The sequence below is a fragment of the Sciurus vulgaris genome (genome assembly GCF_902686455.1).
Source record: "Sciurus vulgaris genome assembly, chromosome: 3".
Classification (NCBI taxonomy): Eukaryota; Metazoa; Chordata; class Mammalia; order Rodentia; family Sciuridae; genus Sciurus; species Sciurus vulgaris.
This window is the reverse complement of record NC_136463.1, coordinates 144,939,356-145,004,072: the sequence shown is the minus strand read 5'-3', so window position 1 is coordinate 145,004,072 and position 64,717 is coordinate 144,939,356. Positions and strand designations below refer to the sequence as shown.

At 37.9% G+C, this 64,717-nt stretch overlaps 1 protein-coding gene and 1 pseudogene across 5 annotated transcripts; both read right to left on the bottom strand.

Moving 5' to 3' along the window:
* Positions 1-10,152: 10,152 nt before the first annotated feature.
* LOC306655775 (large ribosomal subunit protein uL16-like) lies at positions 10,153-12,038 on the bottom strand (annotated as a pseudogene). Its single transcript has 3 exons — positions 12,035-12,038; positions 11,908-11,986; positions 10,153-10,712 (listed from the first exon to the last, which is right to left on the bottom strand). The product of its transcript is annotated as a large ribosomal subunit protein uL16-like (transcript).
* An 8,104-nt stretch (positions 12,039-20,142) lies between these two features.
* NABP1 (nucleic acid binding protein 1) lies at positions 20,143-40,345 on the bottom strand. Of its 4 annotated transcripts, XM_079135122.1 has the most exons (7): positions 40,247-40,345; positions 27,222-27,360; positions 25,149-25,217; positions 24,709-24,780; positions 23,081-23,156; positions 22,540-22,606; positions 20,143-21,562 (listed from the first exon to the last, which is right to left on the bottom strand). In XM_079135122.1, exons 4-7 carry the CDS (start codon positions 24,768-24,770, stop codon positions 21,393-21,395), a joined length of 375 nt encoding a protein of 124 aa, XP_078991248.1. In that variant the 5' UTR covers positions 24,771-24,780; positions 25,149-25,217; positions 27,222-27,360; positions 40,247-40,345; the 3' UTR covers positions 20,143-21,392. The 4 variants fall into 4 exon arrangements, with proteins under 4 accessions (XP_078991248.1, XP_078991249.1, XP_078991247.1 ...); XM_079135123.1 differs by lacking the exon at positions 25,149-25,217 and having other exon boundaries at positions 27,218-27,360; XM_079135121.1 differs by lacking the exon at positions 25,149-25,217 and having other exon boundaries at positions 40,247-40,342.
* Between the last annotated feature and the right edge of the window lie 24,372 nt (positions 40,346-64,717).

Genomic DNA, 64,717 nt, shown 5'->3' with positions numbered 1-64,717 from the left:
GCCCGGTGCACTCATCAGCACACGGGACCGTATCTGCCAATCACACCAAACCTAAAGTCTCATGCCATTCCAAGTTGTGTTTTGGGGGAACCACCAAACTCGATCTCCATGACTCACTATTTCCTTTATTTCATTGCTGACCAACCCCCTTTCTAATAAGCCATGTTTCTTTAGATATTATTAATATCTTCATAGGCAAAGGATGAAGGTTATTGCTTTTAAAATTACTTTTCATATTTTTTATTTTAGGTACAACTCCGAGACAGCAATTTTCAAGTTCCCTGGCCAACTCATATTTACCTCCTACTCTACATAAAGCATTCAACTTCCAAGACAGCTGAAAGCCAAAAAGAAAAGATCTCAGTTAAGCACCTCAAGAGTACCTCAACCTTCTCACGGCACCTCAACCCAGACAAAGAATTCCCCAAACTATCTAATCTTTTTCCTTTTAATTAATCATAGGATCATCTTTGACTTCTCTCTGCTGGTACCCCTAAATTTGGGGGGAGGTCATGTCTTATTTACTCCTCTTTCTGAATGTCTCTCCCATCCATCATTTTCTTTCCATTCCTATTATGCCAACTCCCTTATCTCAACTAGAATTAATTACAATAGTCCAATAACTGCATTAGTCCAATATTGCAATAGTCCAATAAATGCATCACTTGCATTATTCTCACCTGCAGAATGTTGCTCTGTTAGGCTTCTCATAACACAGAATGTATATCAGACATGTCTGAGTCCTAGTGGTCAAACATGATGCCTCCACATCTCAGGTCTGCATTTTTCCATGCTTCTTTTTTTTTTTTTTTTTTTTTTTTTTTAACTAGCGATTGAACCCAGGGGCGCTTAACCACTGAGCCACATTCCCAGCCTTTTTTTATTTTTTTATTTTGAGACAAGGTCTGGCTAGAAGGCTTAGCACCTCGCTAATTTGCTCAGGCTGGCTTTGAACTTGCCATTCTCCTGCCTCAGCCTCTGGAGGCGCTGGGATTACAGGTGTGCGCCACCAGGCCCAGCTCCCCAGTAGATTCTTTCCATAAGGAGCAAAGATGGTCACCAGCAATTTCAGGCTTAGCAACAACAAAAGAGTGAGTGTTGCTTTCCAAACGGACCAATAAATCTCACAAGCCGAGTTCTCATTGGTCAATTCAAGTCACGTGCCCTTACAGAACCAATCAGTGTACAGGAGGTATGAATTGCAATGGTGTGTTTCCCAGGGCTGCCTCATACATTCCTGACTCTTGAGGTCAACTCCCCGAACTGCACAGATTAAAAGAGGAGAAAGGTAGTTCTCCAAGTGAATATCGAGGTGCTGTTCTCAGAAGAGAGAATCCTTACCAGACCAACAAGTGAATACCTGGGGCAGCTTCTTGAATTCACTGGCATTCCTATTACTTCTTATTAATATATGCTTGTTAATGAGTCCCACAACTTTGTATTCCAAAATTTGAGTTGAACTTTAACAACATGCATCAATATTTTTAATATACATATACTTAACTCAGCAATTCTGTTCCTAGGAATAATAATAATAGCTATGCTATTAAACACTATCTGACCTAAGCAGTTTGCCTATGTTATTTCACTTAATACAGAACAAACCTAGGATGCTAGTGATACTGTCTCCATTTGTGAGCTCAAGAAGTTGAACTTAAAGAGGTTAAATGATTTACACAAGGCTGTACAGCTAGTAAGAGAAGTCAGAGTTCAGTCTCCAAAGCACTCACCACTATTAGTTACTTCTCTTAGAAGCCTCAGGGACAATATAGTCCCATGGATTTATTCGAAGAAAAACCAGTACAGGTGAGAAAAGATGTATATTCCAGGATGTTATTTATAAGTATTTGTCCACAGAACTCAAGTGTGAAATAAAGTATCAATAAATTATGTCAACCTACATATGCCCCCCAATTATCCATAAATACATACTAAGTTCCTACTTTATAAAATGATAAAAGATTAATGACTTTTTTTGTAAGGCTGTGAAATTACAAGTTTGTTCAAATCAGCTGCCTAAGCTACAAAAGCACCCACAGTCAAGGTTAATCAAACACAATAGGGCCTTGTGCATTGCTTCCAATCTATCAGGATGTCAGTTTATCGTTTAGGAAAAAATTGAATACTTAATCTGTACAAACATTCAAAATAAATCTTTATATGCATTAGCTGTCTACTATCAGACCAAAGGGAGCTTTCAGCTAAATTATTTAACCTTGATGATGCTCAACACGTGAACATTCTATTAAATGGAAAAGTGAGTGGCCTGAGAACCCAGAGAGCTGATGATTCTGTTAACACTGAGCAGCTTCGGTTAGGAGTCAGAAACTGACACTCTGCCTAATCCGGAACTCAGGGCAAAAGAAGCAGCATGATGGCAGAGGCCCTGAAACTCACAGGGAGCCTTGACTACTAGTGAGAACAACTGGAAGAGGGCCCCACTGGCCTCAGCTTTTCATACATTGCCACAACTGAGTCAGGGAAGGGGAAGACTCGAAGCATGTATGACATGTTCTCATTATTGTTAAGTTAGTTAAAAGATAAGTAGTAATGTAAACAAGGTCAAGTTCTTACTGGACTTCAGATTTTATCATTTTTTTTTCCTTTCCATTTTTATAACCTCTTATTATACATAGAAAGATCAATTAGTTTATATTATAATCAGGCTCTTTTCCATCATGCCTCCATTTCTCATTATCTTCAGGAATATAGTCTCAGCAAATATAGCCCTAAAACACTTCTGAAAAGCACATGAAGGAGAAGCTCATTTGCACAAGAGTAATGATTTAGTCCTGTGCACTTTTAATTTGCATAATCCCCCTGCCTTTCCCCCTTCATAACATTCTTTGATATTTTTTTTCTCCAAATGACATGGGCTGGGAGAAAGAATTAAGCAAGCATCAAAGTTCTGGTTCCTGTGTTCTCAGCTATTACATTAATCTTTAAGATTTTCTCTCCCGTTTATTAAAAATCAGTGACTCATCCAACTTTACACATAAATCCATATCAAAGTTAATTAGAATCTCGGTAGTCTGTTTGTCTTTTCCTTTATTAATTCCTGGAAGCTTGAAGCAAGGCTCTGTGTGTGATTGGGGAAGAAAGAAAAAGAAGTCAGTAGACCTGACCTGCCAGTGATTAACCAACAGCATTTGCATGGCAGGTTTTAGAAAGGTGCCCAAGCCCCTTTGGTATGACAAAGGACCAGACCTCAAAGCAGCCCAGATAATCATCAGGTCCAGGTTGGCCTCCTCTGGGATTGAGGTTAGCCCTGAGCCCACCTAAAAGAGAGGATAGAGGTAAGAAGAAAATAATGGAGAAGAAAGCCCTGTTTGCTGACTTTTTTCCGACTTTTTCCACAACCGGGAAAAGCAACCAATTATTCTTGTAAATTGACTTTCTCTCCTTCCTTCCTCAAAAGTTGTTTTTTCCTTTTTTAATATCATGCAGCTCTGCAAAATTTCTACTGGAAGCAGAAAAATGAAGTGCAAGAAGGAAGGTGGATACAAAGTGGAAATTATCATGCAGCAAGGCATTTTTACATTTGATTTTCTCCATGAGTACTTGGGCACAAAATGGAGGGAAAGCACATGAGTAGGACCAGGGATTTGATCTAATACATGTATTAGTGAGAAACTGACAGCAATAGCTCCAGTGCCCAGGATTTTATTGCATATTGATTTTGCTTTAGGAGGTTTGTGTGGAAATCACATAAAACAAACTTAGAAAACTAATTTTCTTCCCAAACTGCTTTTGAAAATTGTTGGGGATTCTTCCAATGTATTTTCTTATTTTAAAACATTAGTTGCATTAATAACATTCTGAAGTCTAAAGAAAATGTTACAAAAAAGCCCAAATACTCAAGCTTATGCACAACATAAGAAGCTTAAATCACCCACAAATGAGAACAGGTGGAATTTTAGGGAATAATAAATTTATTGCACATTAATAGACTTGAAACTTTTTATAAAATTGCATAATTCCATACTATAAGGACATCATTTGAAACTCCAGAAAAAAAAACCCAAAATCAAAAAATTGTATTGAGTTTCACGCAAACTGGAAGGCCAATTTGGGCATGACAACTCCCTGCAAAGTGTTCCCCCAACCTAAAGCATTCTGGGAGTGTCCCCACAATCCAGTGGTTCCAGATTCCCCTCTGCATGTGCACCCCTGCCCCTTATGAACCCTTGAGCTCAGTAGCAGCCCTGCTCCTCCCTCCCCCAGGACCAGCAGTGAGCACCCACTTGGTAACCACCTGCATTCTCAGATGAGTCTGGGGATGCAAGTGGATTAAGAAAGTCTCCCTCTCTTTTGGGCCCAGCAGTGTTTGACCCAGTGTGAAAGAAACCTTAAAGCAACCTATGCTCCAAAGTGCAACATAGCTCAGTGCAACAGCCCTTTCCTTTATCTCTGCAGCTGTCCCCTTCCCCAGGATCTCGATAGCATGCAGGGCCAAGGAGAGATTCTGGGAACAGTCCCTCTATTGTGTTCAAGGTCTCCTCTCACCCTGATAACTAAGGTTTTGTTCTGGGTCACATTCCACGTGCCCAGATCTTTTCCTTTGAGGACACTTCTCCCCCTTTCCCACCACCTTCCTCTCCCCCGGCAATCACATGTATCAGGCAGTCTCACCAGCTGGCCCTGCACTGCCAGATGCTTCTGAGCACTAGCAATGCCCAGGGGGCTCTTCTGCCTCCAATCAACACTAAACATAGACAAGCTGGAAACCCCAGAAGTGTTGCTAATTCTAAGGAGGAGTTGCGGGGAGACGGGGAGGAAAAGTAGTAAGGGGCAGAATCAAGAATATTTTCACTCTTACTGAGCAGGGTCCAATGTTCCTTTGGGTGGATGGGTGTTTCACACCATCTTACAGCACAGCAAAAATGTAGGGGTGGGAGTGCACAGATGGTTCAAAGTGATAAACAATTTGAATTGTCACACAAAGAGCAGGTAAAACCAGACTTACACATCACAATTTACATACCCAAGTTCGTGTCCTTGGGGCCCCTCTATCATGTTTCTGCCCCTACTGTTTATTTCCTCTGAGATACTGATGAGGATTGTTTTCCTGTACCCTTGACCCTTCCTTCCCCAGCTGCTACATTTAAGCTTCACTTTCACTTTTCAATGTTCTCCCCACCCTGCTCTAAAGGAGCTATTTGAGTTGTGTACGAAATGAAATGACACCGAATTTTGACACACCCTCTGCACAACACGGATTTGCCATATTCAAATGAGTCCCTTGTTCTGATCAATGTGCATAAAATAAATCATACAGAGGAGTCATTTTTTTTTTTTCAGGGATAGGGCCTAAAGTCAACATATAAAATAAAAACAGTGGGCTGGGGTTGTGACTCAGTGGTAGAGCGCTTGCCCAGCATGTGTGAGGCACTGGGTTCAATTCTCAGCACCACATATAAATATATAAAGTAAAGGCATTGCATCCATATACAATTTAAAAGATTTAAAAACAAAAAAATAAGTAAATAAATTCATGTGTCACCTATTTCCTGAAAATTCCCTTAAATTAATTTGCAATGCATAGTTTGTGTACACAGATCAATACAGTAAAAGGTATTAGTGATCTTGATTCCACTTAATATAGCAGAGATGTGCAAAATATAATTTTCAAAATTTTGTTTTCCTAAGAAAAGAGAGGGGAAAGTTGATATTCTTCACTGAGGTCTGGATAAGGCAGTTGCTTTGCATTAAAAACAAGTCTTTAAGGACTAGAATCCCACAGAGCAGCAAGATGCTCTACTCTTGAAACCATGAAGAGCTGAGACAACTCAGGGGGCACCAGTTGTTGATGTCATGGTGTATGCACTATTAAAATGAATATTTCTGTTTTCTCTTTCACACTTCTATCTTGCCTTTATTGGGTTATTTTGTTGGCTTCTTTGTTTGCCATAAATTAAATGTGTATGAAATGCAACTTCATTGTAGAAGGAAAAGCACCAGGTTGATTACCCAGCAATGTTTACTTACTCATATATTTAATTTAAATATGAAGTTTGGCTCCTTTTTCACCAGGGGATTGAGCTGTCTTTTGCCACAGCTATCACACATTCCATGTCACTACCCATGCACATCCTGCATAATGTGGCTCATACACGCACATGCACAGTCCCACCCGCACATACAACATCGCCACCTAGAGGGCAGGAAAGGAAACTTCCTCCACGATTCCCAGTCACTGTTCAACTCCCTCCTACTAATTGTAAAACTCCTGAGTAACCGCAGCGCCCACCTTGCCCTTCACCATGTGGCAAGATGTCTCTCTCCTACTTCCCTGTGTCCCTGTGAGTGCCTACCTGGAAACCAAGTACCCTGTTGACCCTGGGCTTTCCCACCGTTCCATCCACACAGTGGCTTCCACTCAGCCCTACTGCACGCTCCACTACCCTCTGGTTCCAACACCTGTACGGTGGCCACGGTTCCATCTCCTGCATCGCTGGCAGAGCCTCTAGAGTTGCAGCATTAGCTGAAAAAGCCAGAGCTCCTACTGTCTCCCATCCCTGGAAAGAGAAGAAACCAAGAGGGAAACTGGACACTCTTAGGTACTAATCAGCTCTCTCCTTCGAGAGTCCGAGTTCTGAATTACTGGTTGATACGAAGTCCCAACAATGCTAATTTGTGAGGGTAGGAGGCGGCCTAGCTGGCAGTAGCGCTTATTTCATTTTCATTGATCGGAAATTAACACACAACAATAAAAACAACAAATACATGGCATTAAGAATATTCTAGGCACTGGTCTACGTGCTCAGTACTCTTAAACTTATTTAGGGCAATTGTTTTGCCTAAATTTTACCCTTTCAGTGTTAAAATCATGCTTATATCTATGTTGGTCTCCTAAACCCAGCCCCAAACTTTCCGAAAGGAGAGAAGTCCTCTTCTCTCCCATAATCCAACAGAGTGATAGATAAGTCTTCCCAATCAGGGCTGATTCATGTTATCCGAGGTTGACAACTGGCTTTTCCCCAAATTCTGAGCAGTCCTAGATTGTTAGATTATAGTATAAAGCATCAGTTTAAAATATGCCTCAATTCATATTTTAAACTTTTTCATAATGAAAATGAATAGAAAAGAGTATGATGAATCCTGTATACCAGGCCCCCATCTTCAACAAATATCATCTTATGAATGAGTTTGTTTCTATACCTCCATCCACAGGATTATTTTGAAGTAAATCGCAGATATTCTGTCATTTCATCTGTAAACACTTGGGTATGTGTTTCAGTTGCTAATTTATTACTCCTCAGCTCCAAATCAATCCACCCTTTTTTCACTCCAACCAGTGATGGTAGAACTGGACCTGGACCCCAGAAACATTTTCAGCCAACTGGTGAGATATTAAGCTTTGTCAGTAGAGGGCACCAGAGGGACTTGGTAGGAGGAAGGGATATTGACCTGTTCTACTGCTCCAGGCTGCTTGTTTTCCTAGTGCCAAACAGCTGTAGTTCAGGAGCCTGTGCAACCTCCCAGTCAGTTTTGGCTGAACCCACGTGGGCAGTTACAGTGAGTACTGGAAACTCACCAGCTTCACAGGTGCCCAGCTGGTATCTTCCCATGGACAGCTGCCAGCACCAACTTGGGTGGCCTTCCCGCACCTGTTACCTCAGTGGACCTCAGTCACCTAGTGGGCCACTACACACTCTCTCCAGGAGGTCTGGATCTCACCCCTGGGGGCAGGAAAGAACTAAATTTGTCACTTTCTGAGTGTTCTGACTCAGTCCTAGGAACAGCAGGTGCTCCTCCATTTCCCACTCCTCTGTTCTTTACAGTTTACCCCTTGGTAATTAATCCCCTGTAACTGATTAATACTTCTTTATTTTCAGCTTTCCCTGTTCTAAGTACTATGGAGTTTCTTTCCTGACTGAACTCCAGCTGATACAGAAGGTTTTGACTGAGCAATAAATACGATTCCATTTTCTATCCCTTCTTAGTATATGAGTTACTTTTTTTAAAACTTATTTTCAGTGGTTGCCCTAGAGTTTGCAAGATACAAATGCAGAACTAATCCAGATCCATTTTTAAACAGTACTGTACCACTTAATGGGTAGTGTGCAAGTACCTTCTAATAATAAAATTATCCTAACCCATCCCTCTTGTTGCTTTTATCATTATTGTGATTCATTTCACTTATACACACACATATTACATACATAATCAAATGCAGGATTGCTTCTATTATTTAAACCAACTGTTAGAATAAATGAGAATAAGACAAAATTAAATTTTCATTTTACCCTCAATTATATTCTCTGCCAAAGATTCTCTTTTTTTTTGGTCCAGCGAATTGAACCCTCTGGTACTTTACCAACATTACCACTGAGTCACATTCCCAGTCTTTTTCATTTTTTATTTTAGGAGAAGGTCTTACCAAGTGACCCAGACTGACCTGGCTCCTACCTCAGCCTTCAGTTTGCTGGGATTACAAGTATGGGCCACCACGCCTGAATCCTAAAGAAATTTTAATGTTTTTTGCAAGGCAGGTCTACCAGCGATAAATTCCCTAAATTTTGTTTTGTCTGAAACAGTCTTATTTCTTCTCCACTTTTGAAGGATACTTTTGTAGGGTAAAATTCTAGGCTGGTGGATTTTTATCAGCAAAGTTTCTTCTTGCTTGCATGGTTGCTGAGAAATTAAATGTAACTCTTACATTCTCTATAGGTAAAATTGCTTTTTTCCCCACTGGATTCCTTCAGGATTTTTTTCTTTATCTTTGACTTTTTGTAGCTTGCATATGATATGCTGAGGTGTAACTTTTCAGGCATTTGTTCTGTTTTGTGTTCTAAGCACTTCCTGGATTTGTGTTTCAGTATCTGATACTAAGTTGAGGAAATTTTCAATCATTGTTGTTTCAAATATTTCTTCTGTTCCTCTCTTTCTTCTTCTTATATTCTTATAATGCCTATTTATGTGCCACAGATATGTTATTTGTTCTTGGATATTCTGTATATTTTTCCTTATAGTCTTTCCCCCCTACACTCTCCAATTTTAGCTGTTTTTACTAATTTTAGCAATTTTACTGTTTTTTAGCTGTTTTTCTCAAATTCAGAGATCCTTTCCTCAGCCATGTCCAGTATTTAAAGCATTCTTTTCTGTTACATTAATCTGTAGCACTTCTTTTTGGTTCTTAGAATTTCCATCTCTCTGCTGACATTTCCCATTTGTTCCTATGCACATCCTCCTATATAGTTTACATCATCTCTATTTATAATATCTAATACAGTGTGAATGCTACATAAATAATTGTTGTACTTTATTGTTTAGGGAATAATGACATGAAAAAGCCTGTAAACGCTCATTGCAGCACAGTTTTTCCATGGTTGGCTGAATCCATGAATGCAGAACCAATGAATATGGAACCTGAAACGTGGAGAGCCAACAGTGCTTTGTGATTTCTCAGGGGTCCTGAATTGTCAACTATATCTATTTATTATGTAGTTTCTTATCAACTTCTCAAAAATGATTTTAGAAGGTATTGGTAATCATTTCATATATTCATTATTTAATTAGAGATAGAAAATGATGATATCAAGATGTTCTCATTACTTCTTTGTTAACTGGATTTCCTCACAAAGAAGGAATTTTCCATATTAACTATTAGGTTGCCCCAAAACATGGTTTTTATAGGAGAGGCAGCATAAATGTTCCATTATTCTTTGCATTTATCTATTTTCAAAATAATGAGTTTCTTAACATTCTGCAAAGTTTGTGTATGTGTGTATGTTTGAGTATGATTTTTAAGTTCACAAATCTTAGCACAAGTTTCAATTTATTGCAATTATTATCTTGTTAGACAACATTTTTCATCTTTGGCAAGAAAGAATACCTTCAAATTGGCTCCTGAGTCTTTTTGAAATGACCCCGATATTCTTTAATAGCTCCCTTTCTTTCAGGTCCAACAACATGTTTCCAACTCATTTTGTACATTTCTTGTTGTTTCTCCAAGGAGTCCTTATTCCTTTTAATAGGAAATGGCATTTAGAAACTATAATCTGGGTTCTAGGGGTTCATTACTGCTCTTCACAGAACAGGTCTAGAAAATGTGTTTTGTTTTGTTTCATGAACACAATACAGGATTTATTGGTGAGTGTGATTAAGAAGGGGACAGCACAGTGGAAGCCTTAATGAGTGCAGGGTCCTTTACTTGTCTAGGGGACCATGATTAGGGATATTTTTGGCCCCAATCAGGTATGAGCCATCAGGAATGACCTGCTTCTCATTCATCATGTCTTGAAATTCATCAGCATTAAATTTGGTAAAGCCCCATTTCTTTGGGATGCAGACCTTCTGGCAGTCAGGAAACTTGAAATTGCCCTTGTGAGAAGAACCAATCACATGTTCCTTGTTCTGCAGTTTGGTATGGATGGACATGATGACTTGGCCAATGTGAATCCTAGCCACTGTGCCCTGGGGTTTCCCAAAGGCACCACTACTCTGTCTGGAGCCAGTTAGCCCTAGCTCTGGACAACATCTAGCTGATACTGATGACATGGAAAGAATGGAGCCGCACTGGAATATGAAAGCCATCTTTGCCACAACTTTTTACCATGTACTTATTGGCACAAATAAGGGCAGCTTCCAAGGCTTCAGAGGACAGCTGCTTATATTCATCAGACACCATGTGACCACAGTGTGGGAACTCATCTATTTTTGCCTTCTTCTGCCCAAGATCAAAGATGTGGATCTTGGCATCAGGGACACTTCAGCAGAAAGAGACTTTTCACAGGGCTTGTTCTTACTATACTGGTTGACACCAGACAGGGTGGTAACCCACGACAACACCAGGATTTTTGGTGGTGCCCTGGATGACAAAGAGCAAAAATGTGCTTTTTAAAAGAAAATACATTGATTTCATAATATTTCTCAAACTAATAATTCTAATTGATAACTTCACTTAGCATTTTCATTTTGTATCTTTTCTTGATTTGTAATATATTAACAAATTGTTTTATTTATCATGCAAAAGACATATATAATAGATTCATAATAACAATTATTGTTAACAATATTACTATTTCTTATTTTTACCCTAAGGTGTCCCCAGTAAGAATCCACAGACAAATGGCTATGTTTTTAAATACTGGAAATACTTCTCTGTGTGGTCAAGATACCAACACAACTAGTTTCATCCATTTTATTTCTTTTCACTTTGGATATATTTGAGTAATTTTTATCTTATGTGTTATAGTTTAAATATGAGGTGTCCTTCCAGAATTTCTGTATTAATGCAGGAATTTTCAGAGGTGAAATGATTGGATTGTGAGAGCTGTGACCTGATCAGTCCATCCTAGTATGAGTGGGCTAATTGGGTGTAACTGTAAGCAGGTGGGGCGTAACTAGAAAAGATGGGTCACTGAGAACATGCCATGGAAGGGTTCATCTTCCTTGTGGCCCCTTTCCCCCTTTCTCTCTCTGTTTCTGGCTGCCATAAATGGAGCAGTTTTCCTCTACTATGATCTTCCTCCCCTTGGATCCAAAGCAATGAACTTGGTCAACCATGGATTAAGCCTCTGATGCCGTGAGTCAAATAAACTTCTCCTCTAAGTTGTTCTCAGGTATTTTGGTCCTGGTGATGAAAAATTGAGTGAGTGTGTGAGTGTGTGTGTGTAAAATATTTACATAGTTCTAAAGTTATATCTAGAGTTTGTGTCCATTCTTTTTTCCTATATGATTTTCTGGTTAATTCTTTCATTTTTAAAGTAAAAGCAAAATACATACTAAAATTTTCCCTCTATTAAATAAAAAGCAGCATAATGTATGTGCAATTATGCACCTATTTTTTTCACTTAACAATACATACTGAAGATTGTTTCATTAAAGTATGAAGAAAAAGTTGTTGTCTCTCCCTCTGGAGATGGACTGTATTGTCCTTTAAATGTGTATTTCTTACTTTACCCCCCAAAAATGTCTCTTCCCTGAGATAGATCACATTTTCCCTTGAAAGGTGTACTTGCTTTCCCAAATAAATCTGTGCCTGAAAAGCAAACAGCAACAAAAAAAAGTGTGAAAAGATATTTGTTACCCATGTTGGACCTGCTTGGTATTCCACTGGGTGAATGTGCTGTGGTTTATTCCACCATTCTTGAATTGTTAGACATCTGAACTGTTTCCTGTCTTTAGCTATTAAAGGCAGTGCTTCAATGAACATGTCTTTTCATATTTTTACCATTGTATCTTAGTATTTTAACAGCTTTTGATATATATAGCACATTACCTCAAACCTTAGTGACATAAAGTGGTAGTTATTAGCTCAAGATTCTGTAGGTCAGCAGTTTTGGAAGGACTCAGTCATGTCCTCCTGTTATTCTCCTCATGTGACTGAAGTCAGCTGGCAACTCAGCTGGATCTGGATAGTCCAAGATAGGCTCACTCACATGTCTGGTGGTTGGCAGGCTATCAATCAAGGGTTCTCAAGTGGCCTTTCTTATCCTTCAGTAGGCTAGCTAGTACTCACGTGTCCTTGTGGCAATATCAGGTTCAAACACATGGAAAGGAAGCCCTGAAGCACAAGAACTTTTCAATCTTTTGTGAGCATCAAGTTTGCTATTGTCCTTCTGATCAAAGAAAGTCACACGAGCAAGTCCAGTATCAGTAGGGAAGAGGAAGACTATACACAGACAGGCAAACAGGAAGAGGTTTTCTCTGTTACTTGTAAACTGCTTGTTGAAGAACGACTTGTCCAAAGGCAGGATTGTTGGATCACAGGGCAAATTCAATAAAAATCACCCCACATAGGTGTTAGTTTTTCATTCACTCCACCTATGAGTGAAGTAAGTGCCTGTTTCTTCATATTGTCACTGAGAGTATGCTTTCAAACTATCATTTTTTTTCCAACCTAAATTTGACTATAATTTTCCTCATATTGACACAAGGAGTGTTTTTTCAAACTTTCATATTTTTTTTTCTAATCAAAAAGAAGGGTATCTCAGTGGTATTTTAATAAACATCTCTCATTGTGAGGTTGAGCATCTCTTTTTTTATGCTTTAAAGACCAGGGTTGTGAACCGTCCATACTTCTTGTCCATTTTTTCCATAGTGATTTATTTTCTCACTTTTATAAACTGAATATTAAGAATATTAGCACTTTATAATATACTTTCCAGTGTATCTTTTATTTTTTTAACCACGTGTTATGGTTTGAATATGAGGTGTCCCCCAAAAGTTCATGTGAGACAAAGCAAGATTTAGATGAGAAATGATTGAGTTGTGAGAGTCTTAACCCCCTGATGGGATTAACTGAAGGTAAAGTAGGGTGACTGGAGGAGATGGTGCATTGGAGATATTATTTTGTACGTAGCAAGTGGAGTCTTTCTCTGCTTCCTGATTATCATGTGAGCTGCTTCCCTCTGCCACACTCTTCCACCATGATTTTCTGCCTCATCTGGAGCCCTGAGGAATGGAGCCTGCTGTCCATGGACTGAGACTTCTGAAACTATGAGCCCTCAAATAAACTTTTCCTCCCCTAAAATTGTTCTGGCTGGGTCTTTTAGTTACAGCAACAAATTAGCTGACTAAAATATCACGTAAATGTAAATGTAGTCAAATTTATCAATCTTTCCTTTAATGCGTCTAGATTTGAGCCGTTGTTTTCTCCATTCTTTTTTTTCCAATTTTAAAAATGTTTTAAATGTGTCCTAATTGGTTATACATGACTGTAGAATGAATTTTGACATATTGTACACAAATGGAGCATAACTTCTCATTCCTCTGGCTGTACATGGCACTGAGTCACACCAGTACTATAATCATGCATATTTATAGGGTAATAATGTCTGCCTCATTCTACTGTCCTTCCCATTCCTACCAACCTACCCCTCCTCTCGCTCCCTTCTGCACAATCCAAAGTTCCTTCATTCTTCCATACATCATGCCCCCCATGGATTAGCATCTGCTTATCAGAGAAAGCATTCAGCCTTTGGTTTTTTGGGATTGGCTTATTTCACTTAGCTTATTTTCTAGTTCCATCCATTTATCTGCAAATGCCATAATTTCATTCCTCTTTAAGACCGAGTATTCCATTGTGTATATGTACCACATTTTCTTTATCAATTTATCTGTTGAAGGGCATCTAGGTTGGTTCCACAATCTAGCTATTTGAATTGAGCAGCTATAAACATTGATGTGGCTGTTTCACTATAGTATGCTGATTTTGAGTCCTTTGGGTATAAACTGAGGTGTGGGATAGCTGGGTCAAATGGTAGTTCCATTCCAAGTTTTCTGGGGAATCTCCATATGACTTTCCAGAGTGTTTTCACCAATTTACAGTCCCACCAGCAATGTATGAGTGTACCTTTTCCCCTACATCCTCGCCAACACTTGCTTGTATTCTTGATAATTGTCACACTGACTGGAGTGAGATGAAATCTTAGTTGTAATTTGCATTTCTGTAATTGCTAGAGATGAACATTTGTTTCATGTTTGCTAATCAATTGTATTTCTTCTGTGAAGAGGCTGTTCAGTTCCTTAGCCCATTTTGTTGATTGGGTTCCATTGGGTTTCCACAATGGGGAAATTCACCTGTTTTCCTACTATTTGTATCGGGCAGAGTTGCCAGTCATAACAACTGATTTCCCTTACTGTTACTTCCCTTCTAAGATACCATCTTTACTTGTAGATTAAATTTAACTTAATTTGGCCTACATTCAGTTGACATTTAGAGTATGATTAATGCCCAGATTAAAATGTTAGTCAAATTCTGTATTTCTATTCTCTATCTACCTTTTAAAACTAACTCCAATCCTATCACCTCTATGAAGGTGTCCTGTGTGTTAGCAGGAATCTCAAAGTGTTACTATTAGACAACTATTAAAAGTGTAGATGTTGTTGATGGAACTTTGCCACTTCCTAGTTGTGTGATCTCAGGTATTCAGTCTCAGGTTATTCAATCTTTCATATAACAAAACTTCCCTCACGAAGTCATTTTATAAAGTAAATGAGATAATGTAGGTTACTTACCAGCATAGGTCTTGGCATATCATTAGTATTGAACTAACGGTAGCCCATTAAAGAAGTGGGAGGAGTGAATACTTAAACACCAAGTGATGAGAATGGAACATGTATCTGTGAAGGGAAATGTGTTCAATGCAGAAAAAACTCTTCTGGAAGTGAGCATGTGTGCTGTGTGTTGTGTATACACATGTGCACACACTGGGAAAGAAAATACCTTTTTTTTTTTTTTTTTTTTTTTGTCTGTTTCATTCAGGGACATTTCCCTGTAGATTGAGAGGGGGTCTTTCCTTAGCAAAACACTTACACTTTCTGCGTATGACAACTCTAAATCTCAATCTATAAGGACAACAAAATCCCCCCAAAAAAGAGGGCTTTTCTGCAAAGCTTACACTTTAAAAAAAAATCAAGCATTTGAGAATCAAAATCGGCTGAGCATCTGCCCTGAAAAACCCCATGACTTCCTTCTGCTCCTGGCTCTCCATGGTAAGGAGGACTTCACATTATTCCCTGCTACAGGCTTCCACCTCTTGCTTGGAGCTGCTCAGGGAATAGTAGTGAGCCCCAGGGAGCAACTCCTAACCAGTCAGTCCTGGGACTATAAATCCCCACCCAGCTGGGTTTTATTTCAGTGCTTTCTGCCCCAAGAGTCTGGGTTGCTAAGTGTAAATCTTGAAGGTAAAAGAGGAGAAAGCTGGAGCAAAGTTGAAACAGGACAAAATTTTAAAATGCCAAGGTCTTAGAATTACATTTCTGAGATAAAGGGGCTCTGCTTGACTATATTTTGGCAAGTGGAATTGGAACTGGAATTTTAAAACTTGAATTCTAGAGATGACCTGATATGTATATATTTTTTCCCTTTAGTTAAGCTAAAAATGGTTTCTAAAGTATGAGAAGTGATGGCTACTGGGACCAGTAGGGTCATGTGACTTGGGAAGGCACATGAGATTATTCTAGAGGGATGCTAATATTCTGATAGGGGTGTTTGAGTTTCACAGACTGTTAGATCTAAAACTCACAAATGAACATGAAAAACAGGTGCATTCTTATCTGTAAATTTTACCCTAAAAACTGGAAAATACTGAATTCTAATGAATAGGCATACTGAAATATTTAGAGGAATATGAACTTATGTCTGTTTGAAATTTGTTAATGAACATATAAGATGGAACAATACATGATTAAATAGGGAGTTAGATGTGAATGTCAAAATCTAGCCCAGGTGTTTGACACTAAAATTCTTTCAACATCACTGTATGTTTGAAATTGTTCATAAAACGTTGGGGAAAGTTTCCTGAGATTTTAGTCACCATAAAAGCAAGTTACTCTGCACCTATGGGTGCACACCATCCTTAGGACTGTCATTAGGAATAGAAATTTCCTTCCAGTGTGCCCTCTGCCTTTCACTTGGCCATTGACCTCCCAGCTAGCCCAGACCTTGGAAGGCCTCCCTCTTCCTCTACACTTTCATAATCAGGTCCTCACCCTCTGGGCAAAGGTGAAAATAAACATAGCACAGGGTACTCAGTTAATGGGCAGATCTTTGTAATAAGGACTCAACCCTACACGCCGTCACATAAGTGCTTTTCTTTGCCTGGAGAAACTTGTAAAGCCTGGATGTCTTGGTGTCCTGTTTTAAAACAAATTATTATAATTCATATAAATTGCTTAATACTCCTGATTTAAAGATTTTCTAAATCAACCCTAACGTGAAAAATTTTCTTTAAACGGCATGGAGGAATGACCAGTATTTGTCTCGTTTCCATTGGTCATGAGGAAGGGAATTAACATTTGTTGAGCCTTAGTTATCTTGTTTCACTCACATTGGCCCCACAGTCCTCGAACACTGCAAACACATATCCTTATTTTATGATGCTCATGGTCATGGAGCCAGTCAACAGTAGACCCAGGACCCAGATCTCAGCTCAAAACTATGTTCTTTTCACCAAAGCATATCTTGACAAAAATATGCTATGTTCCACACAACTCACTTAACAATAACAGCAGCATTTAGTCAAGATTTTATAAAAACACCACTGGGTCAAAGAACAAAATTTACAAGGGCAGCTTCATGTTGTATTTCAATTCTTTTCACCAAGCCACTTAACAAAAGTGATTTTAGGTGGTTTATACTTCCTACCAGTCATATTGACAAATACAAGAAACTTTGCAACCTTTTCCATATTTCCTATAGTGTCAGTAGGTTAGGGTTTAATCTGTTTAAGGAAAATTTATTTTGATGTCTAGTATTGTTTATTCATAAACTAGAATTAAACAACCCAACTAGCATTGAATTATCTTCCTTATCATGCTTAAACCTGCAAAAACTATTATCCAACTGAGCAATGCAACATTTCCTTCATGTTTACACTAAGCCAGATTTCTAATGGCTTAGGGTAGTAAAACTAGTGCAGATTACCCTATTTCCACTTTTTTTAATGGTCAAGCAACTCGTCAGAGCTTATTCTCCTACTAGGACCATGTTCCAAACTGAAAGCCCCACGTGGCAAGCAAATCATGCCTTGCATATTACTTGTGGAAAATACTTATTGAAGCTGTTTCTCTGTACAAAACAGGATTGAGATCTGAAGGTGTAAGATGAAGGGTTACTCTAGAGACTTTCTCAGGAATATTATGCCTCCAACCTATTTTACATTTTGATCAACCTTTTTCATAATAGGGAATTGAGGGACAGGAGTAAGGTAGAAGCTGTGAACATGTCCTTGCTGAGATATGCAACAAAACTTTTTAAGTTTTTAACCAAAGGTTAGGGGGAAAATCTTATTTTTAACTATACATGTAGGCTCCATAGAAGCCACGTGACCCTACCAAGATCTGATCTTAACTTTGATGTTAATTCTATTTAAATCTAATTCGAAATTTGCACTGCTCAAATCCAAAAGCCATAGTCAACTCCTTATTCTCTGAACTATCTGCTTCAGCCACTGATTCTGTGCTTGGAGGAACATCCTTCTAGGTAAAATTATTTTCCCCGTACAATTTTAACAAATATTTAAGAACAGGCTCTTTAAAACACATCAGTCCTTCAGCTGAGGTTAAGACAACAGATACCATATGAAAGTGGTACATCAACACTCTCAAGAGGCCTAGGCTGTATAATAGCTCAACATGAAATCATCCAAATTTGGGTTGGTTATGTTCTCAGAATAAGGATCCACAATAAAACTATGGGTAAAACTTGACTTTTCAAAAGTTTACCTCCCAGTTGAAGTGTTAAAATGTTTATATTCTTCTATCATATTGGTTATCTCATACTGATAAAAAGTTTAGTATTATCTTTGGGTCTAGGCTAACATGGAAAAAGGAGAAATTAATGACTTCTCAGGTTAGCTGCACTTGATTTTCTCTAGTCTGTGGTTTGTGCTTTGAGAAGCATCAATAAACCCTTAGTTTGGAAACCTGGAGTAATGTGGGTACAGTTATCTAAATCAAAATTCTCATACATTCCCAATAAGGCAAATTTTGAGGCATCTGCAGAGGATTTTTAATGCTATCTGGAAAGTAAAATGTGTTTTTAATTTCTCCTTCATTGTAACACAACATTTAGAGCTGCTTTCCAAAGGTCACAATCAGATTTCCTCAGAGGCATACCTGAACTGTTAATCATTAGTATTTTGTGAAATGTGGGACTATTTTATCACTCTAATATGTAATCACTGTCTGGAACCTCCACACACAGGTCTCACTGTGGTCAAGTACCTCTGCCTCTAACCCCCTCATACCAGCCATACTAGAGAATGAGCGTAACCATTTTTCTACTAGATATTGACTCTCATCAGACAGAAGACAGAGAAAAGGAAAATCAGACCTTAAAAAAAAAAAAAAAAAAAAGAGGTAGCAATAAGGCACCCAAGACTAAAGAATATATTTGTTTGGCAAAGTGTTCTGTGAATATGACTTCACATGGTTTTCCCAAGTTTGTGGTCTCTAGAATGCTTCTAAACACATCAGAAGAAAGGATCCTAAGTCACAAGCAGCCTGAAAAGGCTTGGGGCAAACAACCATTATGCTAATGACACTGGAAAAGGGAAGTCATTTAAGCAACAAAGCTGAAATGTCACATCATTATATAAAATATAACTATTGTCTGCCAGTGTTTTCAGACTGATGTAAAACTCTCTATATGTGCCTCTCCTTGAAGGCTAATCACCTCCATTTACTTTTAAGTTCTTGTATCATAAATTAAAATCTTTTACTAATCTCACATCTGTTTTCAGCATCAGTCCTTGATATTACTTAACCAAGCAAATTAAACATTCATTTAAAATATTAAATGATAAAAATGTGTCAAACATTTTTAACTACACATACTCAGGTTATCCTCAAATTAAACCGTCTTCAAACTTAAAACAAAAGTACTAGACTACAGTGTAAAAACAAAGACAGTTGGACACTACAGGAAAACCCTAAAATGTTTAAATGCTTATGGGAAAACATATGGAGCCTTCACTGTTAAATATCAGCATCTGACCTTATGGATTTCAACTTTCAGTTTCTCTTCAGTAGCAACTTCCCACCACACCCTGCCTAGACAAGGCCAACCTGCTCTGATCAGGTTTTGATTCAATTCAGATTTGTTGTGTAGAAATGGGACAGGCGCCTGATCCTAAGTAGAGTGCATTTCTATGCTAAATGCTTTGTTTGCTAAATGCTTGTTGTTTAAACTTATTTCAAAGTTGAAAGCTGAAAACACCAGGAAGTAAGGTAGAAACTTTCTTCCTCTTAACTTCTTCATGACTGCTGTCCAAGTAGACTGAGAAGGCAAATATTCATTATGGATTGTAATTCACTTTGCTTTGGTTTTGGAGGATTCCCTTAAGAAAAAAGAAACTTGTTAATAAAACCACAGAACAAGGTTAAATTATTGAGGCAAGTGTCAATCACAAAAGTAAAATTTAAGTTCTTTTTCAACTTAATCTCAATATACTAAAGAATGGCAATACTTTCACACCTTATTCTGCATTTTTGAACTCAAGGTACAAACATCTGACTGCTTATTATTTACCAGAAATCATTCCAATTTCTTATCCTGAAGACTTAACTACACAAGGGAATACTATGATTTAATTGTTTTCACAGTTGTAGTACCTAAGATTTAGAGAAGTCTCAAATGAAATAGTTAGCCCAGCATCACATGTAAGAAAATAAGGCCAGGACTGAAAGGACAGTAATCCACACCTGACAGTATTTTAATTCTCCAAAATTCCAAAATCTGTTAACATTAAAGCAAGTTTTATTCAAGAGAAAATATTTAAGAAGAGGTGAATTCTAAACAAAGGAAAAATTTACCAGTTATCCACTCTACAGTAAAAAGTAGAAGTGGGTACCATTTATGACACATAAATAAATTCCACTTTAACATTTCTGAATAATGCTGTCATCACTTCTTTGTCATTTAACTTTTGCTACTTAATAAGGCTATGTGAATTATATTCAGAAACTTTGACAACACACACACACGCTTCAAATAAAAGTACCACCTAGGATTTTCACTTCAGGCTGAGTACCTGTAAATACCTAGGATCTATAAATTAAGACTGCTTATTATTACATGAATTCAATTTGAATCACCTTCACTATGTTCACCAAAATTATTTTTTTAAATAATTAGATCAATGTTTATTATGACTTTATAACTCCCTCAAATTATACTTCTCAATATTTAACATGGTAGATCCAAAAATAAATATTCAAGGCCTCAGTTTTAAATTTTCCTTCAGTATAATCCACATTAATAACAAAATGTTAAGAACACTAAAAATAAAGGACAGAAGTTTTCTTCTAAAACTTACATGTTACAATACAGATTGTATTCTATTCCATAATTCTGATAAAGAATCTTTTTTGGTAATGAAACAAGGAATTAGGATGATTCATTTCTCAGGAAATCTTAATGGCAGTCACTCAATAAAGTCAGTCATTCTTGGAATCAAACACTCAAAAACTGTTGTTGGCATTGACCAAGTTTCTGGGTTTTTCTTTTCTTTTTCTTTTTTTTTTTTTTTTTTGGTGGTTATTGCTTTAGTTGGCAATATCTGAATTTAAGACAAAGAACATCTCCCACTAAGCCTTACATGAAATATTACAAAATTTATACAGAAGATAGACTCATAGAGGCTATAAAGCTGATGTTTTAAATAACTCACCCTTGAAATGGGTGTAATTTTTAGAGGATATCCGGATTAACTTTTTTGCTCTAAAAATATATGCCCCTACTTTTCAGTGTTCCCATTCAATAGGAGACTTGAGCAGCTTAACAGTTTTGCTATAAAAAAACCACTCTCAGCAAACCAAAAATGTAAAAATGAAACCAATAAAGGACATATTTTTCACAGTTAACAATAAATAAAAGTGCACTAAGTGTTCAAGTAGGGCACGTAGTTTAAAAACTACATGTGACTATTTGGCATAGGTCATCTTTTAAAGGCTCTCCGAGGGTCCCTGCCATTACTTATTGTGGTCATGACTGTTTGATTATTAGCAGCTCCTGGTGGCTGTGGATTGATAGGTCCCCGGACACTGCTTCTACCAGCATATGAAAGTTGGTACCCCCTTGATTCAGGGCCAGTTTGAAGACCATTTCCTAAAAAAGAATACAAAAATCATCACTATCTTCAGAAAAGGTCTATAGTAATCTATGTAACTACACATACTTTAAGTTTCAATATATCTATTAATGCGTTTACATATCAGAGAAAACATCTTTTATTTTTATACTGGAAAAAAATGCTAGTTTTACGTTTTCATAATGTATTAGTACTATGAATACATTAACTTGATGCTGTATTAGTGGAAAAAAGTCAATTTGGGCAACAAAATTAGAAAAGGAACAGGGAAAAAATATGTATATGTACTGCATATACTATGAAAAAAAGGCAAAAAAAAATATTTTGAGTACCTACATTTTGCTCAAATATGGTTAATGTTTCAAAACAGATGATGTAATCCTAACTTTTTTTAAGTTACGACTGTGCCAAAATATGCTATCAAGTCATTCTAATGAAATCCAAAAGACTTTTCCTTAATTGACTTGGAGAAAAAAAAAAAAAAAAAAAAAAAACCCTTTAACGGGCTATAAGGACCTGTTAGGAGTAAAGGCCAATTTTTCAAAAAGGCAGCTGAAAATTTAAAGTGTTAATTTACCATTTCTTTTCAGAGCTATTATTCTGAAGATCAGTTTTCAATGTACCAACATAACCGCTAATTCTACATCTATTATAAATAACTAGTTTAGAGAAATTTCATAAAAATAAGTGGAAAAATAGTACCAGACATCTTCGCAGACATCACCAGTCTTGCATATTAGTCAATGGTCAAGAACTGTATTCCCTGAAATTGGTCGAAATGTTTAAATATAGAATGTGCTCAGTAAACTGGCTTGCAAGTATATATATCTGCCTTCTAAAAAACATTTGGGGATTCCTATTTATTGGTAGTTCACTTTTAATACTTATGTCTAAAGACTTCTTTTCCTCTAAATCTTTCATAATTCCCTTAATTTATATATATCTGATCAAAAACATAAAAACCAAAAACAAAATAAAAAACAAAAAAACTTACCCACCGATCCAAATGTACCTGTACCTGTATTACTATTCATGGAATTAGTCTTCGGTTCATTATGTGCCTGAAAAAAAAAAAGTTTTAAACTTAAACAAATGAAGATTAAAAGAACACTCAGTATTACAAAATTATTATACCCTTTTTAAAATTTTAAAATTGGTTTTGTAAAATCGTCTTTAACAATTTTTTAAATTGTTTGTTCTATTTAGTTATACTCTAACAATTTCTTAAAAAATTTGTCCAAATTCATTCAATGTTAAAAGATTCAGGAATATTCCCCAAACCTTTTGTAGCTTCTGTTACATCCTATATTTCCTGACATGACTCCTCACTCCATAAAGTTTAAATGGCACATAAATCTGTATCTGCAGCATCCTATACCATAAACAGACTCACAAAATACTTAAAAGTTAAAGATTATATTTTACAATTCTCTTCATTACACTCAGGGTATAACAGGATTAGCCTTGGGACAGAACTGTAAGTACAGTTATATTAGCCCAATCATAAAAATACACCATATATTTGGATTAATTACCCCTTTGTTCTGCGGTCCTCGATAATCTGGGTTGGGCTCACTGAAATTTGGCACTTCTGAATAAACCATACAAAATCTGAAAGAAAATAAGGGATAAGTTAAATGACTTCTGAAATTAATCAACTTTTCCGTAATATTCCTAAGATTCAGAGATGAAAAATTTAGGTGTCAAAATAACAAAATGCTAACTAATGTTATTTATTATTAAAAAGGCTTCTAAAATTATTATAACCCATTAAACATCAAATAGCTGTCTACAACACATAAAACATTCTATTTTGTATTTAAATTCTTCCATACTGAAAAAAAAGTCAAAAATCAAGGACACAAAAACACATCTTTGTCCAGTTTTTCCAGACAGGCTGATGCTAGTGAACTGTGTTTAGGGTTCCAGAGTGGTTTCTCCAGCAGTGGTGATGGATTTGCACTGATCCATTCACACACGCTCATCCAATCCCTCTTTTGACCAATCACTGCGAATCTGCAAAGATAATCATCCAAGGTTAAGGTAGATTCTGGGTGATAAGGACAGTCAACTGGCTATCAAGCCACCAGTTTATCCCAGAGCTTCTGGTGACTACAAGATATGTACTAATTGACACATAAGCATATTCTTAGTTCCTCAACCCACTAAAAAGAAACTAGAATTCATTTTAGGGAATCCTAAACTGACCCTGACAAAGAGCAGTTAGGAGGAATTACGTGACCTCCTGTGGTTCTTCACTTACAACACTGGGGTCAGGACAGGTTTGGTTAATACTGACCCAAAGAACTTTCATAATACTTAGCTCTAATAACACTACTCTAAATATAAACAAGTGAATCTGAATTTTCTCTCTACCAAAAAAGTGTTACTTCAGTCTGATCTTTAGAAGCGTGCAAGTGTTTTTCCCCCCATTATTAACAATGTTCTCCCAACAAAGTACCTCATCCTCTCAGTGAGTTTTCCTTATTTTTTGGGGGGTGCCGTTTGTGGTCTCTCTCTAAATACCCTCCAATTTAATGGACATTAAGCAGACGTCTAAGCATTAACCAATAAAATGGAAAAAAGATCTCACTCAATGTCTATACCATACTTTATAAGTACAAGCCAAATGTCTAGGCTAGCATGGAGGCTGAATTACCTTTACACCCCTAGAGAGGATGGTTCCTCCAGGTCAGGGTGGAGATCATTACCAGGGTAGCAGTGTATGGAAGCTCGCATTGCGGCTGCCTGCACCATACCTAGGCTGTAGATAAATAGAGGACTTCAGTTTTCATTGCTGCAAGTCCTTTTACCATGAGTACATCCATACACAAAAAGAAAAAGAAATTGTAAACTTATGGCCTGAAATTCATGCCTTACTTTATTTCCATGAATCACTAAAAGAGAGAATTCAATTCAAATGACAAGTAAAAGAGGCATGCTTCTAAAACCTATAGAAACAGTCCCACTGGGACTGGTCTCAACTGCCACTTTTACTGCTCTTTGCCAGGAAAACTGACAGCCTCAACATAAGATACTATACTGACAGCTGTTAAAACTAATATTCATCAAAAAATCCAAAGAAGTGATTTATAGTTTATACCTACCAGTTATTCTGTAGACATTTGTAATTTATTCAATTATACAAAATTTTAATACTTACTCTCCAATTTTTTGAAGTTCACCACCCCTTCCAGTATAGAGTGTCAAACATCCTTTCCACATGGATGCATATCTAAAAAGAAACATTAGTGCTTTAGAAATGTGCATATTTTATTCTAAGTCAAATAAACCTTTGTACTATATATTTTGTATTAGAATAGAAGTGGAAATTAAGCCCTCTGTAAATATAAGAATTCTAACTTTAACCTGTTACTTACTAAAAGACAAAAACAAGGAAAATTCAATCACCAAATTGTGACACAATTACCTAAACTACAACTCTAGAAATAACAGAAAACTTCCTTTTGCAAAGTAAGCATTGGTATGCTCCAGATGATTACATCTTTAGTCAATCAATATAGGAAAAGCTTTTATTTCCATATATTTAAGCAGAAGTTATTTTTAGGGGCTGGGGTTGTGGTTCAGTGATGGAGCACTCACCTTACATGTGTGAGGCACCGCGTTCAATTTTCAGCACCGCATAAATAAAGGTGCTGTGTCCATCTACAACTAAAATATATATTATATATATATTAGTTATATATGTTATATATATAACTTTTTAAAAAATGTATACATATATTTTTTTTAATACTTTGTTTTTAGTTGTAGGTGGACACAATACCTTTATTTTTATGTGGTGCTGAGGCTTGAACCCAGACCCTCATGCACACTAGGTGAACGCTCTACCACTGAGCCACAACCCAGTCCCTATACATATATTTTGTAAAAGTTATTTTTATTACTTTTCAGTTACAGGATTTAAAAAATTAACACCCCATGTTTACTTTTATACTTACTATCATGGTATAGTCAAATAACTGCTTTTCTTCTACCTCCATAAGATGCAGAGTTCCCAAGGTCACAAAGAAGTGGTAAAGAGAATTTCTTTAGAATTTCTTTGAATTTTCCTTTAAATTGCACTCCTTAGCCAGCTCAGTGGTGCACACCTATAATACCAGTGGCTTGATAGGTTGAGGCAGGATTCCAAGTTTGAGGCCAGCCTCAGCAAATTAGTGAGGCCCCAAGCAACTTGGAGAGACCCCGTCTCTAAAAAGCAGCAGGGATGTGGCTCAGTGGTTAAGTGCTCCTGGGTTCAATCCCCAGCACCAAAAATAAATAAATTGTACTCCTTAGCCACTGGGCCCCTTAAATATTATAGGGACTGAGTTTTAACTTTTTTGACAAAAGTTTTGATGGAAACATCCATGACCAACCACACAGTACAGGAAATATTTGAAATGAGATGCTGTTTTTAATGTATAAACTAGTTCTAATTACTAGGTAAATGATATTTTGGGAGCCAAAAAACTTCAATTATGCTAATCCTCACCACACCCTTCAGGTAGGAATTTTCTCTTGTGTAAATTGAGGATGTGGAAGTTTAAAAAACATAATTAGTGTCATAATGAGTCAGTGTGTGAGAATAAAATGTCTAAGTTCTGACTCTCATTTCCTGCTTTGATGATACTCTACCTCACTTCCTGAAGATGTTGTAAGGCCTGTAAGATAGTATCAAAGAGCTCCAAGCTCCTATACCCAGGGCATTCATACTTCCTTGGATTCTACCTACTAACCAGCATCAATCTCCACCTATTTTCCTATAGTTTTTACAAATGAATTATTACAATTCTATTGATCACAAAAGTTCACAGCTTCTATTTTCAAGACCCTTTCCTGATCTTTTGTCTTCCCAAGATAAAGATTTATCCAATTTTTAAACCAATCTATTGAGAAAAAGGTGCTAAATTGTTTTTTAAAACCACCAATTTGCCACCTCAATCTTCTAAATGAAGGTATCATAGACATCCTTCTGCCAAACATTTGTGTATCCTTTTTACTTTTGTACATTTACAACAGAAAACAGAAAAACTCATTTTTAAGAATGAGACTTTCAGATACTGTTTTATTTCTGAGTACAAATGTGTACCACAGAAAATACTAAATACTCCAACTAGTTTTCTGTCCACAAAAATAAATATTTAAAAAAAAAAATCTAATGGAAGGATTTCAAGTCTCCTTCAAAGGAGGAGAGGTAGAAATGAACTGAATATACACAATTAAATGTTTAAAAGAGTATGGACTATACCAATGTACTGACTCTGAGGACAGAATTTTAAAATATAACTAGAACTGGGATTGTGGCTCTGTGATACAGCATTTGCCTAGCATGTGTGGGGCACCTGGGTTCCATTCTCAGCACCGCATATAAATAAATAAAATAAAGGTCCACTGACAACTAAAAAAAAAAAACTTTAAAAATAATAAAATATAGCTAACCTGTAAATTGGAGAGAGGAGTGGATTTCCTGCCTGAAACCTACCGTGTTTAACTGCAAGGCTGTGCTGCGTACCAACGCAGCTCACTAACTTAACAGCAAAGGGGTTCAAAACTTCCAGCAGCCCACAGAAAAGGTATGGAACTTCAGTACTTGGCAGGCGATCCCAGGAGTCAGCCAATCTAGAATCTGCACTGTTAGGGTCCCTCGCCCCGCGCCCTCTTTTACACACCTACCCTCGGGTCAACCGAATAATATCCCCTGGCTGTATTAGACCTCCGATCTCATCCCACACGGAAATAGTGATGCTGCCCGTTTTATCGGCTACTTTGCACGATCTCACTTCATGGCCGTCTTTGGTTTTGGTCACGCGTCCTGTGAAGATTTAAAAATCAAAAGGGAGAGGGGTCTGTTAGATTAACGAGGACGTCCAAAGGGGTTATTCCTCCTCCATAAATTAATAGTTCTGGAAGGAGAAAAGAGGCCGAGCCCCGGCTTCCCTCGCCGTAGGATCTGAGCGCCGGCGGGGGCCACCAGGACCACGTGGGTGGGGGAGGGGATCCGGGAGGAAGGGCAGGGGGAGGGGAGCCCCGGCTCGCGCCGGCGGTGTCCTTCCCTCCGACCCCAGGGCGCACGCGGGGCGGTGGGGTGGGCTGCGGACCCCACTTACCTATCTCCAAGACAATAAAGACGACATTTAAGTTTTTCAGTCCGGGCTTAATATCTTTTATAAAAAGAGGTGGGTCGTTGACCCCATTCATATTGAGCAGGTGCGGCTACCGCTGCCGAGGCGCGGACGGGAAGGGCGGGGACAAGGCTTCCCACCCTCCCGGGCCAGGGGCGAAGGCGGAGGGACCAACTGGGACTGGGGTGGCGAGAGAAGGGGCCGAAAGCGGTTATTCAAGGAAACCAGAGCTGGCGGCACTGAGCCTAAATTGAAGGCGGGGAAAGAGAGGGGGAAAAGCGCTCACAAGTTAAAAAAAAAAAAAAAAAAAAATTCCGAACCACAGCGCACGCCAACCGCGCTCCCAACTAGGCGACAGGGAGGCAAAGGTAAGAACTGCCTTCTTTGGATTAAAGGAAAAAAAAAAATCAAAAACAGGTAGTGAGGGGACACCTCTGTCCTGAGTCCCGCTCACACACACACACACACACACACACACGGGCGCGCGCCCAGTCTGTCCTGGACTCGAAAGGACCAGCTATGACAGCAAAACGGGAGAGGAAACTGCAACCGCACACCCCGCGTCCCAAACTGCGACTGCCGAACGCGCCCGCGCACCGGTGGACTACCAGGCAGCCCCGCCCCTTGTGACGTCAATCGGCGTCGGCACGCCCGCGTGGCGCAGGGTCGGGGAAACCAAGGGATGGAAAAGAACCGACGACGCCCACGCAGCCTCCTTAGCTCCTCCCGCGGGGCTGTCAATGCTGGCCCCGCCCCCCAACCTTCCAATCCACTCTCGGCCCCGCCCTCCATCGCTGCGCAACGTCGATTCTGCCCTGCCTAACTTTCCTGCCGCAAGCATTTACTACAAGCTGGTGAATGTAAGGATTTTCATCCCGTTTTTCCCCCTACCACTCAGAATTCAGTCCCCCACTCATGTCCTTTGATCCTGCGATCACGGGGACGAGTGAGTTTAGGATCCAGCGGGTGCAAAAGTGTGCAATCGAATAGAACAGGGCTCTGGCTTGTTTAACTGTGTTCAGGATCAAGGAAAAACGGGCTGGAATGGTGAATGGTTCCAATGGCTGCAAGGCTGGAGTTTTCTTAACAGAAAGGAAATTGGAGATCAGCTCAACTTCACCATTTTAGGCATATTTAAACTAGGATCCAGAAAGGTGAGGGTCGTTTGCTGAAACTCATCCAGCAATTTGTCAACAGGCAGGTCTTCCACTTTTCCCTCTATAAAATAGGGAGATAGACAAGCAGTCGAATATCTTTGCAGACAGTTTTTCTTCGTCATTTGACTTTTCTTCTTTTAATTTGCACTTGTTTTTATACAACCAAAAGTAATTAATCATATAACAGCAACGGGAAACCCTGAAACATAACCTGAAGAAAGATAAAGTGTGCTTTAGAGACAAACCTGGACTTGAACTGTTTACCAGTTGTGTGACCTTTGGTCCATAATTTAATCATCAGAAAAATAGTACTGGGATCCCTACCTCACAGAAAATGAAATGGGGTCATAAGTAAATCGTCCAACTAGTGTCTAGCAAATAGTAGATGGATATTCAATATTTTTTACTAGCCAATTTTCTATTATTAAAGGGAAGAGTAATACTTAAACTATGATTATTTAATCCTCTCAAGGGTCCTTTGTGGTTAGTGCTAATTTTAATCTCCCTTTTAAAGATAAGGAAACTCACCAGAGACCACCTAGCTGGAGAATGATCAAATTGGGTTTTGAATGTAGGCAATCTTGACCCCAGGGGCCTCTAGCCTAGAAATAATTTTTAGATTTAAACTTCCATGGTGGGATTATTTAAAACAGATGGAAGAAATAAGGTAGTAGCAAAAGGATATATTGTAGGACTTTAAATAATCATCTAGTTAACTGATCGTCAACAGAAACATCGGAAAGAGTGTCAAAGAATTTGTATGTCAGAAGCATGCAAATTTTTCCCCTTTCTGAATATCTGCAAGAAGAATAGCTATATTATTACCCTAAAAAGAATTTCAAAAATAATCACAACATTAGCAAGAGAGTCAAGATTTTTCTTAAGGAAGCAGAAGCTTCCATTTCACAGACACACAGGGCTCATGGTGCCAAAGACAATGATGTAATACTGGAAAGTAGTGTAAAATAATATGATGAGCATGATTTCTACATCAAATAAAACAATGGAAAACATGCCAGTTAGTGGTAGAACTAGGTCCAACCTCAGGGCTCCCCAAAACTCCAGATCCAGATAAGAACTTCCTATTCTACTACGGTTATCTGACAGTCACTTCAATTGGACAGTCCTCAAAGCGGAATTTTTAATGGGCAACACATCCTAGCAATATTTAAATCAGACCTTTTTTTTTTTTTTTAAAGGGTTGATGAGCTCTTAAAAAGATAAAACAGGAAACCAATTAAGAATGTTATGTAGAATTGTGGCCAAGATTGGACAAAGAAAGTTAACCACTCCCCAAATTCTCAGTCATTTTCCCCCAGAAAGAGATTAGGTAGGTCTGCTCAGACTAATTATATTGACATTTTACAAAAAGGAAGCAGACACTTAGGAAACCAAGCCCAGCAAAAGCAGAAGCTAGTGCTTAGAGCAGTGGCCCACCTCTTCCCAAACCTCCCTCCCTCAGGACACAGTTCAGCTGAACATCTACTTCCTTCCCTAGTAACTCAGCAGTTCTCAGAAAGGAAATGGCAACCATATGCTTTCTCATTAACCAAAACTAAAGATAGCTTTGAGAAACAAGATAGTGCAGGCAGTATAGGAACTTTTCAACTCAGGTTAGTTGGTTTCAACTACTCCCAAATCACTCCCCAAAGGTGATGGTTAATGAGAAGAGAAAGGGGATATGAAGAACTATTTCTAAGCAAATAATCTTTCCTAACATTAACGTTCCATTACATAAACAAGGAGATCTCTTACTCAGTGCACTCGGTTAGGTAATAATTATTATATTGCTGATTCTTTAGTATATTACACAATGACTTCACAGTCTTCTGGTCTTCTTCCTTCGAAAACTTGTTTGTTCTTTGGGCCTTCTTTGTTTTTCACAGCCAAATATAAACTTATTCTAAAATGATTGACTCTTCACTTCATGCCCAAAATTCAACACTATAAATTGCATGAAAGGATTACTTAGTGAGACATAGTATAATACAGAAGAGCATCCAATAGAATTCTGTAGATAAAAGGTTTTCATTATCTCATTAATAAAAGTCCTCAATGATAAAGGTTTCATGTAAATTGTGTCCAGCACCCACTACTCATATTCTCTTCCAGGTTTTAGTTTCTGGCATTACAAAAATTATCTTCATATGTAAAACAATTATAAGTCGGGCATGGTGGTTCAGGCCTGTAATCTCAGGGAGGCTGCAGGCAGGAGGATTGGAAGTTTAAAGCCAGCCTTAGAAACTTAGCAAGACCCTGTCCCCCAAAAGAACTGGGTATGTAGCTTAGTGGTAAAGCACCCCCGAGTTCAATCCCCAGTACCAAAAAAACAAACACCACCACTAACAAAAAAAGAACTGAAACTATTACAACATCAGAAAAACATCTTCCAAATACTGTTTGATACTAGGTGGTTTGTGTGGTGAAACTAAGAATTTTAGAAAATTAGAAAAACCACACTATTCTCTTGTTACATAAATAATCCACTTTGCAACATAATTGACAAGGTTTAAAAAAAGTCTTAATCTTCTTAAAAATATTTAACCAAATGACTCAGAAATAATGTTTAGTAATGATCAATGCTGATACATTGAGCATCTGCTATGTGCCAGGCCTTATACACTTATAAGTACTTAACATCTAATATGTTACTTAATACATGTGAAGTGATTGTTCTAATTTTATAGTGAGTTATGGAGGTAGGATTTAAAATTAACTGATACATATAACTTTTCTACAAAACAAGTTCCTTGTCCTAACATGTCCTTTTTTGATTATCTAAATGGATAATTTAATTATTCAAAAGTTTTGTAAATCACAGTGATAAATGCAGTAACCTGTGATTCCCAATGTCTGACTATGTAGAGGCAGTGGAATCTACTTGTGAAAAATAACTTTTTAGTTTCTCTTAGGAAGAAATACATCCTTGAATAGATTAATTCAAATCAACTGATGATCTTTTTAATGACACAGTAAAACACTTTAGCTTCTGTATTTTCCAAAGCTTCTTACAAGTGTATTGCACTTCTAAATAGTTGCTAAATTTGTTGTTTAAGAGAAAAACCAAAATACTGCCAATGGAACTGAGGGAGCAAAATATTTCTTTACTGGTGGAATACTTACTTAATTGGTGTAGATCTCATGGTCCTCATACTTAAAGGGATATTGTAGAAAATCTAACAAATCACATGTTCAGAGCACTTAAGGTTTTTGTAGAATCAAAAGTTCTACAGAATTCTAAGAATACTGTATGATACTAGTTGCTTCAAAAAAAGTTATTAGTGTTTGCTGATGTTTCCAGTGTCTTGTGTTAAAATGGACAAATGAATGAAGAAAATAGTGTAAAACTCTAGCTTGCCTGGTTTCAGAGCTCTGCTCCTTAAATGGTCCTACAAAAAGTATGTGAGAGTCCCTATCATTTCAATGCCTGACACATGTTGGAGTGGACTTGAGAATTCTGTATAGAATTCTGGCTTATTATCATGGTTTCTCTGTATTAAAAATGGATGCTCTCTTATTCTGAAGCTCATAAAAATAGATGCTCTCTTATTTTGTATTAGCAAACACACACACGCGCACACACTCATGCACCAGTGAATTACCAGGAAGAAACATTACATGTTTCCACACAAACCCCTAATTAAGAGCATTTCCTATGAGTATAGTGTGTCCCAGGTGGAAGGATGCTTACAGATAAAGTACTTACTTGAACCCTTCATTTTGTGTATGAAATAATACAAGCTGGAAAATGATAACAGGATTACCACCTTCGGCTTCTAACGAACTAATGGATCTCAGTCATAAACATCAAAGGCTGCTAATATCATAAAAAGAGAGACAACCAGTTCAAACAATTAAATCGGAATCCCTCAAGGTCGGACACAGGCATTGACATATTTTAATGTTCCCCAGGTAATTTACAATGTAACCAACTCTGAGAACTACAGTAGGTAACATGATTTGTTTTCTCAGAATTTTCTTCCCCTCTGCCCCACCTCACATACCTCTTAATACTCTGAAGCAGTGTTTCCCTTATTCTAACTAGGGAAAACCTGACTGATAAATTTCTAGGAGTAAAGTAATTGAATATTTAAGACTTCTGATATATATTATCAAATTACATCTTGGGAATTTTGAAGAGACTTACACTTCCATTTGGCCTTTATATAGGCATTAAAAGTAATTCAATAATTTATCTGATGAATTTTTATTAAATAGTCAATAAATAATCATCAAATCTGATGTTCATCAGAAAGTTAATTCTCCTGGCACTGAGATGGCATCTGTAAAAAATGAAACAAAAATCCCTGACATTGTGGAGCTTCCATTCTAAAGGGGTAGACAGACAATAAAATAAATAAAATTATATAGTATGATAGAGGATGATGAATACTAAGGTGAAAATGAAGCAGGGGAGGGGAGAGGGATCTTGCAGGTAGAGATGCAAAGAGTGGTCAGAGAAGGGGATACTTGGGTGAAGATACAAAGAAGCCAGCAAGCAATCCAGGTGGATGTCTGAATTTAGACTGTCTAGACAGAGAGCCATTGAAAAGGTCCGATCACATCCGGCTTCTTGCAAGAGCAGCAAGAAGGCTGCTGTGGCTAGAACAGTGAACAAGAAGAGTCTAGAAGCCGAGGAGGAAGAGGGGGTGTATCACATAAGAGGACTTTTTTATTTGAAGACAGGAATCTGTTGGAGTGTTTTGAGCACTGATCTAACATGCTAACCTGACTTGGAGTCACTCTGACTGATGGCTACAAAAGTAGCAAGATGGAAAGAGGAAAATCAGGAGATTGTCATATCCATACACTTGGGATGTGGAGCACAAGGGTGATAGCAGTGACCATGGGACAAAATGATCAGCATCTGGATCTCTGTGGAAGATGGGATCACTGTGTTACTGAAAGCAGAGTATGATACAGTGAGTCAAAAAATTTAGACTTCCAAATTTTTGGTCTAAATAACCAGAAAGATGGTGTCATTAACTGACACGGGGAAGGTTGCAAGTGGAGCAATTTGGGGGGTTATGGAAAGACAAGGAACAACATTTTAGGCATTAAAAATGAAGGTCATAGTGACCTTGACAAGAGCATTGCCATGAAGTTGGAGAAGGCAAAGGCTGAATGGATTGTTTAAGAGAGAACAAAAGTGCAGGAATTGGAAATGTCCAAGTAGCTATATGTCAGCTCTTCTATGAAGCTTGCTGCAGAGGAGAGCAAATATGGAGCAACGACTTGATGGGTAGTGGGACCAAAGGGAATTTTTTAAGAATGAGAAAAAATGATTTTATGACTGTAAGCTGAAGGACATAACTCAGTTGAGGGAAGAGGGTCAGATTGCTGGAGACACATCCTTGTCCTTGAGTAGGTGAGAGGGCATGGAAACTAGAGCCCTTGGGGAGGGGTTGCTGGGAGCAGAGACAGAGATCTTCTGGAACAGGAGGAAAGTGGGCTGATATAGTGAAAGAAGTGTGTGGAAGTTCTCTTCTGGTTCCTACTATTCTGTGTGAAATACGCAAGTCCATCAGTTTAGAGTGAAGATGGGGAGGAGGTGCTGGAAGTTTGAAGTGTGAGGAGAGGGTATGAAATAGTGATTGGGGGATGTGGGATTTTGAATGAACCAGGCAAATATATTACAATTTTAGAAGCAGACTGAAGTCTCACTTGAAGGCAATTAACAGCCAATTTAAAGTTAGACCACTGCACATGGTTTTTTATTTTTCATCAGACACATGCATCTGTGAAGGTTTAGGACTGACAGGCTGTGAATTGGGTGTAACCAGTACTGGAGTTTTGACAAATGATAGTAACACAGTTTTTTTGTGACATTTGTTGTGTAAGTCTTTCCTAGTTTGTGATTTGCCCTTTCCTTTTATCTATACTTTAACTCCAGAAGTCTATATTTTTATATGGTCAAATATATTTTCTTTTCCTATTGTATTTTCTGTTGCTTTTCTGCTTGAGATAGTCCTTTCTCTTAAGGGATGATATAAACTTTCTTCTGTACTATTTCCCATTTGTTATAGTTGAATTCTTAATTCTTTATCTTTATGTATGCTGTGATGCAATAATCTAACAAAATGTTCATCAGAAAGTTAATTTTCCCAGTGTTACTTAGAAACAATTCCCTATCTTTAGATTTGCAATTCATTTGTGTAAATGTGTATGTGTATATGGAGATTGTACACGGCACTTTACCACTGAGCTATATCCCCAACCCTTTTTATTTTTTAGTTTGAGACAGGATTTTATGGTTCAGATATTAAGCATCCATCAAAAGCTCATGTATGAGATAATGCAAGAAAGTTTAGAGGTGAAATGATTGGGTAAAGAGAATCTCAACCTAATCAGTGCAGTAATCCCCTGATAGGAATTAACTGGGCGGTAACTCTAAGCAAGTAGGGTGTGGCTAGAGGAGGTGGGTCATTGGGGGTATGCCTTGGAGTTTATATTCTGTCCTTGTTGATCAAATTCTCTCTCTTTCTCTCTCTCTCTCCCCCACCCTCTTCCCTCCTCCCTTCCTCCCTCCCTCTTGGAGTGATGTCCTGAGCTGCTTTCCTCCACCACACCCTTCCACCATGATTTTATGTCTCACTTCAGGCCCTGAGGAATGTAGCTCCCTGTCTATGAACTGAGACCTCTGAAACTGTGAGCCTCAAAATAAACTTATCCCCCTTAAAATTGTTTTTGTTAGGTCTTATGTTCACAGCAGTGAAAAAACTGACTAAAACATAGGGTCTTGCTAAGTTGCTGGGGGTCTTGCTCACGGTCCAAGTCGCTGAGACTAGCCTCAAGCTTGAGATCCTCCTGCCTTAGCCTCCCAAATTTCTGGGATGACAGGCATGAGCTACTGTATCCACCTTACAATATATTCTCCTCTTATCCTTTTCTATTTTATAAACTCAAAGTCCACATTATGGACTTCTTCTTGGTCACGATTTTCTCTGGCTAGTCTCACTATTTAACATACTTTATTGCACAATTCTCCAGCATCTAATAAGGCAAATATCAACTTTTACAAACATTCTTTAACCATTGTCCCTTACTTTATTTTTCCAAAACATGCTGTCATGATTCAAAATCATTGCACAGTTTGTTTGGAATTGGAAAAAGCGTAAAAATTACTTGGAATATACTGATTTGTCTATAATGTTCAAGTTCCCCTTTCAGAAACCTGGCCCTGTTCTAGTCTTTCAAATTTTACTGGCTTGATTACTCACTCATGTTTTTATGTCCTTTAAATCCCCTTGAGGTCATGTTTTGCTTTGATTTTGATTTTGCTGGAATGTTTCCTCATGTAAGTTCCCCAGAAAGGAAAAAAAAAAAAAAAAAAGTACCTTCTTGAACTCACAGATTCAAAAATGTGTGATTTTTTTCTCACATAATTTTCTCACATAATTCCCAATAAAATCTTGAGTAGTTATAGAAAAGTTAGATTATAGTCCTTTTCTCTTAATATTTACCATAAGGCTAATGGATTCTCTTGAAACACTGAGTATAGAAGAAAAAACATTTTTTAATTATGAATGTCAAAAAGGGGACACTTATTAAATAAGTTAGTGTATCATTAGGAGGGTAATCAAAGCACCTGTCTTCTAAATGAGGTAAATATACATGTCCTCACAAGGAAGCAAGAGCTTGTGGAGGACAAAAAAATACCCAGGAAGTTGAAAGTTTGCGGGTGCAGCTCAGTGGTAGAGTGCTAGTCTAGCATGTGTGAGGCCCTCGGTTTGATCCTGAGCACTACAAACACACACACACACACACACACACACACACACACACACACACTGCACAATATTTATACTATAATTAGATTTAATTTTTTTTTCTTTTTTTTGCTGTGCTGGGCATTGAACCCAGGACATCGTGCATGCCAGGTAAACACTACCACTGAGCCACAACACTAACCCCCTATTTCCATACCGTATAATTTCAACAATGTGTACTGAATATTAACAAATTACTGTGGGGATTAGAATTAAGATTTGGGAGAGAAAGAACTGTTTCTGTTTTGCATATTTTACGTGACTTGATGTTTTTAAATTATCCTATTAATTAATGGGTATATGATATTTTGCCATCTATGTATACATTTATTTCACCTTTTTTTAATGCTTTTATTTTACTTGGCACTGTTGATCATGCTCCCTACTGTATAGTGGGGTCAGATGCCTCACCTAACTATTCCCATAATACACTGTATTTATGCCAATATAATACACTATACTTATTCCCTTTATAGTACATTTCACATTTTTTTTCTTCTATTTTTGTTTTGGTACTGGGCACTAAACCCAGATGTGCTTTACCATTGACCTATATCTCTAGCCCTTTTTATTTTATTTTTGAAACAGGGTCTCTATAAGTTGCCCAGGCTGACTTCAAACTTGTGATGCTCCTTCCTCAATCTCCTGAGTTGCTGGGATTACAGGTATGTGCCACTGCACCAGGCAAGGAATTTTCACTTTAATGTACTGTTGCCTATTTGTCTATTTCTTCCAACTAGAATGAAAAGTTGTAATTTTATCTTAAACCTTAAAAAACATATGTTCAATAAGTATTTGTTAAAAATCTTTGTACAATTTGAAAGGGGATATGTTTTATCTAGTTGTATGGGAAGTTAAAGAGGCTGTACTCAGAAGGTAGAAAAGGGAAGTGAGAGGCATGGTAGAAATTCCTGATGGTGAGCTGTGTCCATTGGGTGAGTAGTGAAGCCCCATGGGAAGGGTTTCTTTACTGCCGTCTCAGTAGGGCAAAGGGAACAGGCAGAGACCAGTGTGAGAAACTGTGCAAGAGCAGTAAGAAGGTAACCAAACTTCTCCATTTAGGGGAATTCCACAATGACATAGGGAAATATTACCTAAATACTTTCTCTAGTGACCTCGTAGTTTAGCTGTCTCTTGTGGTTGGGATAAATAGGAGTGGCATGGAATTTTGAAGGGGAAGTTGGAAAGCAAATATTATTGTGAAAATAAGAGCTGAATTTTGCTATTAGATTTGCTGCTCAAAGAAAGAAAACCCAGAAAGTATACACCTATGTGCAGAGGCTTAAACAAGGTGGAAGTTCATTTTTTCCTCATGGTGTAGTCCCAGGTTGGAAAGTACAGGTTCTCGGGGAGCCTGTACTCTGTGCACTCAAGGACTCAGATTCTCTCCATTTTCCATTTCATTGTTCCCTGAGGTGACCTCATAGACAAAGCTGAGTTGTGTTCACATTCAGTGTTCCAATCCATTGAAAAGGAAAAGAGAGAAAGGAACTCCAAGGCAAATGGTTTCCATTCTGAGGTAGAGGTGACCCAGAAAGTACATACTACTTCACCTCACACATTACTTTAACTTACACCCCGTTAGACAAAATGTAGCCATACAGTCACATCCGGCTGTGAAAGGGGTTAAAGATGTCATTTCTAGCTGAGTGGTCATGTATCTCATGTAATCTCTCTTTCTATGGAAAAATAAAAGTATCAATTTTGGAGGAAAAGTAGAAATATTTACCATGTTAAAAAAAAAAAACAAATATTATGTTTAGTCTAATGGGTTAAAGTTGACTCAAAACTCTAATGACCATCCAATCAATGTTGGTCTAAGACTACCAATACATGTGCAGTACAAAAAGCCAAGGATAATACAGGAGAATTAAAGCTCAATGCATTCAATTTGGAGAATTGTCCTTTATTATGAAGTAATATTCCTTTTTTTTTTTTTTTTTTTTTGCGGTACTGGGGATCGAACCCAGGGCCTCATGCTTGCAAGGCAAGCACTCTACCGACTGAGCTATCTCCCCAGCCCAATATTCCTATTTTTATGTTAAAATATGTTTTAATGAGATGGTGATGATGATCTTTTAAGTAAAGTAGAATTTAAAACTTTTTATTTTTTAAGTAAAATAAAAATACATCACTATACCAGGAAGGTACTGATTCTTGAAATCCTTAACTGGTGGCCAACACTTCATATGACAACCAAGCACAAAGGGTCAGCAGAGGGGCCAGGAGATAAGAGTGTTACTATCCCTGCTTCTCCTTCAACATTAAAAATGACTTCTTGCCCCCAGAATAAGTTTCTTAAACTCTCCTCACTTAATGCAGCATCTCCCTGTCTGTAGTGGATGGCTATTGTATTCTTGGTCCAAATGTAGCATTCATCATACTGCAAAAGTTAATATTTCTCTCCTCCCGCTTGAATATGAGCATGTCGAGAATAAGGACCGTGAACTCATTAAAAATATTATCTCTTTTCCAATATGAAAATATCTTCATCAGTTTGCTAGGGCCACCAAAACAAAATACTATAGACTGTGTGGCTTAAACTGTAGAAAATTTATTTTCTCACTGATTTAGAGGTTAGAAATCTAAGGTATCAGTACACTTGGTTTCTTATCTCTTTGTCCTTTGCTTGCTCACTGTATCCTCATGTAGCCTTTCCTCCATGTTCATGGGCCCCTGGTCCCTTCATCTATACAAATTTCCTCTTCTTATAAGGATATCCACTAGTCATATTGGATTATGACACACCCAAAACAGCCTCATTTTAACTTAATCACATCTTTAAAGACCGTTATCTCCAAATACAGTCATATTCTGATGCATCGGGGGTTAGAGCTTCGACATATGAATTTTAGAGGAACACATTTCAGCCCATAACAACATCTTCATTTCTTGCTGATTATAAACATAAACTATATTTTTTAAAAGCAAATTATACAGAAATGTGTAAGTAGAAGATCTGGGAATGTAGCTTGCACTGCTTACCTAGCATGTTGCAAGGCAACCCTGGTTCAGTCTCGCAATGCAAAAAAAACACACGTGCATGCACACATGTGTACACACACACACACACAAACTTTGTACAAGAAATTTAAAGTCTACTATCATCTTAATCCCTCCCCATGGCAATGGTTCCCAACAGTTAGGAGTGATGGATGTTTCCTGAATGAATGAATGAATGAGCAGAGGAGTGGCCCTCACATTATAGCTGAAGAAATGAGACACCAAGAGGCCGCACAACTTTTTAAGATTATAAAACTAGTTAATGAAAAAGAACCATAACCCATTTCTGCCAATTTCTTATCCAGTGTTCCTTCTACAATACTATGCTACCTCCTTACTTACGTTTATTGTGGTCATTGAACAGTTTTGTGCCTCATTTTTAATGTTAAGGAAGTAAGCTGAAGATCGTGTATTTCTCTTCAAAAGTTATCAAACCTGATTAAGTTGCTTTTCACTTATATTTGTCCTTGTCTTGGACTTTTTCTACTACAAGAAACAAATATTTACTCAGATTAGTTTTCAGGTATGAATAGCTACATAGCAAATATTGTCAAAACTTCATGTCATAAAAGCATTACTGATTTTATAAAATACTACTTCCAAGATAGGACAAAGTCAGCAAATCCCCTTACAACCATAAAACATACCTCTTTTCAGTGTCTGCTAGACTTTTGATTTCTCTTCTTGGAACACCACCGGATATGGATTAACAAAGGTTCTATACCATAGGTTGGCACATTTTTCTGTAAAGGGTCAGGCTGTAAATATTTTGAACTCTTCAGATCATGTGGTCTCTGTCACTACTTGCCTCTGTTGAAAGCAGCCTTAGGTAATACTAGGAACGAGTTTGGGGCCACAGTTGGCTGACCCCTGTTCAATTCACTTTGCTTTAAAATTTAATCTCTAAGCAGATCACTCTGTTTGAAGGATAATACCAAGGATGGCTTACATTTAATTAGAACTATTTGTGTCTTGTGACATGATAACATGTTCTCTTACATTGAAACTTTGAGGCTAGAGAAATATGGTTGGAATTTCAGTACTGCTCAACAGTAGTTTGTGGTCTGGAGTCTCTCTATAGTTCTTTATTTTCCCATTTGTGGAATGTGGATAATAAATCCTACTTTGGAGTTGTGTTATAATGATTAAATGAGAATGTATACCAAGTGTTTGAAACAAAGAAAATGCTCAAAAAATATTAATTTCCTTCTCAGACCCAGCAACAACATCCTCCTCTCCACACACATGTATAACTGGCAATACCTTCACTTCATCAACCCAATACCAAAACCCTCTCTCAGGCCTTGGAAATGTAAAACCTGCTCCACATCTGGAAGCCTGTTTTGTGTCCTTCTTGCAACCTCTTACATGGTAACTACAATCTGTCATCAAAGTATTTACCCGAAGTCCTTGATTCTGATTATTCTCAGGGAAGTAAAGAGAACCTGTAAACTATTCTACTGTATTTTAAAGGGCCACTACTCAAAAGAGATCTCTCCAAAAGAGTAACAAATTTAGCTGGGCACAGTTGTGAATGCCTGTAATCCCAGCAGTTCGGGAGGCTGAGGCAGGATAATTGCCAGTTGAAAAGTCAGCCTCAGCAAAAGAAAGGTACTAAGCAACTCAGTGAGACCCTGTCTCTAAATAAAAGACAGAACAGGACCGGGAATGTAGCTCATTGGTTGAGAGCTCCCGAGTTCAATCGCAGTACCAAAAAAAAAAAAAAAAAAAGAGTAGCAAATTTATATTTTATTTGTGGTCTGCTATGAGTATGTCTAAGCTCCTTAGGATTGGTTTTACTGTAAAATTGCTTAGGGAATTCACTTTTAGTGTTGTAAGTACTGGGTTGAAAGAACAATATTAGTTGAAATTATTCCCATTTGAAGAGTTTAATTAAAAAATATAAATATACATTTGAAGTCCTAGTGATAGGAAGTGCTTTCACAAATGGAAAGTGATTTTGTGTGTTTACTTACTTGTGTAAACATACTTGAATACTACAGAATGAAGTGTATTTAGCATTAGTCTTTTATAGTTGGGGAATATTTAAGTCCTTCCATAATTAAAAAAAAAGGAATTTGCTTTGTCACTAGGGAAATTATTATAATCAATGCTAATGTGGCTATTTAACATGTATAATAAAGTAATAACATCGTCAAAGAAGTAGTGTAGTAAAGAAGCAATATAATTTTGGGAAATAATAAGCAGGCAGAATCCCCCCTTTGAATCTCAGTTGAATGTGTGTTGACTTTGATGAACAGAATGTAACAAAGGTGATATTACACTAGTTCTAGAGTCTAGGCCTAGAAGACTTGAAGCTTCTACTTGCCCCTTTGGAACCCTGAAGTCATGAGGCTGCCATTTGGAATCACCAAAGGATGGCCAAGCACATGGAAAACAGCAGAGGTGGCCCAGTGCACAGCCAGCACCTCACCTTCAGGAATGAAAGCAAGGCCTATGTAGATCCTTCAGCCTCAGGTGAGCTATCATCAGATTATTGGATCCACATGAGTGCTGTAGGTAAGACCATCAGGACATGTCCCGATCTCTTACCTATTAAGGAATTTCATCATAAATATCATGGGTTAAGTACTGCAATAACTGAAAACATGGATGAAGAAAACTATAGATAATATAGTTGCTATGATATTTAGTCATATTATAAATCAGTTATTTAATGTTCTGGATTCAAAATCACCACAATTAGGAATTTAATTTGTATGAATCTCATATAGGCTAGATCATATCTGAGAGACCTATAGAACCTGGTTGCTAAACTATACAAAAATAAAAACTTAGAACACACATTGAACCAAAAATACAGATTAATGAAAACTGTTTAACTGGAGAAATCAGATAACCAGTCTCTTAATCAACATCATCTTATTAGCATCTTTTATTTATTAACTGTCTTCAAAGAATAAATGAACTTAATTGATGGGAAAAGTTTACACATTTTTGATTAATTATATTCACACCATATTCCTTATTTGATCTTATACAAAGAGAGCAAAATAGGACAGAAAACATAAAAATCTGCATGAAATTTTTTAAACAAGTGCTAGAAGGTATGGAATAAAGGGAAATTTGTTCAATTGATCGGATTGGACTTATTAACCATTTACTTTCCAAAGTAACATGGAAGTAGCAATTTGAGGTGACTCACACACACAAAAAAAATATGAAACAAAGTTATAAACAGTTAATTATTTAAAAACACAAAAATTGTGGGGTGGTCTTTTTTTTTTTTGGTACCATGAATCAAATTTAGGGGTGCTGTACTACCAAGTTATATCCCCAGCCCTGTTTATTTTTATTTTGAGACAGTCTTGCTAAGTTGCCAAGCCTGGCTTAAAACTTTCCATCCTCCTGCCTCAACCTTCCAAGATGCTACATAACAGGCGTGTGCCACCACAGAGATCTTCCGGAACAGGAGGAAGGTGAAATTTTAAAAATAATAACTTATGATGATGATGATGATGATGATGATGATGATAATGATGTACTATAGATTGGATTCAGGGGTGCTTTACCACTGAGCTGTATCTCTAGCTCTTTTTACTTATTTATTTATTTATTGTTTATTTTATTTTGAGACAGGGTCTCACTAAGTTGCTGGGTCTGTTCTTGAACTCCTGCTTTAACCTCCTGAGTAGGTGGTATCATTGCTTCCATCTCAAAAACAATGCCTTTTTAAAAATTAAGAGTTTTTAAAATTTGAAAATATAGAGAACATGGCAATAATAAAAACCCAATTTTAGTCTCTTTTTTGTGTGTACATATATATTTATATATTCTTTTACTTTAAGACAGTTTTAGGTTTACAGAAAAATTACAAAGATAATGTAAAGTTCCCAGTGTACCCCTCAAGCAGTTTCCCCTACTCTTAGTGTCTTCAATTAGTATAAAACGTTTGTTATAATTAACAAAACAATATTGCTTGAACAAACAGTCCATATCTTAATCAGATTTCCTTAGGTTTTACTTAATGCCCGTTCTAGATTGGCCTGAGCTGTCCTTCTCTGAATCAATTAAACGTTGGCAAGGGTAGTGGGGTTACTGTGACTTGCTTAATCTGGCCCCACCCTGGCAAATCAACCATACCTGGGCTAACCTTAGGGGTGGAGTTGACTGATGTTGACATGTCAACCACTATATTCACTGCAGTGAACATGGTCTTCTGTTGCAACGTTTACTAAGACACAGCATAAAGAATTTAGTGAAACAGAGAAGTTTGCCTAATCATGAATAGCAGAGATATTCATGACACCCTTAATTGTTTCACGTTCCTTTTTTTTTTTTTTTTTTTTTTGTACGGGGGATTGAACCCAGGGGTGCTTTATCACTGAACTACATCCCCTTTTTATTTTTTTGTTTTTAGGCAGGGTCTCACTAAGTTGCCAAAGGCCTCACTAAATTGCTGAGACTGACCTCAAACTCGTAATCCTCTTGCTTCAGACTCCTGAGTTGCTAGCATAACAGGCCTGTGCCACCACGCCCAACTTGTTTCACATTTCTAAAGGGCAATTCTAGAAACTGGAAATTCCCAAGATTCATGAAAATTAATGATTTATTTGATTTCTTGGCCTTCTCTGCATTCCACTGATAGATATGTTGTTTCCTATGCATAAGATCATGCTCTTCTGCTACTTTTCTTTATTTTTCTCTTTTAAATTAAAAAAATAACTTTTTAAGAGAAGAAAATGCATTCACATGATGAAAAATTAAAAACATGAAGTGTGTATAGTGAGACTTCTTTCTCCTATCTCTGCTCTCCAGGCACCCAGTTCTCCCACTCCCGCTAACTACCACAGTTTTTATTTTCTTGTGTACCACTTCAGAGACAATCTGTGCCTTTATAAGCAAAGATGTGTATATGTCCTTTCCTTCCACCTCGTTTTACAATACTCTTTGTATCTTGCTTTTATACCCTACACTATATCCTAGCAATCTTTCTATAGTTGTAGAGAGTCTACTCTTTTTTTTTTTTCAGACTTCATAACATTCTAATGATGGACTTTCTGTAATTTATTTTATTAATCCCCTGTTGATGGGCATTTGAGTTATTTCCAATTTTTTGATATTACAAACAAAACTGTAATAAATAGCTGAAACAAATGTCATTTCACACATGTAGGAGGATATTGGTAGAATAAATTACTGACTTTTACATCTTTCACCAAAATTTCATTTTCTCTCCAAGAACAAGTTTTGCACTGGGTAGGAGTACTCACTAAAACACTTTAACATCTTTTGTTTGTTTAATATAAAAGAATCATTTGTGTCACAGACTGAAACCACTTCTAAATTATATATTCCACATACTAATTTATTCAGAAACTCTTTTGCCTCACTAAGAACCATCCATCACTTTCTTAGAGTTTTACTTGTGTTAACAGAACCAGCAATTGGGGAACATGTGAAATAATAATACCATTGACTACATGTGAAACAAGCTGAGAACAATGCCAGGGAGATGTGACAGGCCAGGTGGTAGCCTAGCAACTTATTCAGTGGCCTCAGAACCTTTCAGTTTGATTTGATATTTCAGCAGAGTCACTAGGCTCGTGGCCATTCTGAGGAAGCTTGTATATGTCCCAGACTGTGTACGCATTTCCTGTCAGAGGTCTTAAAATTATAATCCCTGGGATATTTCCACTGACTTCCAGGGGTCAAGAAAACAAAATGCATTCTTTTCTGGTTACCGGTCCAAAGCAGAAGCCGATGTACTCTGATAAATTTTAAATAGTTTGACAATTGAATATGGATTATACTTTCCCCTGTGACTTATCAAAGAAAGCTCAGTTCACTCCCCTCAGGAGCTAATGATCGCATCCACAATGGTAAAATCACAAAAATACCAGCCAACATTTATTGAACCTTCACTGTGTGTCAAGCACTCTACACAGAGCTTTACATCCTTTGATTTCAGAGCAGAATTACAGCTAGGATCCACAGGAAGCTCACTCCTTTCCCTTTTACCTTCCTCTAACAAAGTAAATTCTGATGGCAGATCCTCTCATTTGTCCTAAGAGGTACCAAAATGAAAAGATCTCTGCAAGAAGGAACACAGTCAACTGGACCAGTCTTTACACACCGTTTTTACTCACCATATTATATTCTTTACAGGGTAAAATTTTCATGAAGAGAGTGAAGAGCTCTGTAGAGGTAGGTGTTGCACAGGGTGGGAGGGGGCTGGGAAAGAACACCACTGAGAAAGGGGCACTAAAGGGCAAGGCTGATACATAGTTAAAGCTTAGTTTGCTTCAGAGTAGTACCTGAAGTATAATCACCATATCACTAGTCTCTCAATTTTAAATTCCCTGTGAATGCATGGGAAAATAAAAGCCCAGATAGATTTTCCAACCCTGCAATGTATTGATAATAATTAACTTTACTTAATGGTTTATTAAGTAGTAGCGTGCTCAAGGACCAGTAACTTCCAATCAATGCATTAGAGAGTCCTCAGAAGTTGATTAAAGTGTTTATGAGTATTGTTTGGGATTAGACTTTTTCAAATATCATCAGCTCCAAGACCAGTTTCATAGAGATTTACTTTTCAAATGATTTTTTTTTTTTTTTTTTTTTTTTTTTTTTTTTTGAGGTTTGGTTCTGGGTCTTTAAGCACAGAATAAGAGTTCTCTCACAGAGCATTATTTACCAAGTCCTAAAACCACTCAAACTGAAAAAAATCATTCACAATTGCTGAGAGGGGTCAGCAAGTAGTGTGGAATGCCTGAAAAAGTGGGACTCATGGTTAATTACACACACAAGCCAAGAGTTAAGCAAAAAGCAATCTATCTATCTCTCTCTCTCTCTCTCTCTCTCTCTCTCTCTCTCTCTCGTATCTGTATCTAGTTTGAAACTCTATCATTTGCAGTAACTTGGTTTTTGTAACTTCCGAGCTCCCATAATGCATTGGGCTGTACTGTATCAAGTATGTCTTCTCTTGACTGGCTGAATCCAGCTTGCTGAATGAATGTCTGGAACTGAGGGAAAAGAAAACCCTGTGGGGTGCTTCACTGGATACAGTCCCTAACAGGAAGTACACCACTGGGCTGCAGCTATCATGACCTCTCCATTATTTCCAGAGAACTACCATGAACATTACTGGAAATGAATTGTTTTGTCCAGTTAGAGCTCATTCTCTCAGGAAGCCTAGAATCCAGTGAATTTCACAACCTTTGCAGTTTCTTGGGAAATGTAAAATGAATTTCCAAACCTTTCCTCAGCCTTGATAAGATTCCCAAGTGATTGCAAAAGTGAAAATAAAACCCAAAGCCATTTTGTATCTTGGTATTTATGAATAAGACAGGAAGTGAAAATTGTACATGACAAAGCTGGACTTTATAATTATATGGGTCTTTTGGCTCTTAGTAGAATCTACAGTCTCTACCTGGGAGGAAAAAATATTGGTAATGATACAGGTTTAATCTTGTCCTATACTTCAGTAATTCATGGGAAATTAGGGCTGGCAGGAATTTAAAGATTATTTCACACCTTTGAGTCCCAAATCTGAGCCTACAAAGATGTCACTCACTGATGGGCACTCAGTTTACTTGGAAGAAAGAACACTAGGCTTAGAATGACAGAAGTGGAACCGTAGTTAACTCTACAACTTTCTGGTTGTGACTTTCAGACAAGCCAGTGAGTGCCATTTCTATATTGGCAAATTGAAATAATTTATGCTCCAAACGCATTGTGACTGTTGCTCTGTTGGAGGAACAGTGGAGTGCCACTAGGAACTTGAAGATACATAACTCTAGTAAAATTCATACACAATAGCTGAGGAAGCCACCTTTAGGAATAAACCAGAAAATGGTAAATTTATGATGGAAGAGTTTTCAAAATGATTTTTTTTCTGATCAAAGAGAACTACCTGTCTATTGTACCCTCAGCCCAAAATTCAGACAATAAAGAACACAGTGAAAAATGGATTGCTTATAATTTCTGGTGAAAATATTTCCCAACACATTTTGGAAGAAGGCATCAAATATATCCAGGTAGGAGCACATTGAATCTGTTTTTGACACTTAACCAGATATTGGTATAACCTATCAGTGTATTTGAGAGACTCAGAATTCCAAGCAAAGTAAGTTGGGTACAATATCTGGGAGGGTAATCTGATCAGAAATGTGATGGAAATTTGATAATGTGGGAAAGGTTAAGCAAATAAAATAAGGATGATTGGCAAGAAGGAAAGCAAAAAGAATCCCCCCAAATGCCAGAATGTAGACAAGGCACGGTGCTAACTTTATGCACTTCACTGTATTTAATCCTCTCAATTATCCTAAACATAGGCAGCATTATTGTCTCTGTTTTTTCATATGAGGAAACTGATGCTCAAGAAGTTAAATAACATCACACAACTAGTGTTAGGCATTGGATACATATGATAGCAGTACACCTTCAGAGCCTGAGTTTGTAGATTTACATTTCATTTTACTGACATCACATATACATATAATTTAAAGGATCAGTTCTACAAGGTTTGTTTTGAAAACAACCTGCTTTTCATTTCCTAGAGGGAACGCCTTTCATTTTCCATCCAAGCCCACTCCCCAGTTGCTTAATAAGATATTTCCCTCTGTTTTACAAAGTAATGTTTGGGGTTTTTTGTTTCTTTGTTTGTTTTTGGTACTGGGGATTGAATTCAGGGCCCTTAACCACTAAGCCATGTCCCCAGCCCTTTTTTGAATTTTTTATTTACAGACAGGGTCTCACTGGGTTGCTTAGGGCTTCACTAAATTGTGAGGCTGGCTTTGAACTGAGGCTGCCTCAGTCTTCCAAGGCACTGGGGTTATAGGCGTGTGCTGCGTCTGGCAGAATAATGTGTTTTAATTTTTACTTTGTGAGTTTTACATTTTGGGTATTCTCCCTTGTCCTGTAGCTCTAGAGAGTGAGGACTTAGCCATTTTTTTTTTTTCTCATTCTTCACTCCCATCCTGAGCCGATTCTCTCAATATGGTCATGCTGTGGTTTCCATTATATATTATAGGAATTTATCAGTGAAAGTTTTAATATGGTATTCTCGAATAAGCATCCATTTTTACTCATTGTTTGGAGCTATTGATGGGTCACTGAACCTGGACACTGAAATCATAAAATATTTTCACGAATTTTTTCCTTTGTTCCTATCTCTGCTCTCTTCTCTTGGTAACCCTTTTCTTAGATGTTGGACTCCTGGATTGCTCCAATAATTATAATATCCTAGCTCTCCTACATCCTTATATTAGTCTTTCTGCTCTTTGTCCTGGGAGGTTTCCTTAACTTTATCTTTTAGGCCTAATATCAAATTTCTCATTTCTAATGTCATATTTTTAATGTCTGGGTTTCTTTTGTGCTTACTGAATATTCCTTTTATAGATAATCTGTTACTGTTTCATATCTTCTCTTATGTCCCTGAAGACAAGATAGTTTTAAAGTTTTATTTTGGCAGAGTATATTCCCTTCAAGTTGCTTTCTTCTGTTTGTTTTGTTCTCTCTTTGATTAATAGGCTTTTCCCCTCAAATATCTAGCCATCCCTGGCTGTCCTGTGTTATTTTAGGAATGGGCCATTGAGAAGAGGAAGCTCTGTGTGAATGAGACAGCTCTTCACTGGGTTTGCTCTGGGACTATGGGACACAGGCCAACCTACTGGGCCAATGTTAGTGTCTTCTCTCTCAGGCTGATAAGACTTCCAGAGAAAATTTCCAGCCTTCTGCCTGTCTGACAGTGTTCTGGGACTCAAGAGAAGGAATAAGGTTGAGGAAGTGTTGGTGCACGATTTATAAACTTACTCTTGATTCCTAGTCTTCAGTGTCATAACCCTTTTCCTTTCCCACTTGCACCGATCCAGAGGCCCTTTATTTTTCTCAGCAGAATGAGACAGAGAGCAGTTCTGCTCCCTGCAAAGAATGGGTATGGGGAGTTAGGGATCTACCATCTTCTTTCAAAGACTCCATACCAAATCCCCTATTTAATTTTTTTGAGAGCAGATTGCTCACTGTCAGGCGTCTATCATCCGCCATTTGCCTGCCTCTCGCCTGTCCATCGCCTACCTTACCCCTATCCATCACCCAATGCTCGAGGTTCACCTCCCCATCCTCCGACAGCTGCCAGCAGACTGACCACAGACCACCAGTGGAGCACCAGCTGCCTGCTGTCGCCTGGAAGTTCACTGTCACAGTTCCTGCAGGTTTGATTACACGTGGCTGCCGCCATTTTGAGACAACAGCCAGGCCCCGTAGGACCCCTGGCCGGACTGACTGAGCCCCATCTCCAGGATCCCTCAGCCCGACTGACCACTCCCTGCCTCTGGGGCCCTCACATCAACTGACTGCTCCCTGCTGCCAGGACCCCCAGACCAACTGACTGAGCCCTATCACTGGGAACCCAGACCAACTGATTGCACCCGGCCTCCAGGATCCCACAACTACACCAAACACACTGGACCCCCAGGACCCATGCCGGACCAACTGCATCCCATCTCCAGGATCTCCAGCTGACCACATCCACCCCTGAGCTGCAACTCCCCATTTGCCAACACATTTCGAAGCCAGAGCGGCCATCTTGGAAAATCCTGGAAGCCATAGCTCCGATCTTCGGGTGGGGCAAATCCCATCCTGAGATGCCTCCTGGAGGCTTGAAGCTCATTGTCAGGTACCTCTCATGCATCAGGCTACTGAACACTGGGAGGTTTCATTCGTATATGACTGTTATACAGTAGATTTTCTTTTTTCTCCTTTTTAAAAAAATTTAAGTTTTTCTTTACTTTTCTTGCTTTCTTTTCCTTTTGTTTACTTGTTCCCTCAGAGTCTCTTTCTCCCTTTTTTGCATGCTAACATCCAATTTCTTTTGATTACACTCTCACCCTTTCTATTTTCTAGAACTTCTGTATATTCTTTTCTTATCCCATTAACAGCCATATTCTACATCCCTCTGCATCCTCTTTGTCCTCCATTAGAAACTGCAGACCTTACTGCAAACCTGTTTGTTTCACCGAAGATAACATTTGAACTCATTTTGTTTATTATGACAATTTTGTTATTGTCCCCATAGGGGTTATTTGGTCTAGGATTGCATAGTGTCTGATTTGGGCACTGCTAATATTGATCTCCCCTTAAAGAAAGGGTTTTGGAAACCTATAGGGCCACTATAAGCCTATATGGGGAAATCTGCAATACCCCAGATCTGCACTGCTAGAGGGGAAGATACATGAACAACATGAAAAAAAAAGGGAAGAAAATGATCCAAACAAATCTAGATTCTATAGTAAAAGAATCCAATGACAGTGTGTTAGAAGAAATGTCAGAAAAGGACTTCAGATTATACATGATTAAGATGATTCGTGAAGCAAAGGATGAGATAAGAGAGCAAATGCAGGCAATGAATGATAATACCAATAAGCTGAAAGAGCACCTGCAGGAAGCAAAAGATCATTTCAAAAAAAAGATAGAGATTCTCAAAAAACAAAAACAAAAAAAAAAACCAAAAAAAAAAAAAAAAAACGGAAATCCTTGAAATGAAGGAGACAAATCCCCTATTTAAGTGCCACTCATTCCTAGTTCCTAAGGTACCTGTTACTCCAATATATTAGGACTGTATATTGCTAAATTGGGCTGGGTCTCCATAAGTTTAAAATTCAGCTTTCTTGGGTGTCCCAATTCAGTTACTACTCATCTATCTGTTTCCCATTTTCTACAATTTTATTGCTATTGTCTTCTATCTCGTTCCCTTTGTCCTTGTGCATTTATGTCTTGTTCAAAATCATTTTATTGTTCTTTTAGCTGGGTTCAGGAGCAAAGAGATTTGCATGCTTATGTTCAATCTGACAGCTTTAATTAAACTTCCACAGATGCTAAGCTATTATTTATGTTATGGTGTGTGGAGCTCATCCTATTATAGAGAGGGATTCTAAATCTAGTAAGCAAAAATGCAGTCACTAAAGAAATATAATAACCATCATTTGGAAAACATGTCCATCAGGGCTTTCCATTGTTTTTTTGTTTTGATTCCATGCTCACCAGAAATTGTCTGGAACCTTTTAATTATGTGAAACTCAGCATGTCTAAAATAGAATTTATAACCTACTATACAAACTATGAGTGCCACAGGGTTCTCCTACAATGGGCACTGTCTTAGTAAGTGCTACCTCATCTTTTCAATTACTCACATTAAAAACTTAGGAGTTATTCGAGTACCTTCTTCCTGGCCCCAGTGCTGCCTGTGAATATACTATATGTCCACTTCCTTCCTTTCTTCCTTCCTACTGTAAAGACCCTAGTCCAAGCACACAGTCCTCACCCCTAGACTTCTACAGTTCTAGCTGATAGTCCTGCAACACTTTCAGCCTCTTACCTGTTCATTCCCCGCCCTGTAGTCATTGCCACCTTTCCAAAATGCAAGCTGGATCTTGTTCTACATGATCTGCTTTAAACTTTCAGTTGTTTCCCAGAAAACTGACAATCCTCAGCAAGGTCTGTATGACTGGCAGGGATAGAGGTGCTCCCTCTCTGGCCTTCTCCAAGGCTGCACCTCCTAGCCAGAATTCTTGCTTCTGATCTTTTCTCTGATGCTCTTTTCCCTGCAAAGGACCCTTCAGGTAGAAGAGCTCCAAGCTAACAGCTGCTCCCAGCAGCCTAACTGCCCCTCTAGTTGGCCTGGTATCACTTACTCGTTCCTTAAATCTTACTTAAGAGTCCTTTCCTCAGGGAAGTCTGGTGAGGTCAGTACTTTTTTTTTTTTTTTTTTTTTAGTACACTCATATAGAAACATGCTTCATTTCTTTATCTCACTTATTAATTAGGCTCTCCATTTTTATGACTATTTGATTAATATCTGCCTTTCTCATCAGACTTAACAAAGAACACACCTGGTATTTCTCACCCATATGTTCTCAGGACCCACTTAATTGCTGACTGTCCCTTTTATTTTTTCTATTATGTTTTTATTTATTTTGCAGTGCTGAGGATCAAATCCAGGGCTTCATGAATGCTAGCCAAGCACTCTACCACTGAGCCATACTCCTAGTCAACTATCCTTTATAAAGTTGATTTAAAAAAAAATCATCTTAGCTGAAATGTTCTTAAAACTCACTATATTGACTATTATGCAACTTTGCCTATGATGATTCAAGGTAATTATTATTAAAAATACTGTAAAACTTAAATTTCATAGTTTTTTTTTTTTTTTTGGAGTATATAGGGATATCAACTATTATGTTAGATAACCTAATGATTGGTCTGGGGCAAAAATGAGATGATTTTGAAATTTTCAAAGGAAATTCAAATTTTTTAATGCTCAATAGAAGACCAAGTGATTAGTTCAAATACCATCTCCAAATATAGGAAATATTTCATAACAATAATCGTTGTTATTGCCATTATTGAGAGCTTAGCACCCATCAGTAGCAAGAATGAATTTGAAATACATGAACCAGTTTATTTAGCACACTAACTCCCTGAGGTAACCACTTAGTAGCATTTCCATTTTATCAGTGAGGAAACTCAGGCAGATTAAGAAAGTGGCCAAGAAGTTGAGTGTCCAAGTGCTTGAACTGGGGTTCAGCTTAGGTAGTCTGGCTCCAGAGCGTGTGTTGAATCCCTTGAAGAGAAAAATGATTAGCAATTATTTTCATGAAACCAGATAGTTTCACCAAAGAAAATGGTCTTACATTTGGGAGAATCTTCATTTGGACACAAGGAAGAACTATTTAGAAGCACTGAACATTGGAATAAGTTATCTTTACAAGTACGCTGCATATCTATTTTGATACAGAATGGGTAGGCATTTAGCCCAGAAGGGTCAGTCAATAACATTTTTAAAGGCAGCACTTGCACCCAACTGACCATTATTTGAAGTCTCCTCCAGCTTTTCAACTCTGAAAGGTGTTATTGCTGTCTTTTGTCTCCAACCTTTTCCCTGGTTGAAAGTTTGCCTAACATAGTCAACTCTGCATTATCCCAGGGCAGTTTATCCAGGGTAAGTCTTGCTTTATTGAGTTTAGTCGTCACTTTGCTTAATGACTTGCTGTGTTAACAACTTGGCATGCCCTTCATCCAGTCAGCACCTACTCAGTTTAATTATTTGCTTTGTTGACATTATGCTATCTTCAGGGAAACACACTGAAATCCAAAACTTAATGTCTTAGTCCTTGCATGCTGCTATAACAGAATACTTGCAATTAGGTAATTTATAATGAACAGAAAGGTACTGGCTCATGGTTCTGGATGCTGGGAAGTTCAAGATCCAGGGGCTGACTTCTAACAAGGGCTTTCTTGCATGTCATTACATTGTAGAAGGGCAAACAACAGCCAATAGAAGAAAAGGGGCTGAACTCATCCTTTTATAAGAAACTCATTTCCTCAGTATTGGCATTAGTCCACTCCCAAGGGTAGATACCTCATGACGTATTCACCTCTCATTAGACTCTGCCTCCTAACACTGTTGTATTGGGGATTAAGTCCCCAACACGTGGCCTTTGGGGGACACATTCAAACCATTAAAACTAACTACCTATACTATTAGCACCATTTCTTACTCCTCAAAAATGAGATTATAAATGGTATAAGGAGAAAGATATAAAACAAGAATATGAAGAAGTTAGCATGGTCAATATGAGGATTTGATGAAATTAAAAACATGAAAAAAAGATAAAAGATGACACTCTAGCTCAATGCATCAGAAAGGCAAGAGAATATACCAATAGTGTTAGAAAGACTAAATTGTTCTTTGCAGCTATCTTGAGGTTTGCTTAAAATATGCTAAGAATATTTTGAAGAAGTAGACTACATAAAGGGCTAGAGTTGTGGTTCAGTGGTAGAGCACTTGCCTAGCATGTGTGAGGCACTGAGTTCAAGTCTAGCACCACATAGAAATAAATAAATTAAATAAAAGCATCATGTCCATCTACAACTAAAAAAAATCATAATATGTATAATCTACTTCTCTTTATGTATATGTATATACACATATGTATAATCTACTTCTCTTTATTTTTATAAATTTGGTAGTGGGGTTAAACCCAGAGTCACTTTGCAAAGGAACTACACCCCCAGCTCCTTATTTATTTATTTAGAGACCGGGTCTTGCTAAATTGCTGAGGGCCTTGCTAAATTTCTGAGGTTAGCCTTGAACTTGTGAACCTTCTACCTCAGCCTCCTGAATAACTGGGACTATATTTTTAAACATGTAAAGAACCCAACTTCATGAGGCAAATAGTGTATGTGTGTGTGTATTGGTAATGGTTTTGTGTGGGAAAGCATGCTGGAATCAGGGTCCCCACCTCTCTTTCCTGGCCCCTCTATGGAGGGCTGCTGACTCAGTCCAGCTCCAGGAAAGCGTTTACTCCACCATGGGCTGCTAGACTGGGAACGATGGCTCCCTCTTGCTTTTGAACACTCATCAAAGGCCTTTAGATCTTAAAATCCACGTGTTCACCCTCCCCAAATGCTGTAGGTCTGCCTGTTTTATCTGGAGAAAAAAAAAAAAAAAAGCCTTCCCCTAGTTCTCTATTGAATCACAAAAGGAAGGAAAACAAAGGATGAATTGTTTCTCTGTCTGGACTCTAGGCAAGTTCTCTGCAGGATTGTCTTTGGTTTAGGTAACTGTAAGAGAATCCCACAGTAAGGAGTTTAATCTGTCTTGTGGAATTGGAGACTAAAAGGTCAGGAACAACTCTATACATCAGCCTCCCCGTGGCTTCCATAATGTTTTAATAAAAGAGAGCATTTGATACATATAACCCGTTAGCAGTTTTGATTGTCTTCATAGGACAGTGCTAGCGGCCCAAAATGACCAATGACTCTCCTGCCTATGAAGATGTACATGAAGATAATGGTTATTATCATCCACAAAATGTACTGAAACTAGTTTTATGAGGTTTGGTTGCCTTGGGAATTATTAGTTTAATTCTGTCTCACCCTCAAGTTCACCACAGTCTGTCTGCAGAAACAACATGAATGATGTTGGAGGAACAGTCTGAACCCTGGTCCTCTTACTAGACACCCCATCCCTCCCCACACTGTAATTTTTTTATGAGGCCAAGGGGATTATGACTATCTTTTCACTGTTGCACTAGAATCTTTGTCACAAAGTAAATGCTCAATAAATAGGCAAATGAATGAAAGATAAATTAATGGCTTAGAAGTGACTATTTTCTTGTTTTCCCAGGATTCCGGAAATGCCACTTAATCCCTGTGCTCCCAAATATGGCTATACATCAGGATCACCCTGTTTTTAAAAAACAGGGATGGGTCATTTTATTCAAGCATTCCAAATAGTAGTTTATAAAATTTCTGCAAGTGATTGTGATATGATGCTAAATTTGAGAAGCCGGAATTTAACCTTTCTGGCCTCAGTTTTCTCATCTAAAAATAGTTGACGCTGTTGCCTCATTAGATTTAAAGATCAAATGCAAAAAAAATTTTCAAAGTACTCTAGCAAAGAAGGGACTGTGTATGACTGTGCAAGGCAGGACAAGAATGGAGGGCAATCAAATAGGCCTGCCAGAAAGAACACACACACTATTACACAACCCAAATGCTTCTCTGTGACACAGACATGACTCATCAGATTCTAAGATTTAAATAGGACCTGAATGTCTCCTAAACAAATCAACCCTTCACCTCTTTGCCTCTAAACCTCCCACATCTCCCTTCTGCCAAACTTAGGAACAAAGCACCTATTTTACATAAAACGTATGGGAAAGTTACCGGAAAGTTCCTAGCCTTTTGGAGCAAAGACATTCTTTGTTACTGACTTTATTTCTCCACTTCCTCAACTGTCATCACTGGTCATTCCAATCCCATGCAATGTGATGCCTTTGGGTTATTAATCTTCAGTCTTGCATCAACACAATTGTAGCAGACACCCCTGGATTCCCTGAATCCCCTTTAGTGCTTCTATGAGCCCATTCCCCAGCTCCTGCACACTCAGCTCCTAACCTAACTGGCCAACCCCCTTCTTCGAAGAAGAACTACCTGTGGGCTACTGGATATCCTAAGGCAGGATGCACTGAGAGCCAGAAGTGGGTGCAGGAGAGCTGATGTCCCTTCCCTCTTCCCAGGGCAGCACTAGCCAGCCCTTGGCTAGTAGAGAAGTATGAAAACCCAGATGCCTCTTTGAGGCAGAATAAACTCTACAGTGTCAATTACACCCCAGAGCCGCCACGCAGTGACGCTGAGAATGAAACTTGGCCTGTAATTGCACCCTTGCTGGGCTTCTTCCTCCTCCTATTCTGCTCCCCCGACTCCCTTTCTGATTTCATGTTCAAGAGCTTCATTGATAATCATTTGCCCATTTCTGGCTCTCCCTCATAACATCATCTTCTTCCTCAACTATAGGTATTATAATTTTAATAGTCTTTTCATTTTCATTTGCTTGATTCCTGCATGGCATGTGTGTCTATGTGTCCATAAGAGTTAAGTCAGCTGATCTCTTCTTTTGTGATTTCAGATTCTTTGCCATCCAGTAATTCAGATTAGGCCCTTTTTTATGTGTAATTTACATACAGAAAAGTGTATAAATTTTAAGTATTAGAGCTCAACAAATTCTTACATGCATACACACCCATGCAATCAACTTCCAGACCAAGGTATAGAATATTTCCAGCCCTGAAGGCTCCCTGTACCTCCTCCCAGTTGGCAATAACCACTCCCAAGTAAATTCTTTTCTAATTTCTAGCATTGTAGAGAAGTTTAGCCTGTTTTATACTTCTTATAAATAGAAACATCCTACATGTACTTTTTTTGGGTCAAGATTCTTTCATTTAACATTATGCTTGGAAAATTCATCCACGTTACATATATAGTTCATTCTTTTTTCATTGCCATGTGACTCCGTTGTGTGAATATACCACCACTTATCTACCCATCCAGTCACTGATGGAAGTTTGGTTGTCTGTAACTTGGAGCTATTATGAATAAGGCATCTGGGAACATTCTTCACATGTTATTTGGCAGAGACAAGCATTCATTTCTGGACATGTTCTCAGAACTGGAATTGCTGAGCCACAGGTTGTATAGTTGTCTAGCTTTAGTTGGTGCTATAGCAAACATATAAACTGTCATATTTGTGTACATTTCCACCTAGTTGATTATATACCTTTATAATTATAGTTATCTTTTTCTCAAGTTTTATTGCAGTATAATTTTCACACATAAATTTACCCCTTTTAAAAGTAGTTTTAAAAATTTTAATGAGGATTACAATTGTGTAACCACCACCACAATGAAGATAATGAACACACCATTATCTTCTCTATTTTAGCATAGAAATGTTTACAATTTTGCCGCATCATGTGTGATTTATCTCCCATTTATTCCTCTACTTTTTAAAGAACTTTTCCTGTTTATTCTTCCAGATGAACTAAATTACTAAGAAATTTCACAACAAATACCATTGCCTTCTTATTTAAAAACACAGAGGTAAGAATAAGCTCTTGAGTTGCACAGGTTCCCTTAGGAATCCTGGTCACTTACATGCTGGATGATATTAGGCAAGCCACTATCCTCTCTGATAATCAGTTTCTTCTTCTGTAACATGATCACTACAATGGTGCCTGCATCTGGGGTTATTGCAAGAAATGGTGAAAATAACCAACATACACTGGGTGCTTGCTACTTGTAGGCACTGTTCTAAGTACTTTGTAGTGACTTATTTAAATCTCACCAAAATCCTGTAAAGTGTGTATTGTCTCTTTCCCACTTTTATATATGTAGAAACTGAAGCACAGAAAAGTGAAGTACATTGCCTGAGTCCTGTTCATCCCAAGAGCCACATGCTGACTACAGCATTGTTTCTCTTTTTCACCGATAAGGAGGCGACACAGGCAAAGCTCGGAGCCCGGAGCCCAGCACAAAAGATGCAAATGTGCTGACTTTTATTATCATCGTTCATCTTCTTTATTCTCCCAATAAAGTTATATAATTGTCTTCATTTGGGCCCGCACACTTCTTGTTAAAGCTACTCATAAATATTTTATGCCCTTTAGTTCTACTGTGAATGGGGTATCTCTTTTCCTCATTATGTTTTCCCAGTGGTTATTTTGGGATGTAGCAATAGCTGTGGACTCATTTATACCATGTAGCTAAAAGAACTTTAGCAGCACCTCAGAACCATTTAAAATGCCCGCCAAACAGCAATCTCAGTTATGGTTGGTGCTCTTTTAGTATTGAATAAAGTTAGTAATTAGGCAATAAGAGAAAAAATGAAGATTAGAAATAACATTTTAGATTTTTTCACTTTGGTCAAAGAAGAAAAGAGAGGCGGTAGTAGAAACAAATAAGACCCTCAGCTGAGAGTTGAACACAAAAGTCCATAGTACATTCTGCCTCCTTCCTCAAAAAATTTCATTCTCAAACTCCTTTTTTCATGTGATATTTTAAGGCCATATTTACAGTTTAAGTTGACTAAATAAAATTCTTAATATCTTCTCACCATTTGGAGAATTCTAAGCTAAACAAATACTTCTTTCCTTCTAGGTAATCACATTTTATTGTTCTTAGTAATCTGATCAGGAAAAAAAAAGTTTTGTTTTGTTTGTCTTTTAAGCTTAATTCCTCTCAAATAGAATCTGAACATTGTACTTGTTTGGGGTAGGGATCTTGGGTAAAATATTCAAATGTTTTGGTTTTTGTATAGTACATATGTCAGAACTTCTGAGGTCATTTTAATACTAGTAAGATATGACTGCCTCAATGTATTGGAATACTGATCCGCTATCAGTCAGGAGGCCAATGGGAAAAAATGGTACATTTAAAGTTTTAAAGTAGAATAATTAGAGGAGGTTAATCAAAGGACCGTTTATGAAAAGTGTGGGCAGGTGTGAGGACTAGAAGGGTGGGTGCAGCACACCAGGCTCTTTATGGATGAAACTTGCCACCACAGGCCTGAGGGAAGGGTGAAGAAGCAGCGCAAGGCCTGTGGATAAGGTCATGTTATGAAGATCCCAAAAGGACAATCAGACCCAAACCAACCCAATAAACCTAATATCACTCAAAGCACAAGAAAATTAATACAGCACAAGAAAAAAAAATTACTCCCTTATAGTCACTGGATGCTTGTCTCTTGACATTAATTAAATGAAACACAAGAAAACCAACTGATGAATTAATCAAGACTTGCGGTTTGTAAATGACAAAAACCTAAGTAAAACTAGTTTACATAAAGAAAGAAAATGTACTTGAAAGTCAGAAGTGCAGCTGACTGCATATGTAGCTGGATGTAGCTCAAACAATAGGTGGTTCAAAGGGATAAATGTTTTATTGTCATTGGAAAAACATTACTGGATGAGCTTTCCAGTTACATACAAGATGGTTAACATTTTATAGATCAATAAAAGTATAATTTCTGGGGTTATATCCTTTGCTGAAAAAAATGCTAGAGGAAAATACAAAATTTAACATGTAAAATCACTTAGTTTAGGTCTTTAATTAATAGAAGATCATGATTTAAACAGCAGGAGACTTATTAATTCTTCTAGATAATAAAATGTTTCTTTGATATATGTTAAATAATCTTCCAATACGACATTGAAAGAATATGCTGCTCTTCCATTAACCCCCAAATTAGAAAGATTTTGAGAAAGGTTATCTGGTACAAACCTTACAATGATTTTTTGGGGTTTAATAAACACAAAAAGTAAACTTTGATAAAGCTAGTTTCCCCCACCTTGTATGATAAGTGAGCCCCAAAGATTAGTCCTAGTAAAAAAATGGTTGGTTTTAAAAAACATAGTAAACGGAGAACCCTTAATGCCCAATTTCTCTCTTGTTTGGGGTAGGGATCTTGGGTAAAATATTCAAATGTTTTGGTTTTTGTATAGTACATATGTCAGAACTTCTGAGTACATTTTAATACTCATAAGATATGACTGCCTCAATGTATTGGAATGACTGATCTGCTATCAGTCAGGAGGCCAATGGGAAAAAATGGTACATTTAAAGTTTTAAAGTAGAATAACTAGATGAGCAAACATGAGGAGAACCCTCACATCCTCTCTCAGACTCCTCATTCATTCCTCCAAAGAGCAGGAAGTATGATCTGGGTCCTCCAATGTACTGCTGCAGAAGAGGCTAGAAGTCATAGCTTCAAACCATTAGTCACAGCTTGGAAGAAAGTCATCCAACTGGGGAATCCAAGAAAGGAACTGGCATATGGGCATGATTCAGCTCCTCTAGCACCCTTCATTTTGTCTGATCAGATTGTCTATCTTCCTTTCTTCTCTCCTGCCTTGGAGCTAACTATACTGCAATGGGAGGGCAAGGTCCAAACACTTCAGCTATACCAGAGACTGGGTGAAGATCAGATGAACTAAGTACAGCATTAGTTCATCAACAACAATCAAAAACCATGAGCTCAATCAGTTTCTCAGTAATGAAACTATTTTTTTCCTCCAATTACTCTACCTCTGCATCTCTCTCTAAATTTGTTCTGCACTTGGAGGGAAAGAAGTATTATATTTTGGAATTCTAAAAAGTCCATCAGCAGTTTTATCAGGATACTTTCTTATTCTTTCCCTCTTGCAACAATTTTTTCTTCTCTAGGCTTCATTCTTAGACAGATTCTCATCATTTGGAGGGTGAAGATGGCAAAAGGAAGTTCGAGGTTTATAGTGTTCTTGAAGCTCACAATTTCTGTGAAAATTGAATGACTCTTTTATGATAACTCTCTCAAATATCATGGGGAAATTTTTCATTGATTCAGCAGGATCACGTGTCTGTCCTGAGACAAGAATGGAGCATCCTGATTGGCCATGCTTAGATGGCTTGACTGCTCCAGTTGCTTGAAGTGGGTCGAATTGACTGAAGTCATGTGGAATAACGGGGGAAGGGGCTACACTCGTGGGCAGATGGAAGAGAGATTAATCGGCTTAGTCTCAATAGAAATGCTTTAGTAAATGTTTAATTTTTCTTCATATTAGCGGTTGTCAACAGTGGCTACACATTAAGATCACCTTGGAGCAAACCACCCAGGACCAATTAAATCAGAGACTCTTAGGAAAGAAGACCCAGGAATCAGCATTTTTATATTCCCAATGTGTTGCCAATGTACAGTCAATGTTGTCAAACATTATCTTATATAGAATATGATTTCTTAGTCTGGGGTCAATTAAGTATGCCATGGGTCTTGTTCTGTAACTAGCTCTTGTTATGCATAGTAGGAAGACTGAAAGTAGAGGGGGACTCTGTGAAGACGAAGCAGTGACAACACTTTTGAATCCTTCTGTATTTTTACACAAAAACATACCAGACAGAACAACTAAGTAGAAAAACTAAAAACTCAAGGACAACATATGCAACCAAAGTGGGTTCAAGATACCCTGTAAATCAAGAAATGAGAGTAGGTGATGGCTGACCAGTGTCCATGCAGTGGGTGCACAGGAAACCATTGGGTGTGTGAAGGATGTGAGACAAAACAACCCACAAAATGCAAATACATTCCGACTTACGATGGTGTTATGTCTAGGTAAACTCATCATAAGTTGAAACTAGTGTAAATTGAAAATGCATCTAATCCACCTAACTTACCTACTTCACCACTTAACAACACTGCCCACTGCAGGACTTGGGATGTAACCCTGTGACCACATGCCTGGCCGGAAGTTGTGATTCACCACTTGGCATCGCCAGACAGTGGTGTAGCACAATTGCTAAAATGCAGCTCTCTTCCAGGACAGGGTTCTAATAGGAGGAGAAACTCCTGGAGGTGGAATCAAAGTGAGCTGGGCAGAAACAATACAAAATGAAGAAAGGGTATCACACCAATTGGAAGAGAACAGTGTCAGGAACACTCACAAAGTAGTCACCCCAAAATATGAAGATCAGATACTAAACTTTTAAAAAGTATTATCTCTGGCAATAAAATTTCTAAAATTTTTCTTTTCACCTTTATATGCTTCTTGTTATTAAATACTTTATTTCAGCAAATACATACTGCTAGAACTTTGAGCATATATTTTATAATATTCAACATCTGCATCCTACTTTTATATAAAACATACATGTTAAAAAGGACATGTGTTTATTCTAATTAATAGTCAAAAACAGTACTCTAAAATATGAGTGTATGAATTCTCTTATATATTCAGAATGTTGTGCATGTAGGACCCATCTAGGTTTGACCCAAAGTCAAACCCTATAGATCTTGTGAACCCAAATCAGATAATCAAGAAGAAAATGGGGCCTTTTAAGAAAAACTGTATGAAAAAATAGAATGATTGCAGACATTAAGATTTCACACACAATTCTACAGTGTCAAAAAGTTTAAATCAGTTTTTAAATCAACCTGAAAAATCGAGCATCAGGAGAATGAGAAAAAGAAAGAAGTAAAATTATTGAGAACTTTGAATGAGAGAACACCATAGTGTTGAACTAACTCAACTTCAAAAGTGTTGCCTGAATCAGGCCTTATTCTCTCCTCTGCTCTTGACAGACCCATGAGAGTCTTCATGAACTTACATAATTTCCCACAGTCTCCATGTGTGATTCTTGCCTTCTTCATCCCTCAAAATAACATCAGAATTCAGGTAGAGAATCTCAAGTCTCATCTATTTACAAAGATTAAAAGAAAATGTCGGAAGACTTCAGCAATGACTGTTGTCCATAACTATGCAGTGATTAAGGCTTTCCCATCAGAATGGATCTATGTTTGACTGGTGACCCAAGCATTTCCTCCTTCTGTGTCCCCAGGCAAAATACAGCTCTGAGCCTCATTTTCTTCATCTGTAAAATGGGTTACAGATGTACCCATTTGAACCCATCTATACCCATGCTATAATGATAATAAAATGAAATCATGAATATAGGACAATGCCAACAAAACACTGGCTAATAATTTACTGGTACTATAATCTGTATGAATGGCAATACTCCTGTGTGAAAGAAAAAATGCCACTGAAAACCACAAATCTAAATAACCTAAGTTTCATTCTTAGTAAAATTATTGTCTGCATATTTCCCTCATTTAGTATACAGGTTAATGCATTATTTAGCATTCATTTAAAAAATTATATATAAGGCACATATAAATTTGTTGGTAATTGGATAGAAGAGGTATTAAGTTTCTCCTTTTTTTCCTTTTTGATACTGGGGATTAAACCCAGGGGCGCTTACCACTGAGCCACATTCCCAGCCCATTTTTTAGTTTTTATTTTGTGGCAGGTTCTTGCTAAGTTGCTTAGGGTCTCACTAAATTGCTGAGACTGGCTTTGAACTTGCAATCCTCCTGCCCCAGCCTCCTGAAGAGCTGGGATTACAGGCGTGTGCCACCATGTCCAGTTAGGTTTCTCTTTTTTATTTACCTTTTTAACATATTGTTTAAGTTACGAGGTGCTTCTGAAACAAAGGGTGATTTTAAAACCAAAGCAATGCTCTGTCCCATGGTTGCCTGCCCAGACAGCTCATTTTCTACTTCTGAACCTTGGCAGGCCCTGGGTGGACTTGGGAAGGACAACACTGGCATGTTCTTCCAATCTGTGGGGAAGGAGCTGTGCATGTCAGATCAGACTTGGCCAGCCAATTGCAGAAAAGCCCCGAACTCAATAAATTCATCTGAACTTTTGTGTTTTGAGTTGTCCATGCGCCCTCCATACACTTGGTAAATAAGCCACTCACAATTTTAGTCCCTGGCATCAGTGGAATACAGCAGCCTCTTGGCTTCCTGCATCCAGTTGCGAAGGACTTGGTTTGAACGATTTCTCACTGAGGTGACGCCATCAACTGGTAGGTTCCATGTTTGTGCAAAGACTTGGAACCTGTTTTGTATGGCACAGTTTTCGAGTCTGCAATCTTTCCAGTCTTTTTTTTTTTTTTTTTTTTTTTTTTTGTCTACAAGCTGTTGGCTCCAAGAATTATTTACATTTTAATTGGGAGTGCTCAACACCCTTTTACAAAGAGAGTCAAGCCGCTTATTTACTTCCTACTAGCAGGCTTCTGAGGAAACAGCTTAGGCAGTTTTGCTGCACCACTGAACCAAAATAAAGTCACTTGCAGAAGAGCAAAACCACATTCTCATTCACCAGCTTTGCTTCTCTGCTGGGGCTGCTCATGGGGACCCTGAAAAGGGCTGCTCTATGTATCCCTCAAACTACTGCCTGATTCTTTTTCTTTTTTCTCTCTTTTTTTCTAGCAAACTT

Coding starts and splice junctions, on each gene's coding strand:
- NABP1 (XM_079135120.1), bottom strand. CDS start 27,746: ATGAATGGGGTCAACGACCCACCTCTTTTTATAAAAGATATTAAGCCC. Junction 24,781..27,221: donor ATTATTCGGTTGACCCGAGG/GTAGGTGTGTAA, acceptor GTTTCTTTTTAG/ATATGCATCCATGTGGAAAG. Junction 22,607..23,080: donor GAGGACCGCAGAACAAAGGG/GTAATTAATCCA, acceptor TTTTTTTTTCAG/GCACATAATGAACCGAAGAC.